At 37.9% G+C, this 72,089-nt stretch overlaps 1 protein-coding gene and 1 non-coding gene across 2 annotated transcripts; one reads left to right on the forward strand and one right to left on the reverse strand.

The window, feature by feature from the left end:
• Positions 1–31,147: 31,147 nt before the first annotated feature.
• On the reverse strand, positions 31,148–31,251 carry LOC148553805 (small nucleolar RNA R71). The gene has a single exon (XR_015892737.1). It is a non-coding gene; the product is annotated as a small nucleolar RNA R71 (small nucleolar RNA).
• Positions 31,252–66,578: 35,327 nt separating this feature from the next.
• LOC107608039 (ornithine decarboxylase-like) lies at positions 66,579–68,098 on the forward strand. Its single transcript, XM_016309931.3, has one exon. It carries the CDS (start codon positions 66,656–66,658, stop codon positions 67,946–67,948), a length of 1,293 nt encoding a protein of 430 aa, XP_016165417.1. The 5' UTR covers positions 66,579–66,655; the 3' UTR covers positions 67,949–68,098.
• The last annotated feature ends 3,991 nt before the right edge of the window (positions 68,099–72,089 follow it).

The following is a 72,089-nucleotide window of genomic DNA, read 5'->3' on the forward strand; positions in this document are numbered from 1 at the left end:
GAACTCGAAATGGCACGCTTCCAATTGCGTTGGAAAGTCGACATCCAGGGCTTTCCAGCAATATATAATAGTCCATGCTTTGGCCAAGTTTAGACAACGCAAACGGGCGTTCAACGCCATTTTTCTGCCCAAATCTGGCGTCCAGCGCCAGAAAAGGATCCAAAACCAGAGTTGAACGCCCAAACTGGCACAAAAGCTGGCATTCAACTCTAAGAAGGACCTCTACACGTGCAACACTCAAAGCTCAGCCCAAGCACACACCAAGTGGGCCCCGGAAGTGGATTTATGCATCAATTACTTACTTCTGTAAACCCTAGTAGCTAGTTTATTATAAATAGGACATTTTACTATTGTATTTGACATCTTTGGATTATCTTTTGATCATCCGGGATTGTATTTTGATCCTGTTATCACGTTTTAGGGGGCTGGTCATCTCGGCCATGCCTGGACCTTTCACTTATGTATTTTTAACGGTAGAGTTTCTACACTCCATAGATTAAGGTGTGGAGCTCTGCTGTTCCTCAAAGATTAATGCAAAGTACTACTGTTTTCTATTCAATTCATCTTATTTTGCTTCTAAGATATTCATTCGCACTTCAACCTGAATGTGATGAACGTGACAATCATCATCATTCCCTATGAACGCGTGCCTGACAACCACTTCCGTTCTACATTAGAATTGAATGAGTATCTCTTAGATCTCTTAATCAGAATCTTCGTGGCGTAAGCTAGAATGATGGCGGCATTCAAGAGAATCCGGAAGGTCTAAACCTTGTCTGTGGTATTCTGAGTAGGATTCAATGAATGAATGACTGTGACGAGCTCCAAACTCGCGATTGCTGGGCGTTAGTGACAGACGCAAAAGGATAGTAAATCCTATTCCAGCATGATCGAGAACCGACAGATGAATAGCCGTGCCGTGACAGGGTGCGTTGACCATTTTCACTAAGAGGATAAGATGAAGCCATTGACAAGGGTGATGCCTCCAGACGATTAGCCGTGCCGTGACAGGGCATTGGATCATTTTCCCGAGAGATGACCGAAAGTAGCCATTGACAGTGGTGATGTATCACATAAAGCCAGCCATGGAAAGGAGTAAGACTGATTGGATGAAGATAGCAGGAAAGCAGAGGTTCAGAGGAACGAAAGCATCTCCATTCGCTTATCTGAAATTCTCACCAATGAATTACATAAGTATTTCTATCCCTATTTTATTAATTAAATTCAAAAACTCCATAACCATTTGATATCCGCCTGACTGAGATTTACAAGGTGACCATAGCTTGCTTCATACCGACAATCTCCGTGGGATTTGACCCTTACTCACGTAAGGTATTACTTGGACGACCCAGTGCACTTGCTGGTTAGTTATGCGAAGTTGTGAAGATATGTTTAGACCATGGTTCTGTGCATCCGTTTTTGGTGCCATTGCCGGGGAATCAATTTCGAACAACAATTCACAACCTGAGTAGCAATTTCGCATACCAATGAACAAGGAGTGCAGTGCCCTCATTCAACCACAGTTACCTACAAAAAGAAAAGATCTAGGGAGTTTTCATGTCCCCTGTGCCATAGGGGAAACAATGTTTGATAGAGCACTCTACGATTTGGGAGCAAGCATCAACTTAATGCCCTTATCCCTGGTAAAGAGGCTGCAGATCAATGAGATATTGCCCACAGATGTAGTCATCAGGCTGGCTGACAAAACTCAAAAACAAGCAATAGGGGTGGTGGAAAACGTGTTGTTAAAGGTTGGGAAATACTTTCTTCCCACAGACTTTGTCATCTTGGACATGGAAGAGAGTCACACTCACCCAATCATATTGGGAAGACCATTCCTAGCTACAGCCAGAGCATTCATAGATGTGGAGCGAGGGGAGCTAATATTGAGGATCCATGATGAACGACTCAGCTTTAATGTCTTCAAACTCTCACAAGAAGCAGACCAAGAAAACAAAAAATCAAGCAAGGATCATAATGAGATGCTGACAGAGGAAGCAATCACTGAAACACAACCAACCCCTCTGGGAAAGACCTTGGTTGATGAACAACGAAATAAGCAGTTGTCACAACTCAAGAAAAAGCTGGAGGAACCTAAACCACCAGAGACATGTGAAGACAACAACAAAATTCCCTTAGAAGAAGAAGTCACCAAGAGTAAGGCAACATCAAAAGGGACAAAGAAGAAGGTACCAAGAGGGTGGAGGAACAAGAAGATCCCTACAGAGGACTTCTCTCTAGGGGATAAAGTGATCTCAGCTTACTTCCCAGATATCCCCCCTGATCTCCCCACTGTACCATCTCAGTTACCTAAGGTCTTCACTATCAACAGAGTTCTCTCCTTGGAACATGTAGAGATCATTGATACAACCAATGGATATAAGTCCAAGGCAAGAGGGGAGGACTTGAAGCATTATCAACCTCCCTGATGAAGGAGAAACGTCAAGCTAGTGACGTTAAAGAAGCGCTTCATGGGAGGCAACCCATGTTTTATGAGCTTTTACTAGTGAATAAGTCAATATTCATGAATTCCAACCTAAACTTGACAAACACTTGGTGAAATCCTTATATTGCAGTATATAGTGAAGAACAAGTTTGGTGTTCAAAGCATGCCAAGAAAGCATGAATGCAACTGAGAGCATGCTAGTCTTGGAGCTTTGAACAGAACTTTTCATCACAGTGCTCCAAACTAAGTTTGGTGTCACCCCATGGTGCCACCAATGTGCATATAAGGATACACAGTTAGTTAGTTAGTTAGTTGGAGTTCATGAATAAACAAAATCTTTTCTTCTCTTTATTATTCTAGCCGTAAAATTTAAATTGATTTTTTTATGATATTTCTTACTTTTCTTATTTGATCTTTATAGGAAAAGGAGAGGAACATTGAAGGAGATTTATTGGACAACTAAATGAGAAGGGTTCGGCCACTTCATGAGGAGAAACTACACACTTGTTCTAAAAAGGGAAGGCATTGGAAAATGTTGCCATGCAATATTGAAAAGGATGGGACCCTTGAAGACCGAGCAATCTCCATCATAAAGTGATGATCCTTGTCCTTTCTCCATGCACAACCCCAACCGTCCATCAAACAACCACTCCATCAATCCACACCCTCCATTCACTCACAACCTCTCTATATAAGTGATCCTTGTTCCGTACCCCACTCTGCACACCTCTCCATTTCGGATTACCCTTCACTCCCTTCATTGCACTCAACCCTAAACAACCAAAAGTCTCCACACCATTGCCAACTTCACACATTAACCCTCATTCATGGCATCTTCGAGCTCTAAAAGAAGGAAGGGAAAGGAACCTATTGAGCAACACCCGTATGATGAAAAGAGATTTAGAAGCTTGCACCATGCATTGCAATACGGGTGGATGGTGGATAAGGAGATCATTTATGAGCTGGGATTTCAAGTTAGGAAAACTGAGTGTCCTGAAATCACAAAGAAGGTAGAAAAGAGAAGATGGGAGCTCATCACTGATCCGGTCATTAAGGTGAATACAAATCTTATAAGAGATTTTTATGCAAATGCGGTCCGATATGATAAGGCAGATGAATCATATACAAGCTTTGTGAGAGGAAAGATTGTGGATTTTAACCCCATGAGTGTCATGAAGGCATTAAAACTGTGGTCCATACCGTTTGAAGAAGAGAGTTATCATTCAAGAATGGACAACAACCCTAATCATGACCAGATTGTGCAAGACATTTGTGTACCAGGGGCTGACTGGAAAAGATATGCAGATAGGAGACCAAGGTTCATCAAGAGAGCATAGCTCACTCCGGAAGCAAAGGGGTGGTTCGAAATTGTAAGGAGGTTCATCCTCCCAACAGCGAACAACTCGGAGGTGAATCTCAAGAGAGCTACACTGGTACACTGTATACTCAAAGGAGGAGAAATCAAGGTTCATGAACTCATAGCAGAAGGCATTAGAAAAATGGCAGAGAAAAGCGACTCGAGAGGAACGTTAGGTTACCCAGCACTATTTACCAACTGTGCAAGAAAGCTGGGGTGGTGTTTGAAGATGAGGACCCCGTATGGATAAAAGAGGGCATTCCAATAACCGTTCGACGAATGCATGCTACCGCATCCCCCCTGCCTCAACGGAAGCAAAGGAAGAGGACAGCCCCTCAAGTAGTGGAAGGACAAGTCTTAGAGGGGCAAGCACCAGCCACCTTGGATATGCACGAATTGCAGGAAGCCATTGATGGACTATCTCGACAATATTTGGAAAGCCAAGGAGCACAGAGAGAGCTTCAACTACAGATGATGGGGCAGCAAGAGGAGTCGCTCTCAAGATGGATGACTCAACAAGGGGAGTGGCAAAAGCAAATGATGGATCAGCAACTGAGTCAAGGGCAACAATGGGGAGAAACATTCCACAGGATGGAACAAAGGCAAAACGAGCAACAAGAATCCATCCAGAGGCTAATCAACATCCAAGCACATCAAGGTGCACATATACATGAGATGCATCGAAGACAGATAGAGCAGGCAGAACTATTGGACGAGCAAAGGGCATTCGCAGAAGGAGTTTACCTGAGCGAGACTGGGCATCATATAAATACTCAAGCCAGGCTCGGTTACTTGGTAGGACAGCTGCCTATATTGCATCCAGGAATCACAAGGTATGAAGAAATGAGGGATGAATTAGCACGAGAAGAAAGACAAAAGGTGGAAGAGAGTCATGAATCAGTGAGGAAGGCACTTGAGGATTGGAAGCAAGCAAGATTGGCACAGATGCGAGGGAATGCAAGAGGACACAAAGAAGACAAACAAGGAGGAAAGCATGGGCATCCACAAGAGTAAAAGGTGGTGACGTTCCTTCTTTGGTCAATCTTCTTCTATGCTTTGAATAAGGAAGATCTTGTATGAAATAGAACTTCCTTCCATGTTATGTTTGAACCTTTTTAAAATTCTATCTTTTAAGTTTTTGTGTTGAAGAGGTCTATGTTTACTAGTCTTTATGTCACTGCATCCTCTCTTTGCTTACTTGTATGTTTGTCCCTTTAAATCAAATAAAAAGAGAATGAGTGTTTTTAAGAGACCAGAGTAGAGTTCATACTATGGAATAAGTTCATGAGTTTATGGTATAGTCATAAGTTAGCTAAGTTGGTTCAACCATAAGGTGGGAGGACAACTATCTGTCATGAATACTATGCTTGAGACACACCTCATGAGACTAGCTAAATAAGAAGATCCTAATAAGAAAAAGGGAAAGAATAATAAAGGTTGAAAAATAAAAGAAAAAGAGTAAGCAATAAGGCTAGGCACTTATGGTTTTAATCTTGAGGCATGTGTCTGTGGTGCTCCTGTGTGAGGGATCTACTTGGATGAATAAGCTCTTAGGGGTGCCTTATCACTTGGTAACTTGGGTTAACTAACTCGGGATTATCAGCTGAAAGTCCACTATCAAGAGTAACCCTCAATACAGAGCATTTAGTAACCCAAAGAGGTGTTGGACACCAAGGTCTCAAGAAAAGAAAATAAATAAACTATGTGCCTGTGGTGTGTATGTATGGGGGAGAGACTTGAGCAAGTAAGTCCTTAGGGGTGCTTCAACACCTAGCACCTTGAACCAACTGGTTCGGGAGTGTTGACTGAAAGCTTATTTTAAAGAGTTGCCCCCTTACAGAGCACTTAGCTTAAGAACAAAAATAAGCCCTGAAATAACAACAAAAGGATCAATGAATAAAAGTCTCATTGGATGCAACCACAGTGAGTATTCTAGGACATGATAAAGGTCTGAAAGCCAAGAATGAACCTAAGTTGCTATGCATGAAACCACCATAAAACCAAGGACATGACTTCCACAAGAATGACTCATGTCTCTTGGCATTCCATTCATCATTCTCTTGTTCCAGTACTTGCTTAGGGATAAGCAAGCTTTAAGTTTGGTGTTGTGATGCCAGGGCATTTTGGCCAGTTTCACTGACCTTCTCTTTACTGTTTTTAGGGTAGTTTCATGCATTTCCTTAGGAAATAAGCTAGTTTTGGGTAGATATTCATTTACATCTTGATTCAAGCATACATTGTGCACTTTACATGATTTCATGAGAATTTTGCATGAATTTAATGACAAATTGGATATTGCATTTCCCATGACTTGGACTAGAACTTTGATGCACTTTATTGCTTGATTTCAGGACAAAGGAAGCAAAGAAGAACCACATTAGTAGCTACGTTAGTTACACTAACGTTAACACTAACGTGGAATGGGAGTAACTTACAAAGTTAATGAGAAAAGTCATTGCCAATAACGCTCTCGAAGCCATCATTGCCCATGTTAAGAGTCACGTTAACTAAGCTAACGTGAACTCTAACGTGGAAGAAAGGAAATGGAGCCAACGTTAGTGACACTTAACATTATCACTAACGTTGGACCAAGCTCATAAGTGGCCACGTTAGTTGCCACATTAACTTAGTTAACGTGGCCTCTAACGTTAAGAAGAAAAGGGGGACGCCAATGTTAGTGTCATTCAACATTCTCACTAACGTTGGCCAAGTCACAAGAAGCCACGTTAACTCCCACGTTAACCTAGTTAACGTGGAAGCTAACGTGAAGAAACTAGGTGGTTGACAACGTTAGTGACATCAAACATTGTCACTAATGTTGGGATGAACACACACTATCCCCAAGAGGCCACGTTAACTCCTACGTTAACCTATTTAACGTGGAAGTTAACGTGGAGAAGAAAGGTTGTCGACAACGTTAGTGACACCAAACATTGTCACTAACGTTGGAAGGAGCCAACACAAGCCACAATGAGCCACGTTAACTCCCATGTTAACTTAGTTAACGTGGAAGCTAACGTGAGGAGAGGGATGATGAGCCAACGTTAGTGACATTCAACTTTGTCACTAACGTTGGAGATGGCTAGCACAGCCACGTTAGAAGCCACGTTAACCTAGTTAACGTGGACTCTAACGTGGGAGCTAAGGGGCACATTGGAACGTTAGTGACAATGTTAAGTGTCACTAACGTTCTCGAAGGTTGGCAAGCCTACGTTAAAAGAGCCACGTTAACTAAGTTAACGTGGACTCTAACGTAGGGAAGGGGAAGGCTTCTCAACGTTATTGGGAAAGTTGAGACCCAATAACGTGCGCGAAGGACAAAGAGGCAACGTTAGTGGCAACGTTTGTGCCACTAACGTTGAGGTTAACGTGGCTCTTACTTGGGTGAGGAACGTTAGGGAAAAAGTTGAAAGTCACTAACGTTCTCGAACCCATATTTTCACTGAACGTTAACACCACTAACGTCCTGAGCTAAAGTCTCTGCCCACTTCACACTTTCTCTCTGCAAGTAAAGCCAAGCCCAATGAAGAAGATAACTGCTTCAAACTCAAGATCCAAAGGCCCAGACCCAAGACTTGAAGAACCAACTAGAAGAGTAGAAGAGTAGTATATATAGAAGTAGCTTTGAATTATTTGGAGAATGGGAAATTATAGGGAGCCTCTGGGCATAGAACTACTCTCTGTATTTACTTTCTCTACACTTCTAGTATCATCATGTATTCTCCATCTTCGTTTTCATTTTCCAGAGCTATGAACAACTAAACCCCTTTCATTGGGTTAGGGAGCTCTGTTGTAATTTGATGGATCAATACTAGTTTTCACTATTCTTCTTCTCTATTTTCTCTTAATTTTACTTGAAAGCTTTCGATCTTCATCCAATTGGGTAGTTATCTTGGAAAAGAAGCTATTCATACTTGGATCTCTTCTGAACCTTGAAAGAGGAATGAAGAGATCATGCTAGAAATGCTTTCTCATGCTGGACCAAATTGGGTTTGGATGGATATGTGACTATAATCCTCTCAACACTTGATTTGGGAAATGCATGTGGTATAATCAGTGACCATACTTCATCTCTTCTCATGAGCAATTGACCAAGGAATTGGCTATTGATCAAAATTTGAGAGATTGAATTACAAGAAATTGTAATTCAATCACTTAAGATTGCCAAGGAGATCAATGAGTGCATTGATTGAGGAAGAGATGAAAATGAAATTGATCCGGAGAATGAAACATCTCCTAAGCCCAATGAACCCCCCATTTCTGATCTTACCCATTCTCTTTAATTTCTGTTACTTACTTTTATGAGCAATTCCCCATTCCCATTTACAATTCTGCAATTTATTTTTAGTCATTTACTTTCAGTTCTTTAATTCTAGCATTTACTTTTTCTGTCATTTACCTTCCCGCCATTTTATTTTCTGCAATTCTAAACTCAAATACTGGATTCGCTCAACTAGAACATTCCTCTAATTAAAGTTGCTTGATCAATCAATCCTTGTGGGATTCGACCTCACTCTATTGTGAGTTTTTACTTGATGACAAATTCGGTACACTTGCCGAAGGAAATTTGTTATGAGACAAGTTTTCCATGCTTCAGTAATGCACACAAGAATGGGGATAAGTGGTTAGAAGATATAACCGCACAATAAGGCTCAAAACTCACATGCTTGTGTTCTCAGCTCAAACACCATGTTCCAAAATACATTCTTCAAGCAAGTTATCTTAAGAAAAATTTTTTCAAAATTGGTAGGGTACCCTGAAAATACAGTTTCTTGGAAAAGAAGTCATCACCCTAACCAAGTAGTCCTATCAAGAAAAACTAACTAAACATGCGATGTCCTAATTAACAAAACAAAAGAGAACTAAAATCCATAGATGTTGAAAAGAGGGGATTATTACCCTCAGAGATCGGTCGAACGACCTCCCACACTTAAGAATTAGCACGGTCCTCCGTGCTACTAGCAAGGTGCAAGGGGTGGTCGGGCTTGGAACTTCCACTATCCCATTCGCGAATGCTCTCTTCACTTAGGCACGAGGTGGATGTGGAGATCTCCGGTTCTTCCATAGAAGGAGTCACACAACTCAGAAGCTTCTTTATGTAAGCATACCGGCGTTGGTTCTGCCGTTCAAATCTATTTATCTTCTTGTGGAGGTCTTCAAGCCATTGGTGGAAAGATCCTTGTGATGTAGAAGAAGTGGTAGGAAAAACTGAGGGAACAGCTATATCAAGGGTTTTGTGTTCCACCGGAGGCTTGAGATATTTTCCGGTTGGGACGACGTCGCCCTCTACCGGAATCATCGCTTTCCGATCCTTAGTCTCCTGGGGAACACCATCAGTAGCAACTAACTCCATCACCAATGCTGGGAAAGGTAGGTTACCCTTGGCATGAACACGACCCATGGCTTGGTGGATGAGGTAAGCAATGTTAACCGGCCGCTCTGTGAGTATACACCAAACTAGCAAGGCAAGGTCCACGGTGATCAAGGTCTCATGAGTGCTGGGAATCACGTAATGAGATAAGATTTAGGTCCATGCTCGAGCCTCTACAGTCAGATAACGCACAAGAATGTCCTTAGGTCGAGGCCTGAGATGCCCTCCGATCCAAAATGTATCTGGTTCGGCAATAACCTGGTGGACCGCGTCCCAATCAAAAGTAAAATTGAACTCATTATGCTAGCGGAGGGCCTCTTGGTAACCATCTACCTCATCCGGTACGGGTGGGACTCGGAGTACTTCTTTAATAGCTTTCTCAGAAACTGGAACTTGCTTTCGGCACATGAAAACAGTCTAAAGAGAAGGTGAGAAGTAATTGGTGTAGAACTCTACCACCCACGAGAGATTGGCTTCTTGTGGTCTTCTCATGAGAAAGCCCCATCCTTGTCGCTCAATGCAAGGTATGACAAACTGAACCATATGACCCAGAGGGTGAAGAAGGGGTTCAGAATGATAATTCCGTGCAATCACGATGGGGAACATGAGTTCGCAATAGCGGTTGGGAAACCTAGTGGAATCTCTCGTAGGGTTGTCCTTCTCTTAGTCATCAATTTTAATGATGCTTCGCGCCTTATTGGGGAGAGGCTTGGCCTTGGACGCGTGGTACGCTTTGGCGATGGCTTTTTGAGGTGCCCTTTTGGGAGGCGACTTCTTCTGTGCATTTTCCTTGTCCCTTTTGATGGCCATCTAAAAAAAGGAGAGGAAAGAGAAGACATTAAACTCAAAGAGACCACACTCAAATTATAACATGCTAGTGAGAAACAATGCCACAAAAGAATAGGTATCTTGAAAATATGACAGCTGCAACATGCAAGCAAGACAACCATTGAAATATGGAGCAATGCACTAGCATGGGATGCAAGAGTGAAAAAGACATGCAAGTAAGGCATGAGAAGAAATTACTCAAGCATTGCTAACAACCCCAAGTGACATATGCAAGAAAGATAAAACGCGCAAGAAAATCAATTACCCAATCTAACTCCAAAACAATAAAGCATGCAAAAGGAATAAAGTGGAGTTAGAGAGGGGTGAAATACAATTCTTGCACTATGACCTAAGGGAGCAAGTCATAGGTATGAACATATGAGTGGTAAAGATGGAGTGCAATGAGCTCAATGTACAATAAGAAGGCAAGTGTATTGATAGAAGAGCACCAATTTGAAAGCATAGTGTCAAAATTGACTAAAATTATGATAGGTGCAATTCAACAAACACTTGGTGTGAAACACCCAAACCATAAGCACATTGAGTAAATGCAAAAGTGAAATACCTCAAAATGATATACCCAACATCAAATCAACATCACATAAGCACAAAGGAATCAAAAGATAACAAACCAACCCATCAAGGCAAGAGGTAACTCAAATTTCAACATCTATAGAAAATGGCAAAGAAAAAAAAAGAAGAAAGCAAATAAAAAAGAGCAAATTTAACAAAGTGCAACTAAGAGAAATAAGAGAAAGTAAATACATGCAATTAAGAAAGAAAGGCATAAAGTAAAGACAAAGAGAATGGAAAAGAATATGACCTTGAAAGGAAAAGAGAAGATAGGGTGCAAGTAAGAGAAAGGGAAGGAGGGGAGAGAGAAGAGAAGGGAAGGAGGAGAGAGAAAGTGAGGACCACCGGAGGTGGTAGTCATCGGTGGTGGTGGGCGAGAGAAGTGGTGAAGAGGGAAAGGAAAAGAGGAGAGGAGAAGAGGAAGAAGAGAGTGGAAAAGGGGGTGAGAAAGAAGAATTTGAAACACGGCGCGCTGGTGTATTATCTGCGTTCGAGGACCGATGCGCGCGCACACGCTATGCGTACGCGTGGAATGAAGAAAAGCAGAGGGGCGCGCGAGCGCCACCCACACGTACGCGTGGGTAGGAAAACAGGCAAGGGACGCGTACGCGTCATAGCGCGCGCACGCGTGAATATAACTGCGCGTTTTACGCAGTGCTTGCGCAATGCTCACGTAAATCTTGGGTGTAATGTACTGGGGGATGCATGTAAGGCGACCCACGCGCACGCGTCATGTGTGCGCACGCGTGGGTGGGCAAGAGGCGAAACAACGCATGAGCATCCCATACGCGCACGCGTGACTAGGAGTTGTGCGTTGTGCGCAGTGCTTGCGTAATTTTACAAAATATTCACGTTGCAAGTATAGCTCTCGACCGACAAATAATCCTCGAATCAAATTTTAAAGAATTGATTGTCACAAAGTTCAACCCCAATAAAAGTAACCGAAGTATTCAAACCTCGGGTCATCTCACAAGGAATAGGCAAACATGTGCATCAACATAGGTTAGAATTCCGGGGTTGGAAGTCATGATAAGGGAATTAAACTAATAGACTTAACAAGCAAGAAATCTTAAAGTGCAAGAAACTAAATCAAGTAACTAAATCAAGAGAACATATGATCTACCTCTACTCTAGAATTAAGCAATTAACTAAAATGATAACTAAACAAATGAGATTTTTTATTTTCAAATGTGAATAATAAAAGGAACTCTTGGCTAAGCGTAGGAATTGGGGTCACCATCCTTGTCTACAACTATAAATTTCTAATTATGAGGAACCAAACTCACTAAGTCTACCTTCAAGAGCCTTAAGTACATAATATCTACTCCTAAGCTTGAGGTACGTCAAGTGGCTTAGTCAATCTCAACCCATAAGTCCTAACCAATCTACTAATTAGATTAGTAGTGGCTTAGTGTCAATGGATGTCAACTTGACCACAAGGGTTCTCCAATCAACAATCCAATAAGACCCAATGACTCAAGGTCACCCAATTCTCATAGCTTAAGCCAAGAGTAAAGAGAACTACTCCATAATCAAAGGAAACATTTCATCAAACACATGGGGTGCATTAACAAAAGACATATTCAAATTGCAATTAAATTGGAAATTGAAAGTACCCATTAATAACAATTATCAATATAAAACTACTCAATTAACACTATTAATCATAGAAAACATCAATGTAACTTTAACAATTCAAGATCCACAAGGTTCACAAGATGAATAGAAAATGGAAAATAACAAGGAAACATAAATCTAACACAAGATCTCAACAAATTATACTAGGGAATTCAAATTAAGTAATCAAAACTAGAAATCAACAAAACCCAATTCAGAATTCAACAAGGGAAGATCAAATCAAACTAGATCTAGAGAGGAATAAGAGTTCCTCTCTCTAGAAGAACAAATACCAAAAACTAGCAAAAATTGTGTCTAAGTGTGTAATGGATGATCCCCCCCCTTTCCCTCTAGAGTTCCTGGGTCTTTTCCATGTTGAACCAGCTTGAATTTGGGCCTATTGAGTCTCAGAAATCGCCAGGCATGATTTCTTTAATGAAGTCACGTGCAGCTCGTCACGTGTACACGTCATGCACGCGTGCGCGTCATCTGAATTTCGTGATCCACGCGTACGCAGCAAGCACGCGTGCTCGTCGATGGAGATTTCACCAATCCACGCAGATGCGCCACTCTTCGCACACCATACCCAGCTTCCTACACCCACGCGTGCGCGTAAGGTGTGCGTGCGCGTCGCAGCTGATTTTCCAAAATCCAATTCTTCATGTTCCTTCTACTTGTGCATGCTTTCTTTCTCTCTTCTAGGCCATTCTTGCCCTGTAAACTCTGAAATCACTCAACAAACATATTACGGCATCGAATGGTAATAAAAGAGGATCAAAATATGGTAATTTTGAGGCAAAAGAAACATGTTTTCCATCATTAAGCAATATTAGGAAGAGAACACAAAACCATGCAATTCTTGTGAATAAGTGTAGAAAATATTGACAAAGTCCCCCAAATTTTACACAATATAAACTGAAAAATTTGGGTTTATCAGTGCCCAGCCACCAATAACTTTCATTTTCCATATGGAATGATAGGCCCAACCTTAATGGACATTTCTGCCTTGACCGGTTTACCAGTCGATGGTGAATTCATGTCATGGTCAACTGACTACCCTAAAGATGATTTCAACATCAATTTCGATGTGAACTCCATCTTAAACTTTATTCAAAACAACATAGGTTCTGACGATTACTTGTCCTTTCTCTTACTTTGGCTCAACTCTTTCATTTTTTGTTCCAAGTCAGTCTAAATTCAAAACAACAATTACTTGTCCTTGGCCATTATGCTCCATCATAAAAAAATACTTATTGACCTTCCTGCTTTGATCCTGAGCCAACGTTTTGAAATTCTTTCTTTAATTATTGGTGAAATTCGTCAAGGGAATCCTTCAATCAACCCATTTGGCCCTCTTTGGGTTGTAAATTTATTTCTCAAAGCTATTCTAGAGCCTCGACTCTCAGTTTCAGCATCGAAAATTCCCAACACTCCTATTGATGGCATTCGTCTTTCCCAACTTTCCTGGACAAAACCAAAAACTATGTTCCTCATTGGTGCCTTTCAACACTTTATTAAAACCTTATTCGATATTAAAAAGGACAACAATATCTTGTATTTTCCAAATTCATTCTCATTTTGATCTAGTTCCATTTCATGTCTAAATTCTTTCACCAGTTCTTAACCAGTAAATCAAAAAATCAATCGATGACATGTGGGCTAGGATCTTAACTCCCCAAATCCTTCTTGTTGGCTTACTGCAAGAATCGACTTGGGCTCTCAAAAGGAAACTAGTTGTTTATTCGCCATAGTATGTGGCTCGATAGTTTGGTTTAGCCCAAGCCTTGTCTTGTCCTTTGTCTCTCGACCTTAAAACTCAAAAGGTTTATTTCGAGGTGTCAAAGACACAAGAATTTGATAAAATGTTGGAAATGAATCACTAGAGGATGTCAACTCAATACCACCATCTTAACATCACACATTGCTTCTTATCAACTCCTAACTTTCAAAAATGGTGGTCAAACTATTTCTTTTCTCATTGCACTTCTGTCGATCAAGCACTCTCAAACTTGGTCTTTTCCCTCACAAAAGTAGCATAAAAAGAACCAGAGGTAAGCAAAAGAAATCTTCTATTAACTTTCCAATATTTTTTTCAACATTTCTTACCGTATTTTCTCAATGTCCTTAGTTACTCGACACACACCTATCACTCGGATTGCTACTGGTCCTCAACCAGTTGGAAAAATCTTAAATATTAACAAAGCCATAATATCACCAGAGAATATCCCATAGATCGAAAATCAAAGCAAAGGAGGGTCAATCACTACTGCAAAGAAGCATGGACCCATTGATGTCATAACGAGAACTGAAACACCAAAGCTTAAAAAGACTTGACCTACCACATCGAAGGTGTATATTTGATAGCTTCTATCATAATTTTATAACTCTTCCTCACTTGTAATTTTTGATATAATGCAGTCGAAACAAACTAAAAAAGAGGCTTCTTCTCAAGTTGCGAATATCAATGATCCTTTTGATCAAGAAATAGATTTATCAATTTCTGCTGAAACAGAATTTCTTCAGCTTGTTCAACCTACTTCGACTGTTATTTTAGCCACCTCTGTTTTGACTCAGCATCCAACGGCTTATGCTTCAATTTCTCCTTCATTGGTACTTTTTTTATTTAGTCTTTCTATTAAGTTTCTTTTGACTACCCCTTGATCTTGTTTTTATTTCCTATATTCTTGACACAGAAATTCGTCGCCAAAGACATTACCTCCATACCATCGACACAGAAAGTCGTTGACCACATTCCTTCTCTAGGAACTAGAGATTTACATTATGAGGATTTCAACTTCGACCTAGAAAATCTCTTGACCGAAGCTCGGCGGGTCTATTCCTCTAAAGGAACAGTCGCAATGTCTCTTACCCAGGGTCGAAAACAACACACCGGCTCCAGAAGTGTCAACCAAAAAAGGAGAAATTCCAGAAAAATCTACTCTACTTGTGGCCATAAGTGATTGATGGGGCAAAAATTAGCCAATTAAGAATTTTTTTTATAAGAACAGCGTTGCAAGTACAGTTCTTAACCAACAAAAATCCGCTTATCAATTTAGAAAGAGTTGTCACAAAATTAGAATGAAAATACTGGGAGTCAGAATCCCAAGTCGTCTCCCAACGAGTTGACAAAAGAGTGTTATTTTATTAGTCAGGATTTTTCCAAGGAATTTTAAGAGTTGAAGAATAGAAAATTAAATGATGGTAAATTAAAGCAATGTAAATTAAAAGAGATTTATATATTCAAAATAAAAAGCCTTGACCGGGGGAAGATTAATTGGAAGTTCTATCTTTGTTGGATTTTCCCAAGTGGAATAGCAAGAGGTTGTTGTTTTCACTTAGTTAACCCTTACTAAATAAAGGAAAGTCAAGTGATTGAGCTAACTCTTATTCGCAAGTCCTAATCCTCTCCTTATGGAAGGATTAGCATTAGTAAATAGAGAGTTAGCCAACGACTTCCAATTGAACTAATTACTTGAGTATTCCAACTCAAGGGTCTCTTTTTAATCAACCCCCAAGTCAAGTTGGGAGTCTACTCCATTGACATGAATGTAACTTTCACAGAAATATAAGAAGAAGACATGATAACAATAACTGAAAATTAATTAAAGATAAAAGTAGTTCGTTACATTAATAAATCCCAAAATCATAACATACCTATCTGAACAGGCTTAATAGGTAATCAAAAGAGTAAAGGAATAAAAAATAAACTAGAATAATGAAACTTCAACGGAGGTAGTGACTCTTCTCAATATCCAAAGCAAAAGCATAAACTATAAAAACTATGAGTGTGTAGAAAACCTAGAGGAAGAGTGATTTCTCTCTAAGATTCCAATCTAAAACTAAAAACTATGCGAATGAGAATGTGTGTTGAGTCTCTGCTTGTCCCCTGGCTCTAGTCTGTATTTCTGGGCCGAAAATTGGGTCTAAACTCAGCCCAAAATCGCCCCCAGCATTTTCTGCGATTTCTGCAGGTAGCGCATGTCACGCGTACGCGTCGCTGGTCATTTTAGCGTATCACGCGTATGGGTCAGTCATGCGCACGCGTCGCCATGCAAACTCCAATTCACGCACACGCGTGAGCCATGCGTGCGCATCACTTCTCGCTAGTTGTCTCCTTTATTTCTTGTGCTCCTTCTATTTTTGCCAGTTTCCTCTCCATCCTCTAAGCCATTCCTTCCCTATAAAACCTGAAAACACTTAACACACAGATCATGGCATCGAATGGTATAAAGGGGAATTAAAAACATACAATTTAAAGGCTCAGGAAGCAAGTTTTCAATTATAGAACAAAACTAGGAAGAAATTGTAAAACCATGCAATTTGTATGTATAAGTGTGCAAGGACTTGATAAAACCACTCAATTGAGTACAAGATAAACCATAAAATAGTGGTTTATCAGTGATCCTCAAGTAATTAATAACATCAATATTATTCTTGACTTCTTAAATCTTTCTATTAAGGATAGTAATAATAACATTTTAATGACTCAAATGGTCGATGCTCTTGCATTTCTCAAGCAACACCTATTCTACGACATATATTCTGCTCTTGATTCATTTAGTGAAGTCGTTTCTTCCCATTTTACCAGAATACATGATGCCGACCGATCAAGAGCTGAACAAAACACTTGAGGCCCTGGTCAATTGTGATACACAACTAGCCAAATATAACACGACTAAATCCCAAGTCATTGAAGTCTTATCAGAAGGTTGAACAAAAGAACAACAAATGGTGTCTAAGATTGTAACTTTAGAAAAAGAATTAGCTGACTTAAGATCAGGGAGAGACAAAATTGCATCTACCAATGCTGCCCTTTCTCTTTGATTGGAAATGATTGAGAAAGCTTATGCTTCCAAGCTCTCAAGTCAAGATGCTTTAATCGAAGCCGTTACTCAAGCCACTAATGCTCAGGAAGTAGCACAAGAATCTTCAACCTTGAACCAATGCCAACAGGATTTGAAACTCATGTTAAAAATCTTGTTATAGTTATCTTCACTTTGTTTAGTATTTTTAACTTTTCTCTATTCTGTTAACAATGACATCTGTTGAGACACTCCTTTTTCATATGCGTAATTTGACTATTATTCGTATCTCATTCACATGCATCCCCATTAACAACTCCCATTTCAAAATATCGACAACTCCTTCGACTCTAAAGAAGTCTCGCTTTTACCCTTATTTTTTAACACGTGTTACCTTAATGTTTAGCAACTGACGTGCTCTTCACATGCTTCTTTTCAAATTTTGAAAATTTAAAAATTGGTTATGAGAAAAATGAAATGGTTCGTGCATTTCTCGGAATATTAACATTTTTAATGGGCTCTAATAGGTTTTTTATTGATTCAAAATATTTTTTATAATCCCAAACCCTCATCATTGTTTAATACTTTCATCAACATTTCCAGAAGTTCATCTTTCTCGAGATTTGTACTTTCCTTGCAAACCTTTCACCTTCTAAAACCCCATTACCATGGCTACTCAATCTGATCTTAATTCTAATAGCACTCCAACCGTGACGGCTGCCTTATCTTCATCTACCACTATAGCTGCCACAATTATCACTAACATCCCTGTTACTGCTTCTATTGTAGGGAAGACTATGGTGTCTGCTTCTCTTTCAACTACCGAAACTACTAGCGCTACTCCAGTTGGGACTTCTATCACTCCTGCTTCCTCATCCCAAGAATGTGATGAAGATGTTCCTATTGAAGGTCCTCCACCTTTAGTGGCTAGCATGTCACAATTCTAGAACGATGATGGGACTTTAAGAGCACCCAACTCTGATGGCGAAACTACCGCCTTATGGCGTAGCCAGATACTTCTTCCATTCTAAGTTTCTAATATCACATATTCATTTATAGGTCCAATTTCTACCTTAGAACAAGTCAAGTCAATCTGTTCTTTCTTTCCATCTCCCCTTGAACACCTTCCTTTGATTTTTTTTGTAAATATGTCAAAGCCATAAGCTTTGCAAATCGAGTCTTTAAGACCGCACCCGAAAAGAATCGAGTTCATTATTCTCGACCTAGATGTCAAGACTTTCTCCCACTTATAAGTCTCTTTGGAAGTCTTTAGGTATAGTATCTGTTCTTCGACTATCCACGTATGACCTCTCTTATACTGCTCCTATGCTCGGAGCTAGTTTATACTTTTAGTGTCCAGCCACAAATAACTTTCACTTTCCTTATGGGATGATAGGACCAACTCTTCTCGAGATCACCGTTTTGACTGGTGTATCTCCTGCTGGAGAAGATGTCTGCTGGACAACTCCATACCCTGAGGATGCTTTCGACATCAATTTTGACTCGACTTTTGTATCGGGCTTTATTCAGAACAACATGGGTGTCGAGGATGACCCAGTTACCGATAGTGAACATGTCACTTTCTTCCTCTTATGGCTCAATGCATTCATTTTTTGTCCAAATCAATCCAGATTCAAAAAAGCAACTACCTTCTACTAGCCATCATCCTTCACGACAAGAAGTATATCAATGTTCCCTCTCTTATTTTGTGCCAACTATATGAAACACTATCTTTGGTAGTTAGCGAAATTCGACGAGGACAATCATCGATCAATCCTTTTGGACCTCTTTGGATCGTTAATTTATGGCTTAAGTCAGTATTTGAACCTCAACTCACTACCCCTTCTGAGTTTCCAAAATCTCCACTTAATGGTATTTAACTATCTACTTTTTCATGGTCAGAAGCAAAAGGCATGTCATCTGTCGATGCTTTTCATCATATCATAAAACTTTTCCTCAATATCAAAAGCGACAACAATCTAAATTATCTTCCCAATCCTTTAGCCTGTCAAAAAAGCGATTCAGGATACATTCACTCTCTTAAATGTCTCAAGCCCAAAAACCAAGAATCTCTTGATGAAATGTGGACAAAAGGCCTTTCTTCACAAATATTTCCCGTAGGACTTCCTCATGAATCTATTGTAGCTCTAAAAAAGAAACTTGTCACCTACTCTCTGCAGTATGTGTCGAGGCAATTTGGCCTTGCACAAGCACTTCCTTCCCCACTCTCTCTTGATCCTGGGGCTCAGATGATTCATATGAAGTGTTAAATTTGAAAGAACTCGACAAGGTTTTGGACATGAATTATGAACGAGTGACTATTCATTACAACAAATTCGATCTTAAATTCTGCTTTATTTCAACCCCTGATTTTCACAAATGATGGTCAAAATATTATGCTATTCATTGCCCTTCAGTCGAACAAGCTCTTTCTAACTTGGTTCTTCCTTCTGCACAGACTGTTACTGTGTTGAAAAAAACCAAAGGTGAGGACATCAAAGAAATTATTGCCTTTGAAAAATATTACAAAGTAAAGTAGCATTTTCAGAACGTGAGGTATGTTTTCATTGAGGCCAAAGAGGTATAGGAAAAGAAAAAAGAAGCACACTTCCATAAATGTCTCAATCGCTATTTTAAAGCTTTGAGTCAGATCCTTTTATATAGAAAAAGAATTTTATGAAAAAATTACAATTTCCTCCTTTTCTTAACGCCCAATTCGGCCTAGCTGATCGACTACCCAATCCTTCTAAGGATCCTTAGGAGTAGATTATCGATTCCGAAGAAAAGACCCTCATACTTTGGGCATAAAATCCATGGTTGAATGAGGATTGTTGGATATCCTCTAGGTACCATGCTTTCCTTGGTACTTAATAGGAAATTTTGAAGTCCTTACTTTTCTTATGCCTTTTACTTTTCCAGCCGCTCGACCGACAACCTTGACTGGCGTTGCTCCTGATCCCAAACCAGTCGAGTCGAAGAAAACTGAGAATCGGACAAAGAAAACATTCCTAGGAAATTGAAATCAAAAGAGGTCGAGGTCGAGGACGGTTGAGTGCAAGTGAGGCCACCCTTCCTTCAAAGAAACGTGGGGTCGTTGACATTCTTATAGTAGATAAACCTAGAAAAGTGCAAAAATCTGATCCGACTCCTCCAATCAAGGTACTTGTTGTACCTTTCATCTTTGATAGTCAATTAGACCACTTGCCTACTATATTAAACTATTCTTTCTTTTAGTCCAAGCCTATCACACGTAGCTCAAGGTCCCACGCTAAAACACAAAGCTACTTGGAGTCCGGTGTTGATCCATCTGGGGTCGAGGCTGAAGTAACTTAACCTCTAAAGGTTGCAGTTTCTTTGCCTTTTCTAAGTCCAATTCAACCTACGCCTTTGACTATGGCCTCCCAAGCTTCTACTGGTTCTCCAATGGTAATCTGCACATTCTTATTATCCTATACTTTATTTGTATTACATTTTCTTACGCAATGCTTCATCCTTTTTTAGGCAAGCTACATGCCTCTCGACTGATGTCGAAACTCATCAAGAGTCTGGTCCCATCTTGACATCAGCTGCAGTAACTTCGACTATTTTTCCTTCTAAAAATTCGGCTAATGGCAAATAAGATGAGTAACAGATGAGGATTTGCACCGGTTTGGATTTTTTCACTTAAAATAACTTCCGTTGCAAGTATACACCAAACCGACAACCCACTCCCACCATCAAATTTTAATTCAAAGATGTCACAATCAATACAAAATAACTGGAGTTTTAATTCCTGGGTCGTATTCCCTACGAGTTGCAATGAAATGCTCAATTATTGGCTCTGGGGATTTGAGGGTTTTGATTATAAGAGGCAAGAAATTAAAATGGCAAGTAATTGAATGGAAAGTAAGTAAAATCAATGAAAATGGAAATTAAATGGTAAAAAGAGCTCTTGGCAAGAATTGGGGACTTAAGGCTTCCTATCCTAGATATGGACCACAAACATAGTAATTGTGTAGAATTAATCCCAATTAGTCAATCCTAACATCGAGAATTAGTCAAAAGGGCATAATTGATCTCAATCAACAAGTCCTAGCCAACTCTATTAATGGGAGACTTAGAGTTAGTGGAATCCAAATCAACTAACAATCCTCATACAATGTAGAATGGACATCCACAACTCAAGTTCACCTAATTACCCAATTTTCCAACCAAGAGTGCGAAAAACTAGGCAAAAATCTAACCAAGCATTTTATCAAATACTTGGAAGGTATAAAAGAGAAGCATGGTAAAATAACAAGAGATAATAAAATCTACAACTAACAATTGCAAGAAAACTATAATAACAACTAAATTAAATAATAAAAAACATAAAACATGAATTGCATTAATTAAAATTAAAAGTAACAAAGTGTCATAAACATAAAGGAACAAAAGAAGGGAAATAACAAATAGAAGTAAAGAACAAAGGCGCAATAACAATAAATGGCAAGAAAAACTAAATGAAAACAAGAATTAAACCTAAATCTAAGAGAAATCTAACCTAATCTACCCTAATTATAAAGACAAGGGAGAGCTTCTCTCTCTAGAATATGACCTAAAGCATCGTTTCTAATCTACCCTAATTACTCTCCCCTTGACATGGAATGATGCCCCTTTGATATAGCATTCAATCCGCTTCAGAAAGTCCAAAACTGGGCTCTGGAGGCCCAAAAATTGCCCCCAGCATTTTCCTTTAAGTGAGTCACGTGCGCTGATTTGTGCGTACGTATAGATGTGTGCGTACGCACACGTGCTAAATTTTCCTCTTGTGCGTATGCACACATGGCTGTGTGCTTCTCCTTTGATTTCTTCATGTTTTCTCCCTATTGCATGCTTCTCCCCCACTCTCATCAAGCCATTCCAACCTATTATACCTGAAATCACTCATCAGAAACATCAAGACATCAAATAGAATGAAAGTGGAATAAAATTAGTTAAATTAAGCACAAAATAACATGTTTTCACAATTAAGCTCAATTTAGGGAGAGAACACAAAAGGATGCTATTTAGGTGAATAAATGTGGGTTTATATGATGAAATCCACTCAAATCAATCCAAAATTTATCGTCAAATATGGATTCATCAATTCCCCCACACTTAAACAATAGCATGTCCTCGTGCTAATCATAATCAAAGGAGAAGGATAAAAGGGCAAGCAATTTATTCAATGCAACTACCTATGTGCATGCAACTATGCAAAATGATATCTATCTATATCTATGCTATAGTTCCTATGGAGTTTGGTAAAAACAAATAAGAGAATTCCAATCAATCCAAAATAAATCCTTAAGGCTAAGGCAAGAAAATATAGCCATATAGCCAATGTCCAAAGATTTGATTTGAAGTTTTTAAAATTAATTTCAACAACTTGCAAGAAAATACAAGATAAGAGATGGAATCATAGAATTAAGCGATCGAACCCCTCACCGGATGTGTGTACACTCTAATCACTCAGTGTTTAGAGCTTAATCACTCAATTCTCCTTTAGTCATGTTTTCTAGAATTTGCTAGTCATCTAACAATCAACAAATACTTGATGCATGAATACAAATATCATAAGATCTTTGGAAGGTTGTAATGGGGTTAGGGTAAGGGTAGGATTAATATGGTTTGGACTAGTGGATTAGATCTTTGATTAGCTCAAGTATCCCACCTAATCCTATATCAACCTATTTACACACAAGAAAACACCTAACTCCCCATTCATTTCTTTTATCACATTCACCCATGCATCTTCTTTCTAATTCACACACATATGCATTCTTTATTTATATTCTTATTGTCATTTCTTTTCCTTTCTTTGCTTTTCTTTTTTTCTTTTTTCTTTCTTTTTTTTATAAATAAAGTATATACACCAAAATTTTTCTTTTATCATAAAAAAGAGATGCATATTTTAAGTGAAAAATGCGTGAGTGATTACCCATTTTTCCAAATTTTCTCAATGAATACCCAAAGTAAACTAACTACCAATGTGTCCTCCATAATTTTCCCCCACACTTGAATAATACATACTACTCAACCCAAGCTAATCAAAGATACAATTAATAGACATTAATGATTTTTCGCTTAGGGCAAAAGATGTGTTTAAAATTAGAACAAAAGAGATTTAAAAGGCTCAAAATTGGGTTACAATAGTAAATGTAAGGAGTTGGCCATATGGGTTAGTGATTTCAATTTGAAAAATGACCTCAATCATACTAAATGCATTCAAAACATCAAATATAGGACATAAAGATTCAAGCAAATCTAAGGTTACAATCATAAAAGAGTATAACACACAAGAACAAAATTTATGGTTGAAAAATGTGCAACCATCCAATTAAAGCTCAAATCTCACTAGGTGTTTTATTCAAGCTCATTTCTATGTTCCATAAGAAGAATACTTCAAGCAAGATGAAAAACAAATTTTCAAATTTAATCAACGGAACGCCCTAAAAGAGATTTCTTGAAAATTCCTTTATTATTTTTACTAAACTTATTTCCTATACTAGGTAACATGCAAATATAACTATAAGCAAACTAAGATATATACGAGCAAACTAAGCAAAGTGTAATGCAATGAAATACCAACAAATATTCACAAAAATATAACTATTAAAAACTAAAAAATAGTGCAAAGTGTTGAGAAAGAAAAATTTACGCCCTGAAAATTGCGGATCCTCTCCCACACTTAAACGTTGCACGGTCCTCCATGCACGCACACAATTCGAGGGTGGAGAGATGCGAGGCTCCACCTTCAGCTAGTAGGTATTAGGGCTTGGGTCGCTGTATAAAACAAACAAACAAGAATTGAGAAAAAGTCATAGTAATATGGTATGATAAAAGACAATGTGTGTATTTGAAGTGTGCACGGTTTAGAACACACATTGACCGGGTAAAAATAGAAACCACACAAGCAAAAGAAATAGCATGTGTTCCTCGACTAAGTGGCCAAGGTCGTAAGTAAAGATAAGTAAGAGCCAAGGTATAGATCAACCTAGGTAACCACAACTAAAGTGAATTGAATATCTGAGATATTGGATATTGAAGTTGTGCAAGTGAAAGCACAAGATTAATCTGGAAGCACAATAAACAATAACCAATCCAATAATGAGAAGAAGACTACTTATTCATCTTGAAACATAATGAAATAGTCACATGGTAAAGGCAGTTGTTGCAAAAAGTGACAAGTTTGATAACAATCAAGTCAAGTCACTCAAACAAATGCAAAGTATTAACAAGAAACAAGTACCGGTGATGTGATTAATTTCATATGAAAATCAGGATGAACAAGTAATTCAACTCAATTCACTAACGTAAAAGTGCACAATTCATGATTAAGTTTCCAAACAAGGATATAGTCATATGGTAGCTACAACATATGAATCAAACTCACAGTTCATTTAGGCAATCAAACAAAGACTAAATGCTCAGTGCACATATTCATCAAAAATTAAACCAAAATTTAAGCAAGAAGCAACCCAATCAACATCAAGCAAATACTTACAATTTATTCAATTAAGAAACAACTAAACTAAAACTAATATAATTACTAAAATGAAAATGAAAAGCAATTAAAACTAAGTAAAACCAGTAGAAAAACAAGAGAATAGCAAGAGAAAGGAGGGATGGAGGGGGTGAAAGTGTGTTAGGGCTTAATTTAAAGTGCAATAAAAATTTTGCTTAAAACAGCACTTGTGCAAACGCACAGACATGTGTGAACACGCACACAAGGTGAAAAATGGAAGGTGTGCACTCGCACAAGGGTGTGCGAACACTCTGAACAGAGAGGGAATTAAGAAGTGTGTGTACGCACAGGCATGTGCATACACAAAGAACACTCTCTTCTTTTTTTTTTTAGGGAAGGATCATGTGTGCGTGTGCACACAGGTCCGTGCGCACGCACAGGAACAAAATTGGGTAGGGGTTCATACGCACAGGGCGTGCCAGCGCTCCCATCAGAAGGAGTGCAGGTGAGTGTACGTATGCACAAGGAAGTGCATACGCATAAAGTGCGCAAAAAGAAGGTTGCGTGCGTACGCACAAGGACGTGCGCACGCACAAAGCGCAAAACAAAGAGAGATGCGCGCGCACAAGGCATGCGAGCACTCCCAACAGAGGGAATACAAGCTGGTGAGCGTACGCACAGTGGTGTGCGCACGCACAGAGCCCTGTTTTTCCAAAAATTTTTCTTCAAATTCTAAGGCACTAAGCCTTAACTTAACAAAAGCTCAACCCCAAAACATTCAAAAACCCATAAATTCATGATCCATACAGAAATTAACCTAACAGATCTCAAAATTAAACTAATTTTAAGCTAACTAAAATAAGCAAAATGCCATAAAGTCAAAATATAAACAAAAAGAAAGGAGTTAGAACAATGTTACCATGGTGGGGTGTCTCCCACCTAGCACTTTAGTTTATTATCATTAAGTTAAACTTATGGAGATCTCTAATCAAGGAGTTTCCAAGCTTTGATTGTACCAAGCCTTGATGGAGTTTCCAACAAGCTATGAACTCCCAAAATCAACCTTCTACACAAACAAAACCAAGCAAACAAACAAAAAGTAAAATATTCACATATTAACATATTCACAATAGCCAACAAATAGCACACATTGCAACTCCCTGGCAACGGCGCCAAAAATTTGATAGATGGGAATTTGCACCGGTTTGGATTTTTCCACTTAAAATAACTTTCGTTGTAAGTATAGAACAAACCGGCAACCCACTCCCACCATCAAATTTTAATTCAAAGATGTCACAATCAATACAAAATAATCGGGAGTTTTAATTCCCGTGTCATCTTCCCTAGGAGTTGCAATGAAATGCTCAATTATTGGCTATGGGGGATTTGAGGGTTTTGATTATAAGAGGCAGGAAATTAAAATGGCAAGTAATTAAATGAAAAGCAAGTAAAAGTAATGAAAATAGAAATTAAATGGTAAAAACAGCTCTTAGCAAGAATTGGGGACTTAAAGCTTCCTATCCTAGTTATAGACCACAAACATGGTAATTGTGTAGAATTAATCCAAATTAGTCAATCCTAACATCGAGAATTAGTCAAAATAGCATAATTAATCTCAATCCACAAGTCCTAGCACACTCTATTAATAGGAGGCTTAGAGTTAGTGGAAACCAAATCAACTAACAATCCTCACACAATGTACAATGGACATCTACAACTCAAGTTCACCTAATTACCTAATTTCCCAACCAAGAGTGTGAAAAACTAGGCAAAAATTCAACCAAGCATTTTATCAAACACTTGGAAGGTATAAAAGAGAAGCATGGTAAAATAACAAGAGATAATAAAATCTATAACTACCAATTGCAAGAAAACCATAATAACAACTAAATTAAACAATAAGAAACATAAAACATGAATTGCATTAATTAAAATTAAAAGTAACAAAATATCATAAACATAAAGGAACAAAAGAAGGGAAATAACAAATAGAAGTAAAGAACAAAGGTGCAATAACAATAAATGGCAAAGAAAACTAAATGAAAACAAGAGTTAAACCTAAATCTAAGAGAAATCTAACCTAATCTACCCTAAATCTAGAGAGAAGGGAGAGCTTCTCTCTCTAGAATATGACCTAAAGCATGTTTCTAATCTACCCTAATTGCTCTCCCCTTGACATGGAATGATGCCTGATGAGAGGACTTTTGCTAGTAGAGAAATTCACAAAATTAATCACGTTGTAAGTATAGTTTCTAAACCAAGCAATAATCCTTTCATAAAAAAGTTTTGGTTGTCACTTAAGCAAACTCAATAAAATTGTTAACCAAAGTATTGATTCCTCAGGTCGTCTCTCAAGGAATTGCAGGGAAGTGTGTTTATTATTGGTTATGGAAAAAGGTATATTTTTTGGGTTTTTGAAATAGGGAACAAGTAAATTAAATGGCAAGAAAAATAAATTAATAATTAGAAAAACTCTTGGCAAGGTATAAGAACTAGAAATCCCATCCTAGTTATCCTTATCAGGTGTGATGAGAATTGTTTATCGCTCCTACTTAGTTAACCCTTACTAAATAAAGGAAAGTCAAGTGGACCAATCAATTTGATCCTCAAGTCCTAGTCAACTCCTGTGGAAAGACTAACTTTAGAGCGATCCAAATCAATTAGTGAGAATTCCAATTTTCAATCAACTGCTGAGTCTGATAACTCAAGTGTCACTGATGAGCGGATAATTTATACACTTTTTGGCATTGTTTTTAGTATGTTTTTAGTAGAATCTAGTTACTCTTAGGGATGTTTTCATTAGTTTTTATGTTAAATTCACATTTCTAGACTTTACTATGAGTTTGTGCATTTTTCTGTGATTTCAGGTATTTTCTGACTGAAATTGAGGGACTTGAGCAAAAATCAGATTCAGAGGTTGAAGAAGGACTGCTGATGCTGTTGGATTCTGACCTCCCTGCACTCAAAATGGATTTTCTGGAGCTACAGAACTCAAAATGGCACGCTTCCAATTGCGTTGGAAAGTAAACATCCAGGGCTTTCCAGCAATATATAATAGTCCATACTTTGCCCAATTTTGGACGATGCAAACTGGCGTTCAACGCCAGCTCTCTGCCCAATTCTGGCGTCCAGCGCCAGAAACAAGTTGCAAAGTGGAGTTCAACGCCCAAACTGGCACAAAAGCTGGCGTTCAACTCCAAAAAGAGCCTCTGCACGTGGAACATTCAAGCTCAGCCCAAGCACACACCAAGTGGTCCCCGGAAGTGGATTTATGCATCAATTACTTACTTTTGTAAACCCTAATAACTAGTTTAGTATAAATAGGACTTTTTACTATTGTATTATACATCTTTGATCATTTGTATGCTATCTTAGATCACGTTTTGGGGGCTGGCCATTCGGCCATGCCTGGACCTTTCACTTATGTATTTTCAACGGTAGAGTTTCTACACTCCAGAGATTAAGGTGTGGAGCTCTGCTGTTCCTCAAAGATTAATGCAAAGTACTACTATTTTCTATTCAATTCAACTTATTCCGCTTCTAAGATATTCATTCGCACTTCAACCTGAATGTGATGAACGTAACAATCATCATCATTCCCCATGAACGCGTGCCTGACAACCACTTCCGTTCTACCTTCGATTGAATGATTATTTCTTAGATCTCTTAATCAGAATCTTCGTGGTGTAAGCTAGATTGATGGCGGCATTCATGAGAATCCGGAAAGTCTAAACCTTGTCTGTGGTATTCCGAGTAGGATTCTGGGATTGAATGACTATGACGAGCTTCAAACTCGCGATTGCTGGGCGTAGTGACAGACGCAAAAGGAGGGTGAATCCTATTCCAGCATGATCGAGAACCTCAGATGATTAGCCGTGGTGTGACAGAGCATTTGGACCATTTTCACAAGAGGATGGGATATAACCATTGACAACGGTGATGTCCTTGCATAAAGCCAGCCATGGAAAGGAGTAAGACTGATTGGATGAAGGCAGCGGGAAAGCAGAGCTTCAGAGGAACAAAAGCATCTCTACACGCTTATCTGAAATTCGCACCAATGAATTACATAAGTGTTTCTATCCTTCTTTTATTATTAAATTTCGAAAACTCCATAACTATTTTATATCCGCCTGTCTGAGATTTACAAGGTGACCATAGCTTGCTTCATACCAACAATCTCCGTGGGATCGACCCTTACTCACGTAAGGTTTATTACTTGGACGACCCAGCGCACTTGCTGGTCAGTTGTATCGAAGTTGTGACAAATTATGAATTTGAGATTAGAGCACCAAGTTTTTGGAGCCATTACCATAGTTCACAATTTCGTGCACCAAGTTTTTGGCGCTGTTGCCGGGGATTGTTCGAGTTTGGACAACTGACGGTTCATCTTGTTGCTCAGATTAGGTAATTTTCTTTTTGTTTTGTTTTCAAAAATTTTTCAAAAATCTTTCAAAAATTTCTCATCCGTTTTCGAAAAAAAAAATTTTAAAATAAAAATGTTTTCAAAAAAATAAAAATAAAAATATATTTTTTTTCTTCAGAATTTTTAAGAATGAATTCTAGTGTTTCATGAAGCATGTTGAAGCCTGGCTGGCTGTAGGGAATGTCAGGCGTGTCATGTCTGAGTTACATACTAAAGCTTGGCTGGCTATTAAGTCATGCCTGACCCTTTGATTGGAGCTTTAGACTAAAGAGCATAAGATTCCTGGAATTCATATTAAAAATTTTGGAATCCTTATTTTTCTTTTTCAATATGATTTTCGAAAAAATTAAAAGAAAATACAAAAAAAATCATAAAATCATAAAAAAAATCAAAAATATTTCATGTTTCTTGTTTGAGTCTTGAGTCAGATTTAAAGTTTGGTGTCAATTGCATGTTCATCTTGCATTTTTCGAAAAAAATCATGCATTCATAGTGTTCTTCATGATCTTCAAGTTGTTCTTGGTAAGTCTTCTTGTTTGATCTTGATGTTTTCATGTTTTGTGTCTTTTCTTGTTTTGCATTTTTGCATCCATAGAGTCTAAACATGAAAGATTTCTAAGTTTGGTGTCTTGCATGTTTTCTTTGCATATAAAAATTTTCAAAAAATAAGTTCTTAATGTTCATCTTGACATTCAAAGTGTTCTTGGTGTTCATCTTGATATTCATAGTGTTCTTGCATTCATCATATACTTTGATCCAAAATTCTCATGCATTGCATCATTTTGCATGTTTTTCTCTCTCATCATAAAAATTCAAAAAAAAAATATATCTTTCCCTTTTTGCCTCTTAAAATTTCGAAAATTAGATTTGACTTTTTCAAAAATTTTTAAAATCTAGTTGTTTTTATGAGTCAAATCAAATTTTCAATTTAAAAATCTTATCTTTTTCAAAATCTTTTTCAAAAATCAAGTCTTTTCCATTTTTCTTAGTTATTTTCAAAAATTCTAAAAATATTTTTCAAAAATCTTTTTCTTATTTTTTTATATCAAATTTTCGAAAATAACAATAACAATTAATGTTTTGATTCAAAATTTTCAAGTTTGTTACTTGCTTGTTAAGAAAGATTCAAACTTTGAGTTCTAGAATCATATCTTGTGATTTCTTGTGAATCAAGTCATTAATTGTGATTTTAAAAATCAAATCTTTTTCAAAACTAATTTCAATCATATCTTTTCAAAAATATTTTCTTATCTTATCTTTTTCAAAAATTTGATTTTAAAATATCTTCTCTAACTTTTTATCTTCTTATCTTTTCAAAATTGATTTTCAAATTTGTTTCAACTAACTAACTAACTTTTTGTTTATTTCTTATCTTTTTCAAAACTACCTAACTAACTCTCTCTCTCTCTCTAATTTTCGAAAATATCTCTCTCTTTTTCAAAAATTCTTTTTAATTAACTAATTATTTTAATTTTTTATTTTAATTTTCGAAAATTACTAACCTTTTTCAAAAACAATTTTCGAAAATCACTAACTCTTTTTCAAAAATAATTTTCGAAAATTCTCTCTCTCTCATCTCACATCTCTGCTCTCCTCACCCTTGTGCTTCTTTCCTTACATTACATTCTTTTCTTCTTCTTTTCTTCCACTCACACAGGGACCTCTATACTGTGGTATAAAGGATCCCTATTATTATTATTATTATTTCTGTGCCCTCTTCTTTGTCATATGAGCCGGAGCAAGGACAAGAATATTCTTGTTGAAGCAGATCCAGAACCTGAAAGGACTCTGAAGAGGAAACTAAGAGAAGTTAAATTACAACAATCCAGAGATAACCTTTCAGAAATTTTCGAACAGGAAGAGGAGATGGCAGCCGAAAATAATAATAATGCAAGGAGAATGCTTGGTGACTTTACTGCACCTAATTCCAATTTACATGGAAGAAGCATCTCCATTCCTGCCATTGGAGCAAACAACTTTGAGCTGAAACCTCAGCTAGTTTCTCTGATGCAGCAGAACTGCAAGTTTCATGGACTTCCATCTGAAGATCCTTTTCAGTTCTTAACTGAATTCTTGCAGATCTGTGATACTGTTAAGACTAATGGAGTAGATCCTGAAGTCTACAGGCTCATGCTTTTCCCTTTTGCTGTAAGAGACAGAGCTAGAGTGTGGTTGGACTCTCAACCTAAGGATAGCCTGAACTCTTGGGATAAGCTGGTTAAGGCTTTCTTAGCCAAGTTCTTTCCTCCTCAAAAGCTTAGTAAGCTTAGAGTGGATGTCCAAACCTTCAGACAGAAGGAAGGTGAATCCCTCTATGAAGCTTGGGAGAGATACAAGGAACTGACCAAAAAGTGTCCTTCTGACATACTTTCAGAATGGACCATCCTGGATATATTCTATGATGGTTTATCTGAGCTATCAAAGACGTCATTGGATACTTCTGCAGGTAGATCCATTCACCTAAAGAAAACGCCTGCAGAAGCTCAAGAACTCATTGACATGGTTGCTAATAACCAGTTCATGTACACTTCTGAGAGGAATCCTGTGAGTAATGGGACGCCTATGAAGAAGGGAGTTCTTGAAATTGATACTCTGAATGCCATATTGGCTCAGAACAAAATATTGACTCAGCAAGTCAATATGATTTCTCAGAGTCTGAATGGAATGCAAGCTGCATCCAACAGTACTCAAGAAGCATCTTCTGAAGAAGAAGCTTATGATCCTGAAAACCCTGCAATAGCAGAGGTGAATTACTTAGGTGAACCTTATGGAAACACCTATAATCCATCATGGAGAAATCATCCAAATCTCTCATGGAAGGATCAACAAAAGCCTCAACAAGGCTTTAATAATGGTGGAAGATACAGGTTTAGCAATAGCAAGCCTTTTCCATCATCCACTCAGCAACAGACAGAGAACTCTGAACAAAATACCTCTAATTTAGCAAACTTAGTCTCTGATCTGTCCAAGGCCACTGTAAGTTTCATGAATGAAACAAGGTATTCCATTAGAAATTTGGAAGCACAAGTGGGCCAGCTGAGTAAAAGGATCACTGAAATCCCTCCTAGTACTCTCCCAAGTAATACAGAAGAGAATCCAAAAGGAGAGTGCAAGGCCATTGAACTAATCACCATGGCCGAACCTGTGAAGGAAGGAGAGGACGTGAATCCCAAGGAGGAAGACCTCCTGGGACGTCCAGTGATCAATAAGGAGCTTCCCTCTGAGGAACGAAAGAAATCTGAGACTCATCTAGAGACCATAGAGATTCCATTGAACCTCCTTATGCCATTCATGAGCTCTGATGAGTATTCCTCTTCTGAAGAGAATGAGGATGTTACTGAAGAGCAAGCTGCCAAGTTTCTTGGTGCAATCATGAAGCAGAATGCCAAATTATTTGGCATTGAGACTTGGGAAGATGAACCTCCCTTGTTCACCAATGAACTAAGTGATCTGGATCAACTGACATTGCCTCAGAAGAAACAGGATCCTGGAAAGTTCTTAATACCTTGTACCATAGGCACCATGATCTTTCAGGCTCTGTGTGACCTTGGTTCAGGAATAAACCTCATGCCCCTCTCTGTAATAGAGAAACTGGGAATCTATGGGGTGCAAGCTGCTAAAATCTCATTAAAGATGGCAGACAATTCAAGAAAACAGGCTTATGGACAAGTAGAGGACGTGCTAGTAAAGGTTGAAGGCCTTTACATCCCTACTGATTTCATAGTCCTAGATACTGGGAAGGATGAGGATGAATTCATCATCCTTGGAAGACCCTTCCTAGCCACAGCAAGAGCTGTGATTGATGTGGATAGAGGAGAATTGATCCTTCAAATAAAGGACGACAACCTTGTGTTTACAACTCAAGGATCTCTCTCTGCATCCATGGAGATGAAGCATAAAAAGCTTCTCTCAAAGCAGAGTCAAACAAAGCTCCCACAGTCAAACTCTAAGTTTGGTGTTGGGAGGCCACAACCAAACTCTAAGTTTGGTGTCAAACCCCCATATCCAAACTCTAAGTTTGGTGTTGGGAGGTCTCAACAAAGCTCTGCACATCTGTGAGGCTCCATGAGAGCCCACTGTCAAGCTATTGACATGAAAGAAGCGCTTGTTGGGAGGCAACCCAATGTTTATTTATCTAATTTTCATTGTTTTTCATGTTTTATTAGGTTCATGATCATGTGGAGTCACAAAATAAATATAAAAATTGAAAACGAAATCAAAAACAGCAGAAGAAAAAAACACACCCTGGAGGAAGACCTTACTGGCGTTTAAACGCCAGTAAGAAGCATGTTTTAGGTGTTCAACGCCAGAACAGAGCATGGTTCTGGCGCTGAACACCAGAAATGGGCAGCATCTAGGCGTTTGAACGCCAGAAACGCACCCTGGAGAAGAGCTGGCGCTGAACGCCCAGAACAAGCACCAATCTGCGCTGAACGCCCAGAGTTGTGTGCAAGGGCATTTTGCATGCCTAATTTGGTGCAAGGTTGTAAATCCTTGACACCTCAGGATCTGTGGACACCACAGGATCATCTCAGGATCTGTGAATCTCACAGGATCCCCACCCACCTCACCCTCTCTCTCTCTCTCCATTCATAGTCATCCCTTCTGTTTTCCATTCACCACTCACATCCATACACACATCCCTCCATCTCCTCCATATCTTCTTCTTCCTCATCTATTCCTTCTTCTCTTGTTCGAGGGCGAGCAATATTCTAAGTTTGGTGTGGTAAAAGCATAAGCTTTTTGTTTTTCCATTACCATTAATGGCACCTAAGGCCAGAGAAACCTCAAGAAAGAGGAAAGGAAAGACAATTGCTTCCACCTCTGAGCCATGGGAGATGGAAAGATTCATCTCACAAGCCCATCACTAAGAAAAGGATGGAGCAAACAAGAGAGCACATTCATGGATCTCAACAGGCACATGAAGAAGCTCACCATCAAGAAATCCCTGAGATACCTCAGGGGATGCACTTTCCTCCACAGAATTTTTAGGAAGCAAATCAACACCTCCCTAGGAGAATTAAGTTCCAACATGGGACAATTAAGGGTGGAACATCAAGAGCACTCCATCATCCTTCATAAAGATCAAAAAGCAATGAGGGAGGAGCAACAAAGACAAGGAAGAGACATAGAAGAGCTCAAGGACATCATTGGTTCCTCAAGAAGGAAACGCCACCATCACTAAGGTGGACTCATTCCTTGTTCTTACATTCTCTGTTTTTCGTTTTCTTTATGTTAAGTGCTTATCCATGTTTGTGTCTTATTACATGATCATTAGTAGTTAGTAACTATGTCTTAAAGTTATGAATGTCCTATGAATCCTTCACCTCTCTTAAATGAAAAATGTTTTAATTCAAAAGAACAAGAAGTACATGAGTTTTGAATTTATCCTTGAACTTAGTTTAATTATGTTGATGTGGTGACAATGCTTCTTGTTTTCTGAATGAATACTTGAACAATGCATATGTCTTTTGAAGTTGTTGTTTAAGAATGTTAAATATGTTGGCTCTTGAAAGAATGATGACAAGGAGACATGTTATTTGATAATCTGAAAAATCATAAAAATGATTCTTGAAGCAAGAAAAAGCAGCAAAGAACAAAGCTTGCAGAAAAAAATATAGCGAAAAAAAAAATAGAAAGAAAAAGAAAAAGCAAGCAGTAAAAGCCAAAGCTCTTAAAACCAGGAGGCAAGAGCAAAAAGCCAACAACCCTTAAAACCAAAAGGCAAGGGTAATAAAAAGGATCCCAAGGCTTTGAGCATCAGTGGATAGGAGGGCCTAAAGGAATAAAATCCTGGCCTAAGCGGCTAAACCAAGCTGTCCCTAACCATGTGCTTGTGGCATGAAGGTGTCAAGTGAAAACTTGAGACTGAGCGGTTAAAGTCAAGGTCCAAAGCAAAAGAAGAGTGTGCTTAAGAACCCTGGACACCTCAAATTGGGGACTTTAGCAAAGCTGAGTCACAATCTGAAAAGGTTCACCCAATTATGTTTCTGTGGCATTTATGTATCTGGTGGTAATACTGGAAAACAAAGTGCTTAGGGCCACGGCCAAGACTCAAAAAATAGCTGTGTTCAAGAATCATCATACTGAACTAGGAGAATCAATAACACTATCTAAACTCTGAGTTCCTATAGATGCCAATCATTCTGAACTTCAATGGATAAAGTGAGATGCCAAAACTATTCAAGAGGTAAAAAGCTACAAGTCCCGCTCATCTGATTGGAGCTATGTTTCATTGATAGTTTGGAATTTATAGTATATTCTCTTCTTTTTATCCTATTTGATTTTCAGTTGCTTGGGGACAAGCAACAATTTAAGTTTGGTGTTGTGATGAGCGGATAATTTATACACTTTTTGGCATTGTTTTTAGTATGTTTTTAGTAGAATCTAGTTACTCTAAGGGATGTTTTCATTAGTTTTTATGTTAAATTCATATTTCTAGACTTTACTATGAGTTTGTGTGTTTTTCTGTGATTTCAGGTATTTTCTGACTGAAATTGAGGGACTTGAGCAAAAATCAGATTCAGAGGTTGAAGAAGGACTGCTGATGCTGTTGGATTCTGACCTCTCTGCACTCAAAATAGATTTTCTGGAGCTACAGAACTCAAAATGGCGCGCTTCTAATTGCGTTGGAAAGTAAACATCCAGGGCTTACCAGCAATATATAATAGTCCATACTTTGCCCAAGTTTGGACGACGCAAACTGGCGTTCAACGCCAGCTCTCTGCCCAATTCTGGCGTCCAGCGCCAGAAACAAGTTGCAAAGTGGAGTTCAACGCCCAAACTGGCACAAAAGCTGGCGTTCAACTCCAGAAAGAGCCTCTACACGTGGAACATTCAAGCGCAGCCCAAGCACACACCAAGTGGGCTCCGGAAGTGGATTTATGCATCAATTACTTACTTCTGTAAACCCTAGTAACTAGTTTAGTATAAATATGACTTTTTACTATTGTATTATACATCTTTGATCAGTTGTATGCTATCTTAGATCACGTTTTGGGGGCTGGCCATTCGGCTATGCCTGGACCTTTCACTTATGTATTTTCAACGGTAGAGTTTCTACACTCCAAAGATTAAGGTGTGGAGCTCTGCTGTTCCTCAAAGATTAATGCAAAGTACTACTGTTTTCTATTCAATTCAACTTATTCCGCTTCTAAGATATTCATTCGCACTTCAACCTGAATGTGATGAATGTGACAATCATCATCATTCCCCATGAATGCGTGCCTGACAACCACTTCCGTTCTACCTTCGATTGAATGATTATCTCTTAGATCTCTTAATCAGAATCTTCGTGGTGTAAGCTAGATTGATGGCGGCATTCATGAGAATCCGGAAAGTCTAAACCTTGTCTGTGGTATTCCGAGTAGGATTCTGGGATTGAATGACTGTGACGAGCTTCAAACTCGCGATTGCTGGGCGTAGTGACAGATGCAAAAAGAGGGTGAATCCTATTCCAGCATGATCGAGAACCTCAGATGATTAGCCGTGCTGTGACAGAACATTTGGACCATTTTCACAAGAGGATAGGATGTAACCATTGACAACGGTGATGCCCTTGCATAAAGCCAGCCATGGAAAGGAGTAAGACTGATTGGATGAAGGCAGCGGGAAAGCAGAGATTCAGAGGAACGAAAGCATCTCTACACGCTTATCTGAAATTCTCACCAATGAATTACATAAGTGTTTCTATCCTTCTTTTATTATTTAATTTCGAAAACTCCATAACTATTTTATATCCGCCTGACTGAGATTTACAAGGTGACCATAGCTTGCTTCATACCAACAATCTCCGTGGGATTGACCCTTACTCACGTAAGGTTTATTACTTGGACGACCCAGTGCACTTGCTGGTCAGTTGTATCGAAGTTGTGACAAATTATGAATTTGAGATTAGAGCACCAAGTTTTTGGAGCCATTACCAAAGTTCACAATTTCTTGCACCAGTCACCAATTACTTAACCAAACCAAAAGGAGAAAAATCTAAATTAAATTAAAATCATCATAAATAGAATAAAACAATCATAAATCTGAAATACCTCAAATTATATTAAATAGAATATTCAAATCTAACATGGAAAGATTCATAAGCCAATTTGGCAACATAAATAATTAACAAGTAAAAGCATTAGGATAACTAAAAGTAGAAGAGAACATAAAATTAAAGTTGGGAACATTGAACCTGGAATGGAGTAATAACCATAAAGTAAAAGAAATCCTAATTCCAAAACCTAAGAGAGAGGAGAGAACCTCTCTCTCTAAAACTATATCTAAAACCTAAAATTCTGAATTATGAATGTTTTGTTTATGAATGAATGGATTCTCCCACTTTATAGCCTCTAATCTGTGTTTTCTAGGCCGAAAATTGGGTCAAAAACAGCTGAGAAATCGCTTGGGGCGAAATCTGCCACGCTGGTTTTTCGTCACTGCGACGCGTGCGCGTCGCCTAGCTGTATGGCCACTATAGCAAATTATATATCATTTCGAAGCCCCGAACGTTAGCTTTCCAACGCAACTAAAACCGCCTCATTTGGACCTCTGTAGCTCAAGTTATAATTGATTTAGTGCGAGAGGGTCAGGCTAGACAGCTCAGCAATTTCTTCAATTTCTTGCATTCCTTCTACCTTTGCATGCTTCCTTTCCATCCTCTAAGCCATTCCTGCCCTGTAAACCCTGAAATCACTTAACACACATATCACGGCATCGAATGATAATAAGATAGGATTAATATTAGCAAATATAAGGCCAAAGAAGCATGTTTTCAATCATAGCACAAAATCAGGAAGGAAATTGTAATACCATGCAATTAGTTTGAATGAGTGTGAGAATAGTGGATAAAATCCACTAGATTAAGCACAGGATAAATCCTAAAAATGGGGTTTATCAACCTCCCCACACTTAAACATTAGCATGTCCTCATGCTAAGCTCAAGAGAAGCTATAAGAGAGTGAAGAGGAATGGTAGAATGCATGAAATGCAACCCTATATGAATGTAACTACATGCAAAATGTTTCTACCTACTTGGTTAAAAGTAAACAAATCTTTTAAGAATAAATATGAACTAGATTTCACTAATTAAAATTATAAAAAATGAAGTACAAATAGACTTACAAAAGAAAATAGCTCGTGAAAGCCGGGAACAAAGAATCGAGCATCGAACCCTCACTGGAAGTGTATGCACTCTAATCGCTCATGTGTTTAAGGTTCGATCTCTCAATTCTCTACTAATCTTGCTTTCTAAGGCTTGCTCTTCATCTAACAATCAAAAAAAATTTAATGTACAGATACACATATTAAGAGGTCTTTTAAGGGTTGTAATGGGGTTAGGGTCAAGGTAGGATTGTATTTGGTTAAGTGGACTAAAATCTGAATCCTTAATTAACTTACACTTTTCCCACCTAACTTAGACAATCCATGTAATCATAATACCACATCTAACTATCCATTAACCATGTTTTCCATATATTCATGCATCCTAATTTCGAGTACAGTACATATGCATTTCTTTCACTACATACTTTGGGGCATTTTGTCCCCTTTTATTTATTTGCTCTTTTTCTTTTTCTTTTCTCTTTTTTTTATTTTTATTTTATATATATATATATATATATATATATATATATATATATATATATATATATATATATATATATATATATATATATATATATATATATATATATATATGCCTATTTTTTTTCTTTTTTTTTCTTTCGTTTTTCTCAATGCACATGATTAAATTATTGAATGCATGAATATGTCCTAAACATTTCTTTCATATTTTCTCAAGAATATACAACATACTTAATTTCCAAAACCAAACGTTTCCAAACCCACTTTTCCCCATACTTAATTCATGAGCACTCTCACTAGTCTAAGCTAACCAAGGATTCAAATTAAGGACATTATTATTTTTCGCTTAGAGTTAATCATGAGCTAAAGTAAAGAACAAAAGGGTATAATAAGCTCAACATTGGTTTGCAAAGGATAATGAAAGGGTAAGGCCATATGAGTATGTAAGCTCAGTGAAACAAAGGCCTCAATCATATAAGTGCATGCATACATCAAACCATGGAAATATAGAATCAAGCAAGACAAAGATTACAATTTTAGAGAGAACAACACACACCAAAAATAAAATATTAGTTGATAGAATGCAACCAATTTAAATAGGCTCAAAATCTCACTGGTTTTGTGTGTTCGAGCTCTAAACCATGTTCCAAAATAAAATTTTTTCAAACAAGTTTAACAAAAAAAATTTTATTCAAATTAGTGAAATACTCTAAAAATTTTCTTGAAAAAGAAAATATTACTTTAACCAAGTGGTGGTAAAATATGCACAAAATCAAACAAATATGCAATCAAACATGCAAATGCAATAAACTAGCAAAGAAAATAAAAGATTGCTGTTGTGAAGAAAATAACTAACCCATGAAGATCGGTATCGACCTCCCCACACTTAAAGATTGCACCGTCCTCGTTGCATGCTAAGATGTGCAAGTAGACGGGTGGCTCCGCAGCTAGTGCTCTTTTTGTTCCTTTTCTTGCCGGTGGTTTGGGAGTAGCTTTCTCTTTACCCTTCTTGGTGGCCATCCTGAAAAGGGAAAAAGAAAGTAACTTTTAAAGTTAAGGGTTAGAGAAATGAAGGGGATGATACAAGTGATAATAATGCAGAAGGATGTCGTTAACACATGGTCATGACTACATGTGAAATGTTCATCAATGGAAATATAGCTAGTGCATGTGATGGCAAGTAAATGCAAGATGTTTATTGGCATGCTGGCAAAGGCATGAGTAGCATAGATCAAGCATTAAATGTCCAAGTTTGATTATCAACTCTTTCAAACTAACAATCTATTTGTATTGACAATTATATTTAATCAATAAAATATAAAAGGAGTTTTGTGAAAAACAGGCATTAGAGTAGTAGAATAGAATAATTTAAAATAGTGCGCAATGCCATATGGACTTTTTCACAAACACATAGCATGTATGGTAAATATGTTATTGAAAGTATTAATTTGAACATGCAAGCAACCCTTTAAGAAGTAATATTAATTGTCAAACAATTCCACAATAACTCACAAGCAAAATATAGAAGTAAATAATCACCCAATTAAATTTCTAACACCAATTTAAAGGAATAAAAAGAAAAGATAGATAATGAAAGTGAAAAAAAAAAAAGAAGAAGAAAACATTAATAAAAATAATAAAAGGAAAAGTAAAAATAAAGAGAGAAAGAAAAGAACCTTTGATAATGTATGTGAAAAATAAGGAAGGGAGAAAGTAAAAAAGTGAGAAAGAATAAAGAAGGAAGAAGGAAGAAGAAAGAAATAAGAAGGGAAAGAAAAGATAAGATATTTGGCTGATCTGGATAAGCTGTGCGTCACATGTCACGCGGACGCGTGGTTCACGCGATCGCGTGGTGGATGATAAGTTCAGGTGACGCGGACGCGTGGGTCATGCGGTCGCGTGACCTGATTTGTGCTATTGGTGCGAGTGCAGCCTTGCGTTCGCGCAACTCTCTGTTTTAAATGCATTTTGCCAAAAATCTGGGTGACACGTGCGCGTGGGTGACGCGATCGCATGAATGGCCATATTTTGAAAATGACGCGGATGCGTGGGGCACGCGTTCGTGTGATAGAGCTTGTGCTTCCAGCACCATTCCAGCCCCACTCCATCATAACTCTCTGCCATACACCTCTTTACGTCGATTTTGCAGGGGCACGTGGTTGCGTGGGTGACACAGACGTGTGGGCATATTTGTGCCTAAGGCACGCCTCCAGCCACGCTTTTGCGTGACTCTCTACTTCTTTTCTTCCCGTTTCGAAGGCACCTATGACGCGGACGTCGCATGCATTTTTTTTTAATATAATATGCAGGTGCAAATGCAGAATCCAGGTGAATATGCAGAAATTGTGAATGAACACTAGTAAAAATAAAATAAAATAAAATATGATTAAGAATAAAAAAGGAACAATTATACCATGGTGGGTTGTCTCCCACCTAGCACTTTTAGTTAAAGTCCTTAAGTTGGACATCTGGTGAGCTCATTGTCATGGTGGCTTATGCTTGAACTCATCCAGGAATCCTTACCAGTGTTTGTGATTCCAGTAGCCTCCAGGATCCCACACTAGTTGCATAAAGCCTTCAAACAAGTTAAAGCAAGTGACAAGGCCCCAAGAGTGTTGATTGCTAGACTGAATTCCGGGGTCCCAAACCTTGCTTTTACACCCGTCTTCTTGTTGACCATCTTTGTTCCAACCGGGTGGTAAGCAATCTGAATTCTCACTAGAGTGCCCAAACGACTTCCTAGACCCATTCAATCGAGCTCTACACCAATCTTTGCACTTCAACTTGGAGCGTGCAACCATATTGAACCTTGCAGGATAACTTCTACCACTAACCATTTTCCTCTTACTCTTAACGCCACAAAGAGCTCTAAGTTGACCATCTGTCTCAAGTAAAGCATATTCAAGTGGGCTAATCAACCTTAGAGATGAAAGATTTACCCACTTGAATGAAGGAATGGACGGTGATGGCTTTGGGGGAGAGGTCTCCAACAACTTTGGCAAAGTGATTTCCAGCTCCATTCCCTTGAGCTCTTCCTTGACAACTTCCACCTCCTTGCAAGCTTCTTCAATTTCAACATTTTCCTCTTGGTAGCTTTCTTCCAATTCGATGTCTTCTTCATTGTTCACCAAGGGCATGGGAGGTTGTGCTTCTTTTTCTTTAATCTCCATGTCAAGTCCAATGGGAGAGGGTTCAAATATAGATAAGAATTCATTAATGATTGAATCCATCTCTTGATCATCCCTTTCAAAGTCTTCAACCATGATATGCCTTGGAGGTTGTACACCCTCCTCAACAACAAATTCAAACTCTTTAGAAGGGGGTTCTATGACTGGGCTTTCCCATGGACGTTCTGCAACACCTAAGTCTTCGACCAATTCTTCTTCTTTGATAATTCTGGCTTTTTCCACTTGTTCCAGTACAAAGTCATGCTCCGTACTGCTAACCGGAGCTTCTAGTGTCTCCTTCGTACTGGGGGCTAATCGGTTTATCGCTTGCTCCAATTGATGAAGGGTTGCATGAAATTGGTTCACTGTGTCCTTGAGACGTTCCTGTGATTCTCGGATTGATGGATATGGACATGGTGCATATGGAAGTGGTGGTTCTTGGGGGTAGTTGGATTGGAATTGGGGTGGGTAAGGGTGGTGGTGGGTGGTTTGTGAGTGTGGTGATCCAAAGCTATGTTGAGGAGGTGGTTCATAGGCATATGATGGGGCTTGTTGGTAACTACAAGGAGGTCCACCATATCTATTATCTTGATACGCACCTCGGAATGGTTCTTGACTATAGTATACTGGTGGAGGTTGGTTGTCACGAAGAGGTCCACCATAACTATTGTCTTGGCATGCATTGTAAGATGGTCGTTGTCCATGGTATCTTGGAAGGTGTTGTTGTCGAAAGGGTTGATCAGATCCTCGTAGCTCCTTCCAACTTTGATTGTTCCGACCTTGATGCATGTTCCTATTATAGCTTCCATTCCTTTCAACAACATTAGAACCAAACTCAAAGCGACGGGGGTGAGAACTCATAGTAGCTAATAAAAATTAAAAACAAATAAACAAGCAAAATAAAATATTTACAATAACCAATAATAAGGCACACGTTTGCAATTCCCTGGCAACGGCGGCATTTTGACGAGAGGACTTTTGCTAGTAAAGAAATTCACAAAATTAATCGCGTTGTAAGTATAGTTTCTAAACCAAGCAATAATCCTTTCATACAAAAGTTTTAGTTGTCACTTAAGCAAACCCAATAAAATTGATAACCGAAGTATTGAAACCTCGGGTCATTTCTCAAGGAATTGCAGGGAAGTGTGTTTATTATTGGTTATGGAAAAAGGTATATTTTTGGGTTTTTGAAATAGGGAACAAGTAAATTAAATGGCAAGAAAAATAAATTAATAATTAGAAAAACTCTTGGCAAGGTATAAGAACTAGAAATCCCATCCTAGTTATCCTTATCAGGTGTGATGAGAATTGTTTATCGCTCCTACTTAGTTAACCCTTACTAAATAAAGGAAAGTCAAGTGGACCAATCAATTTGATCCTCAAGTCCTAGTCAACTCCTGTGGAAAGACTAGCTTTAGAGCGATCCAAATCAATTAGCGAGAATTCCAATTTTTAATCAACTGCTGAGTCTGATAACTCAAGTATCACCAATTACTTAACCAAACCAAAAGGAGAAAAATCTAAATTAAATTAAAATCATCATAAATAGAATAAAACAATCATAAATCTGAAATACCTCAAATTATATTAAATAGAATATTCAAATCTAACATGGAAAGATTCATAAGCCAATTTGGCAACATAAATAATTAATAAGTAAAAGTATTAGGGTAACTAAAAGTAGAAGAGAACATAAAATTAAAGTTGGGAACATTGAACCTGGAATGGAGTAATAACCATAAAGTAAAAGAAATCCCAATTCTAAAACCTAAGAGAGAGGAGAGAACCTCTCTCTCTCTAAAACTACATCTAAAATCTAAAATTCTGAATTATGAATGTTGTGTTTATGAATGAATGGATTTCCCCACTTTATAGCCTCTAATATGTATTTTCTAGGCCAAAAATTGGGTCAAAAACAGCCCAGAAATCGCTGGGGGCGAAATGTGCCACGCTGGTTTTTCGTCACTGCGACGCATGCGCGTAAATAACGCGTGCGCGTCGCCTAGCTGTACGGCCACTATGGTAAATTATATATCATTTCGAAGCCCCGGACGTTAGATTTCCAACGCAAATAGAACCGCCTCATTTGGACCTCTGTAGCTCAAGTTATGATTGATTTAATGTGAGTCAGGCTGGACAGCTCAGCAATTCCTTCAATTTCTTGCATTCCTTCCACTTTTGCATGCTTCCTTTCCATCCTCTAAGTCATTCCTGCCCTGTAAATCCTGAAATCACTTAACACACATATCACGGCATCGAATGATAATAAGATAGGATTAATATTAGCAAATATAAGGCCAAAGAAGCATGTTTTCAATCATAGCACAAAATCAGGAAGGAAATTGTAAAACCATGCAATTAGTATGAATGAGTGTGAGAATAGTGGATAAAATCCACTAGATTAAGCACAGGATAAACGCTAAAAATGGGGTTTATCAATGCCCCTTTGATATAGAATTCAATCAGCTTCAGAAAGTCCAAAACTAGGCTCTAGAGGCCCAGAAATCGCCCCCAGCATTTTTCTTTAAGTGAGTCACGTGCGCTGATTTGTGCGTATGCACAGATGTTTGCATTCGCCCACGTGCTAAATTTTTCTCTTGTGCGTACACACAAAGACTTGTGCATACGCACACATGGCTGTGTGCTTCTCCTCCACTCTCATCAAGCCATTGATAAACCCCCTTTATAGGGTTTATCTCGTGTTGAATTTAGAGCATTTTGATAACCTTTCCTCATATTTATTCAATGAAATAGCATGATTTTGTGATTGTCTCCGTATTTGTGCTTAGATGTGAAAATATGCTTTTTAGACCTTTAATTTGATAGTCTTAATTCACCTTTGATTTCCACTAGATGCCTTGATGTGTTTGCTAGTGATTTCAGGTTGAAAAGGGCTAGGAAGGGATCAAAGGAGTGAAAGGAAAGAATACAAAGTGAAGAAATCATGAAAAGCTAAAATTTTGGAAAAGCACATGGGCGCGCACGCACACTATGCACTTACGCGCAGATCGCGAAATTCTCCATGGACGCGCACGCGCACTGTGCGCGTACGCGCCGAAGGCCGCACGTGATTTTTAAAGAGGAACACGTGCCTGGCGATTTTGGAGGGTTTCTAGCCCCATTTGGAGCTGAGTTTTTAGCGGGAAAAGGCTAAAAAGACCAAGGAATGAAGGGGAAGGCATCACAAGACACATACACACTTTAGGCTAGGTTTTAGTTTTAGTTTTAGAGAGAGAAGCTCTTCCTTCTCTCTAGGATTAGGATTTGGATTAGGTTTAGTTCTTAGATCTAGGTTTTAATTCATGCCCTCTTCTACTTCTCCTTCTTAATTCTTTGTTGTTACATTCATCATTCTTCTATTGTTTGTTATAATTTCTTCTACTTTGTTTGTAGATCTACTTTTGTTCATTTTATTTTCTTTCAATTCAAGTTGAGGTAATTCATAATAATTGTGTTTCTTTTGATTGTTGCTATTGATTTCTTACAATAATTGTTGTTAGATCTTTTTGTTGTTATCCATTTACTATGATTTTCTTTGGTGCCATCCAAGTGTTTGATAAAATGCTTAGTTGGATTTTAGTATAGATTTTGTTCCTCTTGGCCTAGGTGGAGTAATCAGTGACGCTTGAGTTATCTAAGTCCTTTGTTGATTGATAATTAGAAGTTGCTAATTGATTTGGATACCACTAAAGCTAGTCTTTCCCTTGGGAGTTGGCTAGGACTTGTGGTATCAAGTTAATTCATCCGCTTGACTTTCCTCCATGGTTAGGGGTTAACTAAGTGGTAGCAATGGATAATTTGTGGTCACAATTGAGGAGAATAGCTAGGATAGGACTTCTAGTTCTCATATCTTGTCAAGAGCTTTGTTAGTTGTTAGTTTATTTTCTTTGCCATTTATGTTCCTTGTCTAAAACCTCAAAACCCCAAAATATAACTCATAACCAATAACAAGACACTTTGTTGTAATTCCTAAGGAGGTTTAATACTTCGGTTTATAATTTTAGGGGTTTGTACTAGTGACAAACAAATTTTTGTATGAAAGGATTAGTATTGGTTTAGAAACTATACAAAATGGCGCCGTTGCCTTCCCCGTTGCCTTCCTATATCAATGTTACATGCTTTTCCTTTATGCTTATTATGTTTTACGTTTTACAAGAAAAGTTCATAATACATGTCATGCCATATAATTTTTAAAATTCCATAAGTGGACTGGGGATAGGTATGGAGGTGTTACATAGCACTCCTACTAAGATCTTTTAAGTTCTTACCACTCTTTCTTTCCCATACTATCTCCAGAGGAGCATGGCACAGCGAGTAGAGACGACGCAGCACCCCCGAGAGTGACTTCTGAGTATAATCCCTCAAAGCACGTGTGGGTAGTTACGACCACTACTACCGTGCTCCAACCTATCTACTTAGGTCGGAATTTCGCAAGAGAGGATCCCTAACTGCCTGTCATAACCTTCTTAGATACGAATACTTCAGCACCCAAGAAATGGTCACTCAAGGTGATCTACCTCGAATAAGATTCTGAGACAGAAGAAGAGGTGTCCAGGAGTCCTAGCCAGAAGGAAGACCCAATGGAGGAGGGCCGAGAGGAGAAATTGACCTTTTTCAAAAATCCAAAGGTGGAATACGTGTCCTATTCTCCCAATTCAGCACCCCATCAAATCTTAGTTCATCCCACACAGCAGAATCGGATCTTCACCCTGCGAAAAAAGTATTGGAAGAGGATTGCTGGTACACTGATTCATGGAAGACCGAAGGGTCACAACAAAAGATAGGATATGATATAAGGATGAGGGTTCCTGCGACGAAATTAGTTATTACACGTCGTGTTTTTCACAGTTATTTTTAGGCATTTTCTTTTTATTAGAAAAATGTGCTCATAGAAATCTGGTTGTTATTTTATTTGTTCAAACTTTCTTGTGTGTGTTCAATTCCATTATTTAGATCGTTTATTGATTTATTCCGAAACTTCATGTGTATTCCCCTTCTTTCTTGCATAATGATTGAGTTAATTTGCTTCCCAAAGAGAGTGACATCCTATCTAAAGTCCCTCAAGGATAGGATTCAGCTTAGAGTGTTACATTATTGGTATCAGAGAAAAGTCAATCCTAGGACCCTAATATAGAGAGTATGACTAATAAGGTTTTTCCCTATGGCTATCCACAAACAGGACAATTATGGCAAGCCGTGGACGTCCACGTGGATCAAGTTCGAGCTCCTCAAATCTAGTGAAATACATGAAGGATATGGCAAGGGCAATGAAAGAGCAGACCGAAGCCACCACTCTGATGGCCCAACAACTATCCAATGCAAATTGGGATTCCGAAACTCGCCTATTAGATGTAGGACAAGCCTGTACAATCTTTGCTGACTTCAAGAAAATTGGTCCACCTAAGTTCTGTAGAGTCCTCGACCCTGATATGGCAGAAGAATGGCTGACAGAAATGGAAAAAGTGAGCTATGCTACCTCCATGCTCAAAGCTGATGCTGAATTCTGGTGGAATGGAGCAAAACGATTGTCAGAGGATGCTGGGATAGATATCAGGTGGGCCACCTTTAAAGAAGCATTCTACAAGAAGTACTTTTCCCTCTCTATTCGAGAGTCTAAGGAGATGGAGTTTCTGCAGTTGAGATAAGATAAGATGAGTATTGCGAAGTACATTGAGAAATTTGAGAGACTTTGCAACTTTTCCGCCATGTACAAGGCTAATCCGGATGAAAAATGGAAATGCATGAAGTATCAAGGAGGGCTCAGCGTAGAGATCCTAACCGCAATAGCTCCACTGGAGATCCGGGAGTTTTCCTCCCTTGTTAGCAAGTGCCAAGAGATCGAAGAGTGCACCAAGAAACTATCATCAGAAAGAAGCGAAACTTTTAAGAAAAGGCAGCTGGACCAAGAATCGTTTCAACAACTAGCACGGAAGAAGGCCTTTCTTGGAGGACCTACAAAGGGGCAAACTTAACAAGGCACGAACCACCTGGAAACTTCCACCAATGCCTTACAGAAGGCCGCCGAGCTCAAGAAGTGTGCTTCGTGTGGGAAGTAACACAAGGGTAGGTGCTTCGCGGGGCAACATGTCTGCTTCCGGTAATTCTAACCAGGGCATTTTGTCAGGGAATGCCCGGCAGTTTCCCTACCCCCTGCTGACCTACCACAGTGTTAAGGACGAGTCTTTGCCCTCAGCAGCAAGGAAGCCCACGAGTCAAAAGATCAAATCGAAGGTAAGTACACAATTAATAGGATCCCTCTAACTATTCCATACCGGTGCTTCTCATCTCTCTCTACTACTAGTAGGATTAGCTTACCCATGTCCAAATCACCATGCATCTTACTAATGACCTTTATTGACTAATTCAGGACATGGAATTTGGGGACAAATTCTTTTTTTTTACGGGGGTGGTAATGTAACAACTGCCCCTCACCTTTTCTAGAAAATTTGATTTTTGAAATTTAAAAATCAGTTAGGAGATAGGCCTAGAATTTTAAATTATGGATAGGAATCTAACAACCTCCCTTCTTTTGAATTTAAAAATATCCCAACCACACCTACCACCAAAAGTATATAAATATGGGTACACCGATAGGTAGAAGATCACTTCTCTCCAACACTAATCCTCTACCTTCTCTTCCTACAAAAATATTCTGTGTGTGCAAACACAAGAGTCAATTTCATAGTCAACAAAGAGGCGTTAGAAAAAAAAGTAGGCAATTATGCTTTTTACTTTTATATTTGACATGTATTATGCTCTATTTTTCATCTTTTTTACCATTTATGTTGTCCTTATCATGTTATCATAGTTGTGTGTCTTATGGCATTATTCCTCTTTTTCCTTTCCTTTACACACAAAAATCATGTTTGTCATCAAAGTTTCTCCCATACAGAAATCCATCATCATTTAAAACCTATTGATCAAGAGTACATGCATATTTGTGTAGTTTCATAATGAATCTATAATTGTTACTACTACTTTACAAGCCATTTAAGTCAAGAGTACATGTCTTTTTATAAATCTTGTTCAATCATTTAATGTGCCCTATTTTCATTATGTGCATTAAAAATATGATCCTTTAATTTATGCCATTATGTCATTAAAGTCAAGAGTATATGCCTTTTTATAAGCTTTTTTCAATTATTTAATATGCCCTGTTTTTATTATGTGCATTAATATGATCCTTTAATTTATGCCATTATGTTATTAATATTCCCTAGGTCAAGAGTACATACCCTTTTATAAGCTTTGTTCGATTATTTAATATGTCCTATTTTCATTATGTACATTAATATGATCCTTTAATTTATTCCATTATGTTATTAATATTCCTTAGGTCAAGAGTACATACCCTTTTATAAGCTTTGTTCGATTATTTAATATGCCCTATTTTCATTATATGTGTTAATATGATCCTTTAATTTATGCCATTATGTTATTAATATTCCTTTAGGTCAAGAGTACATACCCTTTTATAAGCTTTGTTCGATTATTTAATATACCCAATTTTTTGTGTATTAATATGATCTTGTAATTTATGTCATTATGTTGTTAATATCTCTTTAATTAGAAGCTACATGCCTATCCTGTGCCATATAACTATGGTATCATTATTTCACATGTCCCTTGTATCATTATATTTGTCTATCTTCTTGCACGATTTTCTTCTTGTCTATGCCTAAACAACCCTGTTTGTAAATTGAATTGAGAGGATGATCCTTCGATAAGGGAAGGTGACCCCCAAAGACAAGATATTGATATGATCCTTCGGTAAGGGAAGGTGATCACCAAAACATTTGAGATAAGAACCTTTGGTAAGGGAAGGGGACTCCCACTTTTTATACCAGTTTGAGTTCAATACCTTCCATAAAAGTTACAAGTTAAGAAAGGAAAAGTATAAATGAAAGTTTGATTGTGATTATTCTTTTTAAGGTTATTTTCTTAAGTTAGGATTATGTTGATTTTTCATTATCATCCTTTCTATTTGAGTTGCCTATATCAACGTTACATGCTTTTCTTTTATGCATATTATGTTTTACGTTTTACAAAGAAAGTTCATAATACATGCCATGCCACATAATTTTTAATATCCCATAAATGGGTTGGGGATAGATATGGAGGTGTTACATAGCACTCCTGCTGAGATCTTTTAAGTTCTTACCCCTTTTCTTTCCTATATTATCTCCAAAGGAGCATGGCACATTGAGTAGAGACGACGCAGCGCCCCCGAGGGTGACTTTTGAGTATAATCCTTCAAAGCACACGTGGGTAGTTACAACCACTACTACCGTACTCCAACCTATCTATTTAGGTCGAGATTTTGCAGGAGAGGACTCCCAACTGCCTGTCATAACCTTTTTAGATACGAATACTTCAGCACCTAAGAAATGGTCACTCGAGGTGGTCTACCTCGAATCAGATTCTGAGACAAAGGAAGAGGAGTCCAGCAGCCCTAACCAGGAGGAGGACCGAGAGGAGAAATTGACCTTTTGCGGAAATCCAAAAGTGGAATACGTGTCCTATTCTCCCACTTCAGCACCCCGTCAGATCTTAGTTCACCCCCACACAGCAGAACCGGATCTTCATCCCGCAAAAAAGTGTTGGAAGAGGATTACTGGTACACCGATTCATGGAAGACCGAAGGGTCACGACAAACGATAGGATATGATATAAGGATGAGGGTTCCTTCAACAAAATTAGTTAGGACGCGTTGGGTTTTTCACAGTTATTTTTAGGCATTTTCTTTTTATTATAAAACCGTACTCATGGGAATCTGGTTGTTATTTTATTTGCTCAAACTTGCTTGTGTGTGTTCAATTCCATCTTTTAGATCGTTTATTGATTTCCCTCGAAACTTCATGTGTATTCCCCCTTTTTCTTGCATAATAATTGAGTTAATTTGCTTCCCAAAGAGAGTGACACCCTATCTAGGCCCTCAAGGATAGGATTCAGCTTAAGGTGTTACACTTTGTCCCCAAATGCACACTAATAACACAAAAATACACACACAGAGCAAAAGAAAGGAAAGAACGGAGAGGGAAAGAAAGGGAAAGAAATGGGAAAGCTGGAATCAGAGAGCAAGAGAAGGAGAGGGGGAAGAGGGAGGACGGCGCCAGTGGGCATCACTGCCTCCGTGCCGTCGTGTCACCGTCAGGAAGGGGGAGACATTGAGCGAGAGGAAGAGCTGCGCGAGGAAGGAGCGCTGTTGTGCCTCCATCGTCGCTGTCAGTTCGCGTTCTGCTATTGCCGAGGGAAGCCGCCACCGTAGTCGTCTTCATCGCGAGCGGGTCGTTGCCATCTTTCACCGCCGTCGCATCTCCCATCATGGACGACGCTGAGGACGCATAGGAGAGACAGACGTGTGGAGGGAGGAAGACCGAGGAAGAAGGAGAAGGCGTTGTTTGTGCTGCTGCGCCCAATGATGCACCACTATTTTATGGTACATTTTAGACTGAATTGAGTGGATTTTATCCATTATTCCCATACTTATTCATACAATTCATATGTTTTACATTTTTGTTCCTAATTTTGTGCTGCGATTGAAAACATGCTTCTTTGGCCTTAAATTTGCTAATTTAAATCCTCTCTTATTACCATTCGATGACGTGATATGTGTGTTCAGTGTTTTCAGGTTTTATAGGGCAGGAATGGCTTAGAGGATGGAAAGAAAGCATGCAAAAGTGGAAGGAACACAAGAAATCAAGTATTTCAGAATCTAGTATTAACGCGCACGGATGGGCGACGCGTACGCGTGAATGCTGCATTCTCCAGATGACACGCACGCGTGGCCAGGTGAAAAGTTCAACGACGCGTACGCGTGGCTGACGCGTACGCGTGACGAGCATCACGTGATGCAATTTACAGAAAACGCTGGGGGCGATTTCTGGGCTGCTTTGGACTCAGTTTCAGGCCCGAAAATACTGATTAGAGGCTGCAGAGTGGAGCTAGAAAAAGGGGAATCAATCATTCAACTTTCATTCACATTAGTTAGGTTTAGATGTAGTTTTCTAGAGAGAGAGAGGCTCTCTCCTCTTTCTAGGTTTTAGGGTTTTTAGGTTTAGCTCTTCTCAAATTCAGATTTCTACTTTACTTTAATTTAGTTTCTCTTCTACATTCTATTGTTCTAACATCTTAGTTTATCTTCTCTTATTGATTTCTCTATTTTTCCAATTTAATTTATGAATTCTTCATGTTAGATTCAATTTCCTTTTTAATGCAATTTGAGGTATTTCATGTTTATTGCTTCTTCCTTTATTTGTTATTATTGATTCCTTGCAATTGTTGGTCTTAGATTTACATTCTCTTATTACTTTTCTATGCTTTTGTTTTGTACCTACCAAATGTTTGATAAAATGCTTGGTTGGATTTTAAATTAGATTTTTGTATTCTTAGCTTGGATTGAGTATCTAGAGACTCTTGAGTTTTCAAAAGTCTTTTGTTGAATGGTAATTGGAGATTGCCGGTTGGCTTGAAATTCACTAACTCTAGTCTTTGATTAGGACTTGTAAACTCAAGTTGATTTTCTCACTTGACTTTTCTTCAATTGTTAGAGGTTAACTAAGTGAGAGCAATTTGCAATTACTATCACAATTGACAATGATAATAAGGATAGGAATTCCGATTCTCAACCCTTGCTAGGACTTTTCTTAGTTATTAGTTATTTTATTGTTATTTACATTCCTTGCTTATTAAACTCAAAATCCAAAAAGATACAATCTCATAACCAATAATAAACTACACTTCCCTACAATTCCTTGAGAGACGATCCGAGATTTGAATATTTCGGTTAATTTTATTGGGTTTGTATTTGTGACAAACAATCTAAACGTTGATTGAGGTTTAATTGTCAGTTTAGAACTATACTTGCAACGCGATATTTTTGTGAAAAATCTTTACCGATATTTTTTCTCCATCACCCAGTCGCCGTTCGTGGAGTCACCGTCGTCGCCGAAAAACAGCGCTGCCTCGCCGGGATCCACTGCCGATAAGGGCGTTCTCCCCTCTGATTTCAATTTCTTTTAATTTCTGGGAATATTGTTGTCATTGATTTCCATTACAGCCATGTCGTTGCGTCTCTGGTCATGGAAAATCCATCACCGGAGCTTCGGGTAGCCGCTGTCATTCATGGTCCTATGCCAGCCGTGATATTTTGTCATTCTCAATCTCTACATATCCGTGGTTGCATCTTCCAATGGAGTCTCAAGTATCACTTGTTCATTCTTTGTTCTGATTTCTTGTTTATTATGATTTTTAAAATTTTCAAGCCTTAGGTTTTTATTTATTTAATTCGGGTTGTAAATTGTATTTACTTGCTAAAACTTGCAAATTCTTTGTTCTTGTTCCTTAGGAATTTTTTTAGGTTTGTTTGTAAATTCTGTTTTATTTGTTGAAATTCGTTGTTATGGTTCTAATTTTGAAAACAATGTAAACGTTGAGGCACGGGCTCTGTTATCCTACTTTGAAGATTGAGATTAAAATAAATTAATAATATTTCAAACAAGCTTCTACATGTGTTATAAATTAGAAATTTCTTTAATTTTCATTTTGAAGGTTAGTTAGGCCAAAAGGGTAATGATTATCCAAAATAATTTAGTTTCATTGTCTAGTAATCACGTATCCCTAGTCTATGTTGGATTATATCTATCTCTTTGTTAAGTGGTGTTCGTTATGGTACTTAATGAAACAATTAAATTAAAATTTGAAATAGAGGAAGTAGTAGAAAATAGAACAAATGCATCGTATTGTTGCTTTCTTCAGAAAACAAATGATTGGTACAATAGCTATATATAGCTATTATTTGGTTTGATAAATTTAGTTGTATATTGACTGAGAAATAAATAATGAATTGGTTGTTATTGATGGAATCGTAGACGGTGGAAATATCTAAGTTTTAGGAGAGGTTTTGTCAAAAAAAAATTAAAAATTTTGAATAAAAGTTAATGGAAAAAATTGTAATTGGTGTTATATGTTGTTTTTAATTTTTTTGTTTCGATTTTTCTCATTTAGAAGAGTTCTAAAATGGTGACAACATGCTACCTAAAGGACTCAAGAATATTTTGATTTATAGAGATACTAAGACTTTTAACTTTTGGTTGAACTTGTGCAAGAAATATAACTTGTAGAACTAATCAATGTACTCACTAATGTTATTTTGTTTTAAAACAATTTTAGTTAAATAAAGCATGTTTGAATTATGTATGTTTTTACATATTATATAAATATTGACTTACTCAGTAAAGTAGTTAATATATCAATTAATTAAAAAAATAATTTGGTAAATTATGCATGCAATTTGTATTAAAAAAAATTGTTACAAAATAAAAATTTTGTTTTTGTAACTAAAAAAAATGTTACAAAATCAAGTTATATTTTGTAACAAAATTTTATAATACAAAAAAAAAATATATTGCCACCAAAAATATTTTGAAGATCAAAATTTGTTATCACTTTTGTAACGACGTTTGGTTTTTTGTATTAGAACAATTTGTTACAAAATATTACTTTGAATGGTAACAGTTCCATTTTTTGTTACAAAAACTTTTTGTAACAGGACATACTGCAACAACCCTTTTTTTTTTGTTACAAAATTTTTTTGTTTCAAAATTCCGATTTCTTGTAATAATTTTTTTTGCTACAAATATTACTTTTTCTTGTAGTGTAGCAGTAATTAAAAGAACGATGAAGAGGATGAAATACGCGAAGAAAAAGAAAAAGGAACGCAAAAAAATACAAAAAAAAAAAAGAAGAATGAGGAAAAAGAAGAAAAAAAACACGAGACATAAACGTCACTACAATAAATATGGGTTTTAGCAACGCTAAAATCTGCAACGGCTTAAAACCGTTCTCTTAGATAATTTTAGACAACGGTTTTTTATAGTGTTACTGTTGAAGTTCAATTTTTTATTATTTTATAGCAACAAAATAAAACCGTTCTCTTTGACTATTTTAAAGAACGGTTTTATAACTGTTACAAGAATTTGTTTTAAGCAACGGTTTGTAAATGTTGTTTAAATAATTGTACAAATGACACGCTTAAAAACCGTTGCCTAAATTACTACACTTTAAAACCGTTCTATTAGATAGTCTTAGACAACGGTTTTTATAGTGTTGCAGTTGAAGTTCAATTTTTCATTATAACAACAAAATAAAACCATTTTCTTAGGCTATTTTAAAGAACGATTTTATAACCATTACAATAATTTTTTTATCAAATAAAAATTTTTAATATTTAAATAATTATATAAATTAAAAAATATATATATAAATGGTTTATTATACTTATTCAAAATTATATTTTCAAAAATTTTTATATTAATTAGATATTTTTTATTTATAAAAATTTACTAATTAAAAAATAATAAAAATTTTATATACTTTAATTCGAATAATTAAATTTTAAATTTTATTTATAATTTAAAAAATTAATCTAATTATATCTAATTATTAAATTAGTGTATTTAATTAAAAATAATTTACAAATTAATAATTAAATAATATTTTTATAAATATTATTGTTAAATAAAAAAAATAATTTTTAATTTCTAAATTATTCCTATTTTTATTAAAAATACCTATACTAATTCTAACCTTTTTCCTCCAAAACAAAACCCTAATTGACACTAAACCTAACTCACACTCACCCTCCCTCCCTCCCTCCTCACATTGCTGCCACACTCCTCACACACAACACAACACACACGGCAACACACCCACAAAAGAAAGAAAAGAAAGAGAGAACGGAGAAAAAGGGAGAAGAGGGGAGGGAGCCGCGCCGCCACCGCACCCCGTCGCGCCCAGCTCGCCACTGCGTCCTGCTGCAGTTGTCACCCGTGTCATCGTCGAGGAGAGAAATGTGTCGCGCGAGGAAGACGGAGTTGCTGCTGCGTGTTTTCGCCATCGTCGTTATTGCCCTGGCCGTCGATGCTTTTCGCTATCGTTTGTGGGTTGTCACCTCTTCTGCTTCTGCTTTGCTGCTTTTGCAGTCACGCCGTCGTCTGCTGTCCTACATTTTCGAAGACCCGTTTCCTTCATGCAGAGTGAGTTTTTTTTTCTTCTAATTCTTCTCTCTGTTGCTTAGTACAGTTATTCATGTGTCCATTTTTTTACTTTGTAACCATGTTTTCTACAAGTCTCTTTCTTACTCATGCTACACTAACTGCTTTTTTTTAATTCAAAAAGGAAAATTGATTAGGTGTTGTGACATTGGATCGAATATTATTCAAATTATTGTCTAAACATAAACGGTAGTCTATGATTTTTGTTAGGATTAGTTGGATTATTTGATAGAAAGTAATCCCCTAACAAGGTACTAGAAAAAAAAAACATCATTGTATTCAGAATATGGTTCATTCAAGTTAGTTGTAGTTGTCTGCAGTTTAGTTCAGGGGTATGTTGTGCAATTGTGTTGTTCCTACTTTTTTTTTACTCAAGGGATGCTATTTTACTACAGGACCATCACTTGTTTGAATTGCTAGAATTTGATTGGGCGTGCAGTTAGGTATACAATATGTTACGGATCCGACCCACGGATCCTACGCTCGGAATGGTCTCCGAACTCGGTTACCCGGGTCCGACCCTCTAGAGCTCCTAACCAACTTTCGAATTCAAACGTCTCCCTTATCTTAGCCAAACAAGATAAGATAAGATAACTACCATCACCTATAAATAGAGGACCCAGGTCCCTCCAGGTATTCATTCATTCCTCACACCTTATACCTCTTAGATCCATTCTGACTTGAGCATCGGAGTGTCTTTGCAGGTACCTCCCCCCATTTCTCCAGTCAAGTGATCCAGCATCTGCCTCAACCTGCAAGTTCTCGATCCATCTCTCAACCCGTACCAGAGACATCTTGTACATTGGCGCCGTCTGTGGGGACTTTGCAACGTTGTGGCGGCATGGCGGATAACCCAGAAGAGCAATCATCAAACTCAGATTTCTTGCGTGTAACTGAGAGCAAAAAGGAATAATGTTTCCTTAACTTGCATCACCTTTGCATATTTATGCATCCTTTCGCCCTACTCCAACGGCGAAATCCCAAAGGAATAATGTTTCCTTAACTTGCAGCACCTTTGCAGGGATAACACACCTTCGCCCTACTCCAACGGCAAAATCCCAAAGGAATAATGTTTCCTTAACTTGCATCACCTTTGCAGGAATAACACACCTTCGCCCTACTCCAACGGCGAAATCCCAAAAGAATAATGTTTTCTTAACTTGCATCACCTTTGCATGTTTATGCACCCTTTCGCCCTACTCCAACGGCGAAATCCCAAAGGAATAATGTTTCCTTAACTTACATCACCTTTGCAGCGATAACACACCTTCGCCCTATTCCAACGGCGAAATCCCAAAGGAACAATGTTACTTGCAATTACCTTCTTAGTGATAACACTCTTTATGCACCCTCGCCCTACTCCAACGGTGAAATTCCAAATCCTCTGAGCCCAAAGTCTCGCCTCCCTTTAGTGGGACACCTCCACCTCTTGGACCCTCTCATTCACCACTCCCTCATCCGTCTCTCCAAGCGCCATGGCCCCATCTTCTCCCTCTACTTCGGCTCCATGCCCACCGAGGTTGCTTCTTCTTTTGAACTCTTCAAGCTCTTCCTCCAAACCCACGAGGTCACCTCTTTCAACACTAGGTTCCAAACCTCTGTCATCCGCTGCCTCACCTGTGACAACTCTGTTGCCATAATTCCCCTTTGGACCTTACTAAAAATTCATAAGGAAGCTCATCATGAACGACCTCCTTAAATGCTACCACCGTGGCCAAGCTCAGACCTCTCAGGAGCCAATAGATCAAGAAAGTTCTCAAGGTTCTTGCACAGATACGGGGGACAGCCAAATCGTGGCGGCATGACGGAGAACCTCGAGGAGCAATCCTCCACCCAACACCCCAACTCAAACCCACAAAGCCCAACTCCCGAACTCCAAGATAACACTCCTCCCACCCACGGGAGGATAATAAACGTGGCACATCGCCAACCAACCCCAACCCAGCAACAACCAAGAGAGGACAACCGTCCTCCCACTGAAGCCCGACCACCCGATGGCCTGGGAGAGAAGGCGGTCCAGATAATCCAAGAGTTGTGCCTCAGGGTGCAAAACCTCAAAGGCCGAGTCACACCCAAAGAACGGTACCACCCGGAGCATACAAGCCAAGCGACCTCCTGGACCTAATCTCATCGCGATACCAGGAACACCAGGCCCCCTGAGCAACAACACTGCAAACAGCACGATCGCAGCGTTTCCCTAGACCCGAAACACCGACGCGGAGAAGACGACCGACGGCACCATCGGGAGGCCAAACGAGCAGGAAACATGCACGTGATAATGGAAGCCATCCCGTTCACAGAAAAATCCTTGAGAGCCAAACTCCTGAAGGACTTCAACAAGCCCACTGACATGAAATAGGACGGGACCAACGATCTCCGGGAACACCTAACGACCTTCGAGGCCAGGATGAACCTGGAAGGAGCCGCCGACATGATCCGGTGTAAGGCCTTCTCGATAACCTTAGCTGGCCCTGCAATCAAATGGTTCAACGCCCTCCCAAACGGGTCCATAGCCAGTTTCCACGATATCACCAGAAAGTTCATGGCCCAGTTCACTATCAAAATCACCCAAGCTAAACACCCCATTAGCTTGCTCGGAATTACCCAAAGACAAGACGAATCTACGAGAAAATACCTGACGGTCGACGGACTCACGGACTCAGTCGCGAGCCTCTGCCTCACCAATGGACTTATGAATGAGGACTTCTGAAAGTATCTCACCGCGAAGCCAGTCTGGACTATGCACGAGATTCAGAGCGTCGCTAAAGATTACATAAACGATGAGGAGGTGAGCCAAGTCGTGGCGGCCAATAAACGGCAGAACGGCAGTACGGCACCTCGCCAAAACACCCCACCAAGAGAAAACCAAAAGGAACATTCCAAACCGACAAATGCTCAAATTACACCCTCTTGTTAGCTCCCATCACCGATATCTACCACCAAATAGCTGACCGAGGCATCCTTCTAAAGGCCCGCCCACTTAAAGGATGAACGGGCGGCAACAAGAATTTATATTGTGACTACCACCGAGGATACGGGCACAGAACACAGCACTGCATCGACTTAAAAGACGCTCTGGAGCAAGCCATATGAGACGGTAAGCTCTCCGAGTTCGCCAAGATCATCAGGGAGTCGAAGCGCACAGAAAGAGACAGATCACCGGAGAGGGAAGGACGCAACCCAAGGACATAAAGACAAGCCCCTCGGGAAAGCCCAGAAACAGACCCGACCATAGTCGTCAACGTCATAACAAGCAAGGATAAAGCCGAAAAAGTCGAAATCGGCACTAAAAAAGAACCTCAAGGTCCTGGCAGTCAGAAACTAAACCCCGACAATCATCACCAATAATGCGATAACATTCTCCCCCGAGGACTGCCAATACGGCACCTCGGCGAAAGATGCCCCCTTCGTTATCTCCGCAAAGATAGGAACCGGGCTGGTCAGAAGAATACTACTCGACACATGAGCAGATTCCAACATCCTCTTCAGGGGATCCTTCGACAAACTCGGGCTCCGAAATGAAAACCTACAAACCCACCATAATGGGGTAACCGGGCTCGGGGATAACTTCCTCCAACCGGACGGCACCATCACACTTCCCCTCACCATCGGAGCCGGGAACCAAAGAAAGACCATCCTCTTCGAATTTGTCATCCTCAAGAACTCCACCACCTACAGACACCATCCTCGGGAGAAAGACCATTAACAACCTCTCGGCGGTCATCTTCACCAAATTCTTACTCATGAAGTTCCAAGCCGATGACGGCACTATCGGCACAATACACAGAGACCGGAAAGTCGCGGTAGAGTGTGAGAACACCAACTCGACCCTCCGCAAGAGATCCCAAGATGCGGCAGGAATCTTCCTCACCGACCTCGATGCACGCCAAGACCAAAGTCCGCGCAGAACCGTGCGAGAAAACGACAAAGAGGCAGAGTGGGACCTTGCAGACAAGGTCAGGAGTATAGCACACCTACGGGAGCTAGCCCTAAAACAAAGAATAAGTCTAAGGTACAATGGCAACACGGTACGATGAGACTTTGGACCAGGAGACCTCGTCTTACGACAAAACGATATCGGTCCACCCACTCCCGGAGAAGGGATGCTCACGCCCAACTGGGAGGGTCCCTACCAAATTAGGATGGTAATCGAAAAAAGAGCCTACATGCTTGAAAGACTAGACGGGACCAAGCTTCCAAGATCCTGAAATTCCACCAACTTACGGTGCTACTATATGTAGAAACATCCTTCCAAAGTAACAAGATTGAGGTCGTTTAAGACTATCTCTTTACCCTTTATATATTTTGCCTTTTTTACTTGCATTTATTGCTTAAGTCGTTTAAATCGTATATTTTCTTACTGGGCACTCTTTCCTACCCACATTGGGAGGTTTTAACGAGGCCCAAACCATAAATGTAATTCATTTTCTCAAAAGCATTGCCCCGTCCGACGGCACAAACCAAACGCGGCTACACGGGAATCGATTACCCCAAGGCCAACAAAACGGATATCCAAATAAGTAAACGGCTACACGGGAATCGATCACCCCGAGGCCAACAAAACGGATATCCAAATAAGCAAACGGCTACACGAGAATCGATTACCCCGAGGCCAACAAAACGGATATCCAAATAATAAAACGGATATCCAAATAAGTGAAAATGCTACCCGGGAATCGATCACCTAGAAGCCAACAAACGGATATCCGAATAACAAAACAGATATCCAAACGGCTACACGGGAATCGATTACCTACGGATATCCAAATAAGTAAACGGCTACACGGGAATCGATTACCCCGAGGCCAACAAAACGGATATCCAAATAAGTAAACGGCTACATGGGAATCGATCACCCCGAGGCCAACAAAACGGATATCCAAATAAGCAAACGGCTACACGGGAATCGATTACCCGAGGCCAACAAAACGGATATCCAAACAATAAAATGGACATCCAAATAAGTGAACGGCTACCCAGGAATCGATCACCCCGAAGCCAATAAAACAGATATCCAAATAACAGAACGAATATCCGAATAACAAAACGGATATCCAAATAAGCAAACGGCTACACGGGAATCGATTACCCCGAGGCCAACAAAACAGGATATCCAAATAATAAAACGGATATCCAAATAAGAGAAAAGGCTACCCGGGAATCGATCACCCAGAAGCCAACAAACGGATATCCGAATAACAAAATGGATATCCAAACGGCTATACGGGAATCGATTATCCACGGATATCCAAATAAGTGAACGGCTACCCGGGAATCGATCACCCCGAAGCCAATAAAACAAATATCAAAATAACAGAACGGATATCCGAATAACAAAACGGATATCCAAATAAGTAAACGGCTACACGGGAATCGATTACCCACGGATATCCAAATAAGTGAACGGCTACCCGGGAATCGATCACCCCGAAGCCAATAAAACAAATATCCAAATAACAGAACGGATATCCGAATAACAAAGGATATCCAAATAAGTAAACGGCTACACGGGAATCGATTACTCACGGATATCCAAATAAGTGAACGGCTACTCGGGAATCGATCACCCCGAAGCCAATAAAACAGATATCCAAATAAGCTAAATAAACAAAGTCTTGAAATCGGCCCACCAAGAGGCCTAAAATAAGTTCACAAATAACAACCCAAAAAAGGCCACACAAAACAAGCATGAGCTGACGGTCTTCCAACTTGCGGAAAGCCAGACTGACCAATATCCTACCAATAAATGCAGGATGATGTCACGCCCTTTTCAGGCCCCTCACAATCTCCCAAACTACAGAGAATCGGACTCCCCAACGACTTAGCATTGAGACCAAGAAAGCATACTCTCATACTCCGGGGACAACTGTTCCAGACCCAATCTCCGGGCCCTTCTTCAGAATGGTCATCAAACCCGGCATGTGATGAGACGCCCAAACAACGTGCTCCTTGCCTGACCATGAAACGGCCAGGAACTCCCCAAATCCTCGACCTCGACTGGAAAAACCAAATAAATGATCTCCTTGCCAAACCACAAACGGCGAGGAAAAGGTTCCTCCAGCGATGAGACCGAGCACCCTCACTCTCTCGTTCCGGGGGCAACTGTTACGGATCCGACCCACGGATCCTACGCCCGGAATGGTCTCCGAACTCGGTTACCCGGGTCCGACCCTCTAGAGCTCCTAACCAACTTTCGAATTCAAACGTCTCCCTTATCTTAGCCAAACAAGATAAGATAAGATAACTACCATCACCTATAAATAGAGGACCCAGGTCCCTCCAGGTATTCATTCATTCCTCACACCTTATACCTCTTAGATCCATTCTGACTTGAGCGTCGGAGTGTCTTTGCAGGTACCTCCCCCCATTTCTCCAGTCAAGTGATCCAGCATCTGCCTCAACCTGCAAGTTCTCGATCCATCTCTCAACCCATACCAGAGACATCTTGTACACAATACGTTCATTTAATTGAATGAATTGAGAAATAACAGCACCATTAAAGTGAAACAACCATTTCCCGGTATTTCTAGCTTCTCCCCACGTATTGATGAAAGTAGCCACTTTAGTGGATAGAAGTTATGTGTAGTTTATGTGGATAGTTCAATAGTTATGTTCATTGTATTGTGGCTTTTAATCTGTATTATATTTTTTAGTTGTGTTTCATGCTTGATTTGGCTTCAAGTATTTCTCTTTGGGGGCATTACAATCTGGATGTCGCTGCTTCTGAATCGTGCCGTGTCACTGGTTCTCTGTCTCTTCATTGTGGCTCAACCTCTGTTTAGGTAACTCAAGTGTCTCTTGTTCTATGATTTTAATTGATTTAGTTTCTGTTTTTATTTGAATATTGATTTGGTATAATACTGCATGTTTTGGTCACTGGTTCTCTGGCTAGAAGTGCATTTTCTGTTTTGGTCACTGATTCTCTGGCTGGAAATGCATTTTCTATTTTGGTCACTGCTCTTTTTTTGTCATTGATCCAAAATAGGAAAATATTAATTCTGTTTTGGCTGGAACTGTTTAATGCAAATAAAATTGATTGTGGGTCACCTGCCTGCATCAATAAGCATCAGGTATAGTTTTTTTTAGTTATTCAGCTATTGAGTTATAATTTGATTAAGTGAGTAATTGATTAATGATACTGCTAGGAATGGTGAATTGAAGTGAGAAATATGGTGAGTTTTATTCATTGTTCCTTATTTTTTTTTTCCGATTTTCTCTGCATAGTTATATCTTTTTTTCTTGATCCTTGTAAATTAATCATTATATGTTTTAGGGTGCTGCTACTCTAAATTATTGGAAGCTGGTCATCACTGTTTGAAAAAAACAATGCATCACAATTGCCCTGTTTGCTTTGAGGTATAAACTATAAAGACTATTCTTCTATTATGGTAAAATCTTTTGGGAAGAACCCCATGATTTCATTTTATTTGGTTTATGAACTAGTTTCGCTTATTATGAATTTTGTTGGTTGTTGCTATGATGATGTTGGTTTATTATGCCATTAGTTACTTTGTTGATTGAATTTTTTTTCTTTAATGAGATTTTGTTCTGAACAATGTTAGGAGAAAATAGTTCTGCGTCGTCATCGGTTCCTACTTTGTCATCCACTGCTGTTCCGTGCTCTCCTCTCTGCTTGCGTCCACTGCACTGTCCCCCACTTGGTCTGCTGAGGTTCGGTGTGTGTTTGGATTAAGCTTATTTTCTATTATAAATCAAAGAGTCATTTAGCTGAATATGTTCTCTCTATGTAAAAAGTTAAGCATAGAATTTTTGTTTGAATTCAATTTAGTTTTGGATTAAGCTTATTTTCTATTATTAATGGTTGTTTTTTAATTGCTGGTTGGTTTATCTTGTTAGCATGTAAAGTGCTGAGAATTCCGAGTTGATTCTCTCAATGGATGTCTTAGTGTTTCACAAAATGAGTGTTTAAATTATGGTAATATTCAGGGATTAAATTTGTTTGATGACTCAGCTGAGGACATTCTCGGTGGCAGCAGACTTGGAAACAAATTCCGTGGCTTGTCTAAGAACCAAATCCTTAGGAGTTCCTCATCAGATAAAGAGAGAGCAAACAATGTTGCTAAGATCAAAGTTGTGATATGCTTTGTATTGCATGTTTCTCTTCTATGCTTCTTGTAGTTTGCATTATGTTTGATGCTAATCAATGTTCTTTTAGTTACTTTAGCAGTTACATGTTGATTGAGAATGCTACTTGCTACATCAAGTTCTTAATCGGTAATGGCTTGGCTAGTGTCAACATGTATAGATTGTAAACTTTGAAGTTTTTTGAGTGTGCAATCAATGAATTAATTGATTCTAATTTGGATTTGAATTTCGTTTGGTGTATTTTAAGTTGTAAAATGATGCAAAGCAATGAGTACTATTTTTCTTTATTATGTATATTTTTCTTTAGTGATTTGATTTAAATAGTTAAGCTTATTTATTGACACTAAATTAAAAAAATAGTTGGAACTAATTTCAATGCAACATGAGAAAAATATTATAAATAAAGAATTATATCATTACAAAAATCCGTTGTCAAAAGTCACAAAATAAAACGGTGTTAAAACCGTTGTCTTAGACGACTATAAAATGACAATGGTATTAAAACCGTTGCCAGAAAATGATACCAACGATAATGCTTTAAAACCGTTAGCTTTGTGAATAATAAAACTACAACAGTTTAAAACCGTTGTCTATCCAGTTATAGTTTTAAACTGTTGGATCATGAAAGAGAACGGTTTAAAACCGTTGCTTATCGAGTAACGGTTCAAAACCGTTGTTTAAAATTTTCTTTCAAAACCGTTGTCTATGCCAGTAACTATGGCAACGGTTTTTCAGTTGTCGTTGCCTTAGGTAAAAAACCGTTGCCTATGAGCATTGGCAACGGCCGCATATACCACAGGTCAAAAACCGTTGCCAAAGCGTTGCCTAAAGTTTTAGGAACGGTTTTTTAATCTACGGTAACGGTTTTTGACCGTTGCGAAAACCCATATTTGTTGTAGTGCGTTGAAAAGAAAATGACATAATTTTATACATGTATTGTATATTATGTAAATAGATTTTATTGGATTAGAATTAACTTGGATAGATTTATTTGTTAACAAAACTTATATGTATAACGAGACTCTCTAACCATATGATCCAAAGAAACTGTGGGTTATTAATCAGAAGATTTGCTACTTGCACTAGAATATATATTGTCGGTTATTAATTAGAAAATTTGCTACTTCCACTAGAATATATATTTTCTAATTAGAAAATTTGCTACTTGCACTAGTGTATATATATATATATATATATATATATATATATATATATATATGGAATTTTATCGTATCATACAATATTCTGAAGCATATTAATTAATAATATCGCACACTCTGATCTCAAATAATTAGTTAATAACTTTTCATGAACATTTTAATATTAAGGGAAAATAATAAAGTATATTTACAATGAAAAATATTATAGATTAATATTTTATATTAATATTAGTTAATATTTAGATATTTTATTTTTATATTATGAAAATTTAAAATTAAAAATTTATTATAATTTAAAATTTATTACCTTAAGGTTAAAGAGTTTTTTAAGTGTTGAGTTATATATATATATATAAAATCAAAGTTATTTTATTTTATATTTTTTAATTATTATTGAAATACTTAAATAAATTTAAATATAATAAATATATAATTATATATATATTAAAAAATATATAAAATAAGTTGTATTATTGTCTTTTTATCGTTATTCAATAATTATAATATATAAATATACAATTTGAATATTATAATATTAAATTATTAATAATGATATGATCATTTAGGTTTTTTAAAAGATATTGGTAGCATTTGAGAACTATTAAAATTTATTATTTTTTACTATTAATTAGTTATTAATATTTAAAAATATAGACTAAAATATGTTATTAGATTATACTAAATTAAAAGAATTGAGTTGATAATTAAAAATAATAACAAAAGATAGTTCTCTAATATTTTTTTTATGAATAATGTTATATAATTATCAACAAATATTATTATTTTGTCAGTAATATTTTGTACCTATATTTACACATATTTTATATACAAAAATATATAATTTATTTTTATATTTATTCTAATTTTACACACATAAATTAAAATAATTTATATTTATATTATTTAAAAATTTATACATATAAATTAATAAAATTTATCTATTAAAAATAATTTAATATTTATATGAATTAAATAATAATTAAAAATACTAAAAGCGAACTAGCACCCAATAGGGTTTTTTTCTATTTCGTTTTTTTTTTATGATTGGGGCTTTAAATTCTAAAAGAGAATGCTAGGAACAATGTCTTTATTGAACAATATAAACAACTACCAATCAAATAAAAACACATTACACCTCCAAATTAATTATTTAAATTTTAATATTAAAATAACCATTAAAATAAACATTTAATATATCTATTATTTTCATTGTTTAATATTTTCATTGTTTACATATACTTTTCCATCCTAAAAAGTATCGTTGGCACCGTGGTCGTGGTTCTAGCACCTTTCACTACGTCTAGTCTCTGACTCTCTGTACTCTGTAACGGGCACTGTACCGTCCTCTTGGCTCTTGCACCTTTCAACTACATCTAATCTTTCACCAGTGAATAAATATGGTCGTCATTGGCATTCCTTCAACGTCCCAAGCTAATATAATTTTTCACATATTAATCATTTAACTGACAATTATGTTTTTAATGTTTCCTCGTGGCTCTCGTGGAAGCATTATTGTGCCTTCAGTTCGTTCAATCTTGTTTAGCTTTCAGTCTCTCATTGCACCTGGTCATCTTAGCTTGCATATAAATATGGCCATCATGCATTATTATGTTCTCCGCCAACTTCTCAAAGTTAATAATATCATTAACATTCTCATTCATTCACACATTAAAGAGCCAAGCTATAAAGGAAGGCTAACGCGGAATAATAATGCCTTCAATCATTGTTGGAGATGATAAACCCTATTCTTTGAGCCTCAATCCCATTCTTTCTGCGTCAGGGGTGAAGGGCAAACCAGTAGCTTCATTATGCCAAGAAAGTGATGGCATCCTTGGTTACATTCAATCAGTGATTCACGAGAAACCAGAAACTGAATCACCATTTATGGTTCTTGATTTAGGGGTGGTGATGGACCTCATGGACCACTGGTCCAGAATGCTTCCAACGGTTCAACCATTCTATGCGGTGAAATGCAACCCTAACCCATCCCTGCTTGGAACACTGGCAGCACTGGGTTCCAGTTTCGACTGCGCCAGCAAAGCAGAGATAGAAGCCGTGTTGACCCTTGGCGTCTCGTCGGATCGAATCATCTACGCTAACCCATGCAAATCAGCGTCCCACATTACTTACGCTGCAAGCGTTGGAGTCAACATCACAACCTTTGACTCTAAAGAAGAGGTAAAAAAGATTCGAAAATGGCACCCAAACTGCCAGCTTCTCCTTCGTATAAAACCGCCACAAGACAGTGGAGCGCGAAACTCCTTGGGTTTAAAATACGGTGCACTACTGGAGGAAGTTCCAGTGCTACTCCAGGCTGCACATGATGCAGGATTAACTGTCATCGGAGTTTCCTTCCACATTGGGAGCGGAGGAGCTGACGCTAAAGCATATCACGGAGCCATTGCTGCTGCGAAGGGTGTGTTAGAAACGGCTTCAAAACTAGGCATGCCAAAGATGCACGTGCTCGATATTGGTGGCGGTTTCAGTTCTGGCACAGAGTTCGATGCGGCTGCAATTCACGTGAACGATGCTCTTGAAGCCAACTTCGGAAACGAAGAGGGCATTACGGTAATTGGCGAGCCTGGCCGTTATTTTGCTGAAACGGCTTTTACGTTGGCAACAAAAGTAATCGGGAAGCGCGTGAGAGGAGAGTTGAGAGAGTACTGGATCAACGACGGGATTTATGGATGTTTGAACTGCATAATGTTTGATTTCGCGCGCGTCACGTGCACGCCACTCAGGTGCAGCTCAAAACATGACGGGGAGAATGAGTCCAAAACTTACTCTTCAACTGTGTTTGGACCAACATGTGATTCCTTAGATACAGTGCTAAGAGATCACCAGCTTATGGAGTTGGAATTGGAAGATTGGCTTGTTTTCCCTAAAATGGGGGCGTATACTATTTCTTCAGGTACCAACTTCAATGGGTTTAGCACATCAGCCATTCCGACATACCTTACATATTCAGCTACCGTCGTCCAAGAAAAAACTAATATGTTCTAAACAACTATTTATATAATTCGTGCAAAAAATTTAAGAGAATTGTCAGAGTTTGGTAAGTTTTGTGATTTGTAATCATTAATTAGTTATTTTTTATATTTTTAATGGTATAAGATTTCATCTAATAGTATAAGATTATTTATTTTTCTTTTACTGATTAAGTACTAGTCAAATTTTAATAAAAGTGTTAGTCTCTTAAACTTTCTCATAATTTAATATATTTGATTAAATTATTTAATATAATATGTATTAATATTTTAATTATAATTTTTAAATTAAAAATATTTTTATATGAATAACTAATTTATTTTTAATTATCTTTGCTTTTTTATTTTGTTTTAAACATTTTGCATTCTCAGCCTAAGCTGGCTAATTTTATTATTGATTCACTATCTGAAGTCTGAACATTCTGAATCAGTTGGTGTCCGTGTTGTCCTGTTCCTTTACTTTCCGCCGTCCTCTAGTGTGTAATGTATAAAAAATAAAGAGGAAAATTCCTTTTCAATCATGTCCTTTCTTTTAATTTAGATCATTTTTATTTTAACTATTAAAAAAAATTATTAGATGTATGAGCTATTCTAGAAATTAATTTACAAATGTAATAAAAAATAATGTTATTCAATTATATATTATTAGTATATAGTGTGTTATCCACATATGTAGATCTGAACATGCAGAGACCTACAAAACGCAAATCATGTTTTGCATGAACAAAAAAAATAGCTACAAAACACAAGCTGTGTTTGACATAGAGAAAAACTAACTATCAAAACGTGTCCCATGACTCTTGCATATAAATAAGACCGACCATTTGACCATTTTGAGACTGTCCAAAACGTGGGAATGAATCCTCTCCATTGTTAAAAAAATTGAGGGTGTAAAGTGTGATTTCTAACCCTTTATTGTTCTCCCTCTCATATTTATTATTGATCCCACTTACAAAATTAATGGTGAGAAATTACATTTTACTCTCTCAATTGTTAAAAAAAATTGAGAGGATCCATTCCCCCAAAACGCAATTTGCATTTAGCAGGTGACAGAAACAAATTGCAAGTTGCGATTGACATGAGCTGGGCTGCATCTCCGACACGTGTTGTGAGAGAAATCTGAAGGGGGTCTTTATAACGCAAAACGCAAGTGAGGTTGTTTCATTATCGCAAGTTGCGATTGACATGAGCTGGGCTGCATATTCGACACATGTTGTGGGAGAAATCTGAAGGGGTCTTCATAACGCAAAACGCAAGTGAGGTTGTTTCCTTTGGTGACGGTTCGTGGTTTTTGGTTGCAAGGAGGGTTTCAACATTTTGTGTTGGTAGGAGATTAGGGTTTTAGCGTTTTGTGTTGTAAGGGAGGGAGTGTTTCAGTTCTTTAATTGCAAGGAAGAAAGGAAAAAGAATAGAAGGAAAGTGAGGGAGTAATTTAAGTGAATGAAGAGTAAAATTAAGAGAAAAAAATGGTTCGTAATTTTACATTATCTCAAGAACATATTATTGAATATCTAGATCATCTTCAATGGATAAATATTTTTTTATATTTTTATGATGAATAAATTTATTTATTTCTATTTTAACAATTAATTTTATTATTATTATTTATTATTATTACAAGAAAAAGCGTATTTTTTGACGCAAAAAATCGACGGCTATCACTGCTGTCGATATTTTTTGATAACTTGCTGTCGATATTTCAAAAAAAGATAATTAAAACTAAAACAAAAAAATTGACAGCCTGGTCGTCGATTTTTTTATAATGTATTAACCATTTTTCTATTATCGTCCATTGTCGACGGAACAGATGCGGAAAATACTTTTATTTTAAAATCGATGAACATTGCGTCTATTTTATTATTTAAATTATCGACAACGTTTACCGTCGTTAATTTTGAACGGTCTAGATTGCTTTCTAAAATCAAATAAACAATGTAGATTTAATGTATAAAATAGCTGCTTAGGGTGTTACTTTTTCTTAAATTAAAATCGACGAATTTGCCATCGATTTTTATTACTAAAAACACAGCCCCGCGTCCACCTCCCGCCTCCAAAGTTCAAAAACACCATTTCATCACTAACCCCCAAATTCACACCATTTTCATCACAAACCCCGCGTCCACTTCCCCCAAATTCCCCATTTCATCACTAACCCCCCAAATTCACACCATTTTCAACCGTCATTCTCCGCTGCTGTTGTCACTCCATTACGGTTGCACCGCAGTTGCTCCTCTTGCTCGCGCCACCGTTGCGCTCTGTTTCTGCCGTGCTGCTATCGCACCCACGTTCGCACCGCCGTCGCTCCTCCTACTTTGGTCCTTCTCCACTCTCTCTATATCGAGCTCATAAGAACCAGGTATCATTACTATTTCAGTTTCATTTGGAAATTCCCTAATTCAGGTATCATTACTGTTACGTTGTTGAGTTTGAGTGTAAACTATAACCTAATCATAATCCCCTTCTAAATCTAGAAATTCAAACTATGAACTAATCGTAAACCCACTTCATTACCATACATGCATTTGGAGGCTGATAGTTAATAAGAATTTAGGACTAAGCCTTGGCAGATATCTATGAGACATGCAAGATTTGGATTATTTCCACTTCTCCTAGGAAATACTAACGCTACTTAAAAATTTATTAACATGCATGCATTTGGTAGATGGTAGTTAAATATCCAATTTTATCTCGATTTCTAATATATATCATTTCCTCTCAAGATCATCTTAATGGACTGTGTTTGCTTGTTATCAATTGTGCGTCCATTATTAGAAAATATGAACTTGTTTGCAGCCTGTCCATAAATCAAAACAGTTGGTGTTCCAAACATGTTTAGTTTTGAAACATGACCATGCTTTCTGATCCTCTGTTCAATCCATTTCTCTGCATTGTTTGAATGCATAGTTCTAAGAAGACCAAGGCTTTGACCAATGATTGATATTCCAAGTGAACCAGGTGGGACCCGTTTGGATGGCTTTCTTCTTCTGATAAAAAAAAAAGATGAATTGGCATTTGTAAGAGGAGAGTAGCAAGGAGAACACTCATGGTTTCTTGGATTCTAAAGATTCCTAGTAGTGTTTTCTATTTTAGTGATGCTTTTTTATAAAAAAAAATAAACTACTTTGAGTTTCCAAATATGGTTGTGGTAGCTGCAGCCGGCTGTGCACCTTTCATTGAATCTTTTATCTTTTAAATGATTGAAACTCTAGTAGTTAATTAATTCTAATCCAATAAATATCGTTCCTCACATCACAGTCACATTCACACACTTGTTTGTTACAAATTTCCAAAGTCCAAAGAAGTAAGCTATGAGTTTTCAATTTCTATATTTGATAGTAACTTAAAAGCTTTGAGAATAGTTTTCCTCTATGTTATTTTTTGTACAATCCTTAGTATTGCACTTTCCAGCTAGCTAGCTAGCCATAGTTCCCCAACTTTGTCTTGTGTGATACAAACATTTAGTGTTGATGATGCTATAAGTATCAAGTATTTGTGATATTAACTCAATTTTTTTCTTTCCTCTTAAACTCAACATTGTTTTGTGCAGTTTGGAGGCCTTCTAACTACTGGCATTTTGGCCTTCTCCGGAACGTAAGTGATTTCTCTAGCTCTATTTCTTGAACTACTTCAATGGATACATTTATTTTCACTTGAATTCCATTTTCTTTTCGGTTTTTGGTTTGTGTAGTTGATATCATTTTGTAATTGCAGGGTTATGCAGCAAGGAAATTTGCTAAACAAGGACTTAAACCTGGGGAGCTGGCAATCATATCCAAAGAAGTGGTATCTTATGTTTTCAATTGCACATTGCATCTCATACATCGATGTTTAGAATAGTGTGATCTTCTCGTTTGCGATTCCTTCTCTTTTTTAGATGTATGAAATGTTTATGGAATATATACATATATATTTCTCATGTGCAATTTTTCTTTTGAATTATTACAAATGGTGAAGGAAGCAATATACATATTAATTTCTAGTATATCCTTCCTTAAGTGCTTTCTATGCATTTTGTCTTCAAATTTTGTATTGAGTTTGTCACTTGAACCGAATGCAGTTATTTCTAATACATGTTCCCTTATTTTTCTTTTTGTATTTTCTATAGGTAGCACCTTATGAATGTCCTGCACTAAGCAAGGCTTACCTTTTTCCTGAGT

The sequence above is a fragment of the Arachis ipaensis genome, chromosome B7, assembly GCF_059453495.1.
Source record: "Arachis ipaensis isolate K30076 ecotype BB chromosome B7, ASM5945349v1, whole genome shotgun sequence".
Taxonomy (NCBI): Eukaryota; Viridiplantae; Streptophyta; class Magnoliopsida; order Fabales; family Fabaceae; genus Arachis; species Arachis ipaensis.

Coding starts and splice junctions, on each gene's coding strand:
- LOC107608039 (XM_016309931.3), top strand. CDS start 66,656: ATGCCTTCAATCATTGTTGGAGATGATAAACCCTATTCTTTGAGCCTC.